The sequence below is a fragment of the Chenopodium album genome, chromosome 9 (assembly GCF_948465745.1).
Source record: "Chenopodium album chromosome 9, dcCheAlbu1.1, whole genome shotgun sequence".
In the NCBI taxonomy this organism is placed as follows: Eukaryota; Viridiplantae; Streptophyta; class Magnoliopsida; order Caryophyllales; family Amaranthaceae; genus Chenopodium; species Chenopodium album.
In genome coordinates, this window is record NC_137842.1 from 12,655,173 (window position 1) to 12,727,261 (window position 72,089).

The window sequence follows — 72,089 nt, forward strand, 5'->3', positions numbered from 1 at the left end:
TTGTTGACATAATTAACTTAATTAATAATTAATAATTAATAATTAATAATTAATAATTAATAATTAATAATTAATAATTAATAATTAATAATTAATAATTAATAATTAATAATTAATAATTAATAATTAATAATTAATAATTAATAATTAATAATTAATAATTAATAATTAATAATTAATAATTAATAATTAATAATTAATAATTAATAATTAATAATTAATAATTAATAATTAATAATTAATAATTAATAATTAATAATTAATAATTAATAATTAATAATTAATAATTAATAATTAATAATTAATAATTAATAATTAATAATTAATAATTAATAATTAATAATTAATAATTAATAATTAATAATTAATAATTAATAATTAATAATTAATAATTAATAATTAATAATTAATAATTAATAATTAATAATTAATAATTAATAATTAATAATTAATAATTAATAATTAATAATTAATAATTAATAATTAATAATTAATAATTAATAATTAATAATTAATAATTAATAATTAATAATTAATAATTAATAATTAATAATTAATAATTAATAATTAATAATTAATAATTAATAATTAATAATTAATAATTAATAATTAATAATTAATAATTAATAATTAATAATTAATAATTAATAATTTAAAATTTACAATTAATAATTTATAATTTATAATTAATAATTAATAATTAATAATTAGTAATTAGTAATTAGTAATTAATAATTAATAATTAGTATTTAATAATTAATAATAAGTATTTAATAATTAGTATTTAATAATTAATAATTAATTATTATTATTCAATAATTAGTTTTTAATAATTAGTATTAAAATGGAGTAATATTAGTAATTTATAGTATATAACTATTGATAATTATCAATTTATAACTTATATAAAATTATTGTTAATTAATAACCAATAATTAATTTGAATTATAACTAATTATTATAAAATTATTGTAAACTTATTGTAAATAATTAATTTACAATTATTATTACCAATAATTTATTATTTTAATTAATATTAAAGTACTATATTATTTTTTGCAAATGAGGTACAAGACCAAGAAAGAAAATAAAACAACAAAATTAAAAAACAATCAGCAATCTATCAAGGAGGAACAAAGCGTGGGAAAGCCACTCCTTGTACATCCTCACTAATAATCCTACTAAGCTCCGAAGGAGCACTACCGAGAATAAGAAGATTGTCTGACTGAGCCACACCTCGATTAGCAAGCCAGTCAGCAGCACGGTTACCTTCACGGAACACATGAACCACCAAGACTTCCCAATCATCCCTACGAATCAGGTTGTGGCAATAATTGATCAGGTGAGCACACTCACCGCTTCCTTTGGCAGACGAGTTAATTAATTGCACACAGGATAGATTGTCTAGTTGGACTTGGAGTTTGCTTATTTAGAGATTTCTTGCTAGTTCCAGACCACGAACCAATGCCATTACCTCAGCTCTAAATGCGGTACAACACCCATAATTAGCAGAAAACCTAGATATGAACTGCCCTTGTTAGGTGCGAATAATCGCTCCACCTCCTGCATCACTTGGGGACCCTTTGGCTGCACCGTCAGTGTTTAGAACAAACCAGCCATCAGGAGGTTTGGCCCAAGAAATATGCTTCTCAATTCTACTCGTGCTTGCCTTTTCTTCACCTCGCAAATCAATTTCATACATGCTTCTCCACATTTCCTCAAATCGAACTTTTATGAAGGCTCCAACATCAATTGGAATGTCCTTTCCATTTGAAAACACTCTACTATTTCTCCACCTCCAGAGCCACCAGATTGTGATGCCAAAGTAAGTCTGCCAACCATTTTCTTCATCTCTTTCATCTACTTCTAGATTCGAAGCCAACCAATTTTTCAATTGTCCATGATAGAACGAAGGAAAATTACTGCGTCCTCCAATTCTTCTCCAAACAGATTTGGCAGCAGGGCAATCTCTAATTATGTGCATTGTAGATTCATTGGCTTCTCCATAGACAAAACACGAGGGATTATTAGTCAGCTTGCGCTTGAACCGGTTCAAGTTGCCCATCAACCTATCATGACAGGTAATCCACATGAAAGCTCTGATTCTTTGATGAATAGGCGCTTTCCAAATTAAATCCCAAACATCTTCATCAAGACTCGAATTTTCTTTTCGAATGATGTGGATGGCTGATTTAATTGAGAATTTACCCTTGGAGGAATTACTCCAGTAAAGAAGATCTTCAACCTCAGGATTCTCATTGACTTCATGAGCTTGTATAAGCTTGAGAGTATCTTTGTCCAGGAGGTGGCTGAACTGCTCCCATTTCCAACCCGAGCCAGGTTCCCACATTTCATCTACAGTAGCACCCAGAATTTCTTCAGGAATTGGCTGTATAGAAGACACCCATCGATGGTCCCAAAAGAGAGTTTTTGTACCATTCCCAATTGCAACTCGAATGCCTTCACAAAGAAGTTTGGCATTCTCTGAAATACCCTTCCAGACGTTTGACATATTTTGTCTTGGTTCGAACATGTCTGAGTCACAGCGGCCTTTGCAGTACTTGTCCCGCAAAACACGAGACCATAAAGCATTAGGATTGGTGAGAAGACGCCAACCTAATTTTGCTAAAAAAGCGGCATTGGCTTGACTTGCGGATCTGATTCCAATTCCTCCTTGCGCTCTTGGTTTTAGTAGATTATCCCACGCAATGAGGTGAATTTTCTTGCTATCTTCACTGCCCCCCATATAAATCTCCTGGTTTTTCTATCAATATCATCACACACAGTCTTCGGTATCTTGGCAGATTGCATAGAATAATTTGCAAGAGATGAAAGGGTGGCTTTGGCTAAGGTAATACGACCAACCATCGAAAGGTATTTTGTTTTCCAGCCTGAGAGACGCCGATCAATTTTTTCGCATAAATGGCTAAAGGTTTCCCTTGTTACTCTACTCGAAATCACTGGCATTCCCAAGTATAAACCAAGGTCATTAGTAGCTTCCATGCCCAAGGCAGCAGCTATATCATGCTGTGCATCTTCTGCCATATTTCTCGAAAAATACACTCGAGATTTAGCAAGGCTGACTTTCTGCCCCGAAGCTTTACAAAATCGATTAAGACAATCCTCAATTACCATTGCTTGCTCGACACTAGCTTCTGCAAATAGAATAATGTCATCCGCAAAGAAAAGATTGGAAAGCAGAGGTCCATTCCTACTTGTATGGATTGGTTTCCAACGGTTAGCTATAATCGCTTCTTCGATTGTTTGATACAACCGCTCCATGCACATCACAAAGAGATACGGTGACAGGGGATCACCTTGTCTAACTCCTCGAGTCGGTTTGAATTCATATGAGGGTTCACCATTCCAAAGGACCTTCATCGAAGCCGAGGTTACACATTCCATTATCACCTCTACAATCAAGTATGGCATATTCATTTGGAGTAATGTGTCACGAATAAAACTCCAACGAAGTCTATCATACGCCTTTTCAAAATCTATTTTCAGTGCCATGAGACCTTTTCCTCCTTTTTTATTTTTCATAGTGTGCACAACCTCTTGTACAATGACAATGTTGTCAATGATTTGCCGCCCCGGAACAAAACTTCCTTGAGTGTTTGAGATAAGTTGCGGTAGAAGAGGCTTGATTCTGTTGACTAGGACCTTCGTGATCATTTTGTAGGCTACATTGCATAACCCGATTGGTCTGAACTGATTTGGCGCTTCAGGATTATCGACCTTAGGCAGTAGCACAATATGAGTCTCGTTGAGATGGTCAGGTAGGCCGCGACCTTCTAGAGCATCAAGCACAGCTTTGTAAACATGGTCTTTGACAAGGTCCCAATTCTTTTGATAGAAAAGGGCTTGGAAGCCATCTAGGCCTGGTGCTTTCAATGAGCCCATATATTTTACCACTTCATCAATTTCGATAGTGGTATAAGGTCTTGAGATTGTAGCCCAAGTTGAAGCAGGAAGTTGAGGGAAGACATCATTGGGGATTTCGAAAGGCTCATCCTCCCCTTCTTCAGTGAATAATTTAGAAAAGAAATTCACAACTTTTCCTTTAACCAAAGTCGAGTCATGTACCCAATTTCCTTGGTCATCTTTCAAAGCAACAATTTTGTTTTTCCAACGCCTTGTAACTGTGCTAAGGTGGAAGAAGGTTGTGTTACGATCACCATTCTTTAACCAATCGACCCTTGCCTTTTGGTACCAATACAATTCTTCTTCATCAAGTACTTCATCAAGTTCCCTTCGAAGTGATGCCTCTAATTTGATAAGTCCACGATGAGGATTATATTAAAGTACTATATTAGTTCATTAATGTTGATATTGTTTAACAACAGCTAGCACCCAACAACCAATTTACCAAACACTACAACTCTAGTCAAACAGCCAACTCAAAAGCCAATCTAAACAGCTAGTCAAACCAGCCAACTAAAATAGCCGACAGCCAAATGCCAACAGCCAATTGCCAAATAGGGCCCATGTCTCGTAGTTAGACGATCATACAAAAGACCCGGCCCATTTATTTATCTGACGGATCTAACCCATATTACAACTATGGCGGGTCATGGCTCTTAAAAAGCCTCCATTCCTACCTCTCTCAGTTACGTAGTTTTTTTGTTTTTTTTGAACGGCAGTTACGAAGTATTTCATTGAAGCGCACTCCGGTTTCCATTGAAGCGCAGTTGACGTTCTCTGTTGAATCTAGTATCCCCCATTGAAACAGCTTCTAAGGTAAGTTGTGTTTTTGTTGTTGTTATCATCGTATCTTGTCGAATTTTGGGGTTTTGCTGTTGCATTTCTTGGAATTTTGGGGTTGAATTTGCCGGGGTTTGGGGTTTTGAAGTTCGAACGGCAGAGTCAGTGAGAATTTTTATTTTCCACTGGGTGTACAACATCAAGAATACAGCTTCTGTAATTCTCAACAAAATCTCCGTATTTTCAGGATGCTAAGGCCTTATGACAATATACAATTCACTAAGCAGCCATATATCGAGGACAATGAGCCTCGCCGAATGTCAGTGATCTTTTATTTTTCATATTATTTATTAGATTTTTGTATTGATTTTCCAATTTTGATGATTTTTCATTCAGGTTATGTATTATTGGCTTATGATTTTGTTTTTCATTGATATTTGCAGTGATAGCATAAAGTTTTCTATGTTTTCGGCATCGGAGATTGGTAAAATATCGGAAGTTGAAGTTTTTAAAGGTCTTTATTATGATGCCCAGAAAAGGCCTATTGCCAATGGACTATTGGACCCCAAAATGGTGGAATTTCTTTCCTATTTATTTGCTCTCAACTTTGGCTGATTTTCACCAATTTATTAGAAATGCAATTGGAATTTTGGATTCTTAGGTAGTTATAGTGTTGATTTTATTGTGATAACTATTGATTTCACCATGTATTGGAATTTGGAATTTGGATGGTCTTTTAAAATATTGGAAATAATTAGAGCTGTGGAATTGTTTGAAAGCCTGAAAATGCTATAGGTGGCGAAGAAAATAGAAGAGAAATATGTGTTTTTTCCCTAATCTACAACAGTTATGTGGTTTATGACATAATGCATGTGTAGTGCATATAATGATTTCTGATTCATTAAGAATTGCTCTTTGTGGCTTGGTATTGAGGTAGAATAGACTGAATAGAATAATACTCTGTAATATGTGTTGTAACTTTTTCTCTTTTGCATACAATTCTGTAGCGTTTGATATGCTTCATGTATAGCTTTCCAAAGGATGTTCAATAATACACTCTTTGATTACAGGGTCCTCCAAACAAAAGTAGTGGTCTATGTGCGACATGCCATGCAAAATTTGAAGATTGTCCGGGCCATTATGGATGTCTAACTCTAGCACTACCTGTTTTTAATATTGGCTATATTGGTGCCATTCTAGATGTTTTGAAGTGTATTTGCAAGGTATGTTCTGTATTTACCCTCTTGATCTTTACTCCCCAAACTCCCAAAGTATCCATATTTAGATTTTATGATGCATGCTTGGAAATCTAGTCACTTTGGCTGTGTGACTCCCATGCGCATTGCCAACTTGCTGGTTTTGTCTCTGATGCAACCAAGATATGTGAAATTTGACTTTTTGATGCTTTGGATCAATTGGTACAACCATTCTATTAAGGGTAAGATTGCATGTAATTGGTTTCCAAATCCTAAAGGGAGTCTTTAGAAGTATTGGGGTACAAAAACTTTTGATAATAATGGAAGCTTAAACACGAACAATACAACTGATTATATAAACTAAAGGTGCAAATTAAAAGATAATGACAAATGATATTTTACGTGGAAAAACCCCTCACAAAATAGTAAGGGAAAAAACCATGAACCGTCACTAATCGATTAACAATTATTAGCAACCCTCATATATCCCTTGAATTTCAACCTACACCTCCCTAGAACTCTAATCTTGAAATCTAAGAGCGTTTGTAATTTCATCTTGTTGTTGTGAGTGCGAAAGATGAAGACCCATAACCCTTTAAGATAGAGTATAGTCATACTTTAGTCTACAAGTCTTTATAAACTTATCCTAGATTTGAAATAAAATATTTTTCTAAACTAAATATAATTATATGTTATATAATAATACTAGTCCTAAACTAATAAGACTAAAAATTTCAAGTAACAAGCAAGCAAGATATGATTTCATTTGCAATAAATGCATCTCCAATCCTACTTTGGTTGGTCGCAGACTAGGCTGCCCCCTTCTATAAGCCTCTTCTTCCTCATCTACTTCATTTCTTTACTACCTGAACTCGTAACCCACCTTGTGTCTTCGAGTTGTTACTAATGTCGGACTTTTAGGCTTGTTAACTAATACAAAATTTTAAATCTATTGGTGGTCAATATATAGATATTGTATAAAGGTGAAACTTCCTTAAAATAAACAACAATTTCCTCGAAATAATATGAAAGTGACCTATTTTTTAAAGACAAATTTACTCTCTTTACAAGAAATTGACCCTTTAAAAATCACTTTTAATGCATATTACCCTTTCAAAAATTTATCTATATAATTACTTTGTAATTTATAATTTTTTTTAATGGGTTATATACTTATACAGTTATACATCACCCCAAACCAGGTTAAAAAATAACCTCAAATTAGTTAAAAGTTACGCTATATGCCGAATGTAACCAATAGTTTTGTCTAGGTAATATGGTTCTAAATAGTTAAGGATTGTTGATGTGAAGTGTTTGAGTTTCTATAATAATTTGCAAAATAAATTGATTTATTAATAGTTTAAATTGAATTATACTTTGATCATGTTAAATGTATTGGATATGGATGTTATGTGTTCACGTCTGATTGCACAATGAAAAGTTATTCTGTGCCATGGCTAACTATAATACGGAGAGAAAAGAAGTGATAACAAGAAATAGAAATAGTAGATATGCAATGCTCTCTTGTTGGTTTGAACTGAAGAGATATTATCATATAATATAATGAGAAGCTAGAAGTAGCATAGGGTGAGTTATTGGTGTGTGGATGTGAGTTGTTGACATATGCTGTGAAAAATTAGAGTTAAATGTTATTGTGTCGGAATTTCCTTATAATGTCGTTACTAAGATTTCTTCCCCTCAATGTTTTTGCCTTTATGATTCAAATTTTGGTTCATGTAGCCGACCCCACTCATGGGATTAAGGCTTTGATTGATTGATTCCTTAATATATTTTTTTGGCTATAATTAGAATCATAGTATCTACTTGGGAAGTTACGGTCTTGAGGACATATAGGACTTCTTAACCTCAAATGTTGAGACCTGTGTTCAAAGTATAAATTTAGTGGGTAACAATTTCGAAAACCATGACTTAAGGTGCTTAGGAGGGTGACTAAGAGGATTGAAGGGTGTGGAGGAGGTCCTTGATGCCAATAAATTTTGTACAGTGGAAAACTGCCTTACTTTTTTTGGCTTTTTTTGGGTTAAATGAGATACTTTATGAGTTAAAAAAAAATAAAGATACTTTTATCAGTTTAGAAGCTTTTTCTTGCAGATCAGAGCCTTTACACTGCCTATAGAAGCAACATCATTAATCTAGGTGTAAACTGTGTCAAATCTCCTTGAAAAAGGCCAACCATGGTGTCCAGACTTGTTTTAATTGTACTGTGTTAATTTTTATGATTGCCAATGAAACACTGTGACCATTTACATCTCTAATTTTTTACAAATAAATGCTATAAAAAGTCATTATTTGAAAATAAGCTTATACTACATGGATAAAGTTTGCATGATCTATTTTCCTGATCTTATCTCCTCCATACATCAATGTCATTGTTTCTCCGAGATGGTTTGACAATTTGTGATGCATAGCCAATTTGGCTTTGGCTCTTGGCTTCATTCTTGTTCATGTGTGCTTGGTTGTTCAACAGATGCATGCATTAAGATCATGTTTTGGTATGTTCATTGCTTGTCTTTCTAAATGCTAGCCTGACTTGTGGCTATTGTGTCATCTAAACTTGATATACCTTTACTCTCCAGTCTTGCTCACATATCTTGCTACCAGAACAAGAACGTAAAGATTGCTTAAAGAAGATGAGAAATACCAAGCTTGATTCACTGCAGAAAACTGATCTGAGGAAAAAGATAATAAAGAAGCTGTCCACCAAAGTGGAAGTGCAGTGTTTAAGATGCGGATCCTTGAATGGTAATGTATAACTTCCCTTTCCTATCGATTGTTGATGCTGTTGCTTTTTTTTGTGTCCTATTGTGTATCTGGTATCTCTTGTTCATCTTTTATGTTAATTTTAATATATTTTTGTACAATAGTGGCCTCTTGGATTTATCAATAATCCAGGAATTGTTTAGGATAGGTTTTTGCTGCTACGTGTGATAAATTCTTCTTATTATACATTTGGGGTCTGACTTTTCTGGAATAAAATTTCAAATTATTTGTAAATTCTAAGATTACATAAAGCAAGTATTGTGAATCAAATGCTTCTTTGTAAGTGGCTATGTTGAAAATGGCAAGTGTTTCCATGTGTTAGCCATTTGAATTTTTGTATCTTGAGTTGTTTTAGAACATTGAAGAAGAGAAGATTTGTCACTTGGGCCCCTTGATAAATTCTCGAAGCCAAATGTTTTGCATTCATTTAGAATTATTTGAAACAACATTGAGATAATTTGGAATTAATTGAATTGGGCAATGTACTATGTGACATGTTATGTTTCTCTTACATGGAGTACATAGGTATTTAGCTTTCTTTTAATGGCTTGGTGTTTGCTGAATATGTAATTAAGATAAAGGCCCTAAAATACTTGGTTTATATATTGCTGTTCTTAAGGGAGTTACAATATCTGAAAATTTTGTAGAAATTTGCTTTCTAAATGAAATTTAAGAAGGAATGCTAGATTTTCTCTAGTTATAATTGGTGAGAGTTTCAACTTGGTTGTCAGGTCGAATGAGAGGGTATGTTGATGTGTTTTAATTGAAGCCCCCCATCCTCACCTTGGCTGGATATTGTGAAGCAGGACACCAAAGGACAAGTATGATAGGGGTAGTTAGGATCCTTCTGGCAGCTTTTGTATATACAAAAAAGGGAAGGGGCTAGTGGATAGGCAGGCTCGTTTTTGTGTAAATCAGTGATCTTCTGAGATTTGTGACCTAAAGTCACTACCCCTAGATACTGGTGGCCTCAAGTCACCACTGTAAGAAGCCGTTGACTAAATGAAAGCCTTCCCCTCCTTCCTCAATGCTTACTCTGTTATTAAGGATTGAATCTTGCTGCTTATTTCTTTTATATTATTTTTACATTACTACTAGTTTGTTACACCCTGTGTGATTAGTTATACATTATTGATCATCATCAAATGTTTGATTTGCATGGCGGTCTTGTACCCAATCCCTTAAATTGGTCTGGGGTTTGATTCTTTTCCCAACGTTGAAGGCGTTATCTCACACCTTTTCTCCTACTGATGGGCCACCTTACATTTATTAAAGTTGTTGTTGTTATTATTATTGTTATTGTTATTATTGTTATAGTTGTTATTGTTATTCTTGCTTTCTCATTTGCTTTGTCGTTTTACATGAAGCGGAAATTTCACTGTAACTTGGTGTGAACATTATTGGTGTTAATTTTAGCTTCTGCCGACAAGCTAGTGGCCTACAACTGATTTTGGGTTAAAATTAATGCCTCACTTAAAACTGTGAAGACGAGTGTTTTAGTGAAGCATACATATTTTGTAAATAAAGCTGTTTCATTGTAATCTTTGTATCCTTCTCGTTTTTTGGTCTTGTACTATTTACTCTCTCTTGAAATATTTGCTGAAACTTAGCAATTACTGATGTATTTCAGGAAAGGTCAAGAAGGGCAAAACTGCATTACAAATAGTTCATAGTCGTCCAAAACAGGATAAAAACCAAGAAGATAATGGATACTCCTCTCCTCTCATAAATCCACATGATGCTTTATTATTGTTTAATCAAATGCTGGATCAGGTGAAATATTTTAATGCTATTTTATGTTGTTTTTAACTTTTCTTCCTCTCTTGCTTTGTGTGAATATGTGCTTGCGTGCGTGTGTGCAAGTGTAGGCTGTATATACAATGTAGCTGAATTAAATAAATAGAGATGGTTGATGGATGGAAGTATTAAATCCTTAAATAGCTCAAGTATATGTCTTTATCATCTTGCAGGATTGCGAGTTGCTCTATTTAAATAATAGACCGGAGAATCTTATAATCACCAACATATCTGTTCCTCCATTGGCCCTTCGTCCGTCTGTTTTTGTTGATGGAGGAATTCAAAGGTCAAGCCTCTATTATTATCTACTAGTGTCTTTTTCTTAATTGACTTCCAGTTATGCTCTCTACCAAAAGAATTTCCCTAAGACAAATACTTGCATTACATCAGCATTTCAAGTCACGTTCGGATGTTATATCCTCTTCCTTCTTAAAACTTGCAGCAACGAAAATGATATTACTGAAAGGTTAAAGAGAATTATTCAAGCAAATGCTTGCCTTCATCAGGGTCTGCAAGAACCTAGCAGCTCATCTAAAATTCTGGTAAGATACTGATGATTGACTCCTTCGTTTTATATATACTAACTCCGTTTTTATTTAGTTGCTGCGCGTCCATTTATTCACACGTTTTACTTTAATTTTCTTTAGTGATTCACCTTTAAGGAAAAGCAGTCATGTGGGATCTTGTTATATTTGTCTTAATGTACCCTTTCAAACTATTAAATTTTTATAAATTTGATTTTATTTGTTGATAATTAGAGATATTAATTTTTGAGTTGTGCATTGGCAAACGTTAAAAGTAAAAATGTTGCAACTAAATAAAAATGGAGGATGTATTAGTGTATGATTTTTTTTTGGCAAACATGTCACCATGTTCAGGATTTAAATTTTGAATCTGAGACAAATTCTAAAAGAAAAATTACATGAGAATTCTATGTTACATGAGCTTGTAAGGATTTGTTACTTGAAGGATGGAGATGGAAACTTAGTTGCTAAATCCTAGCTTTTGTTCATATTGTCCAATAATATGTATTGCATGTTTATGTTCTTATAACAAAAAATATGTTGGTAAACAAAAGTTAAGTGGTTTTATTAGAAATTATGTATATTTGAACAGTGAATAATTTTTGTGAAGTTGTAATTCTTTCCTTTGATGTAGAAGATTGTGAAACTAGGACAAAAATAATAGTACATCCATGGATATTCCACTTTTGCATTGTGAGTATTGTGTAGGTGTGGAATATGCCGTTTGCAATCATGACTGTTAAATGTTTAATTGGTTTGTTTGCTACACATTATATTATTGTTGTCTGATTGATTATGTAAGCTTTTTAATTAGGAAGAAGTAAGGGTATTATGGTTCACTGGGTTTTGTATTTAGGAAGAAGTATGGATATTATGGTGGTATTATTAAGCTTTTCTTTAATGTTGTTAGATATGATTAACATGCTATACAATTCCATTTGCATTCTTTCGGAGGTTTTCCTTATCTTTATATCTAGACTTTCTCCAATAATCATCTTAATTTTAAAAGGTGTGGGGCGCTTAAGCCTAAAGGACCCTAGAGCCTAGTTGATAGGCATATGCCTTTAAATACGAGGCACACTTGTATAGGCTAATGTGAGGCACATCTATTTTTATCATCTTTATAAATTTAATTATCTTCTCATAGGATCTCATCTTTTATTTATTTATTTATTTATATGTTTGTTTGTGTACTTATTAGCATGAGATCTTCAATTTCTATGGTGGCAGCTCTAGATGTTTATAGGGTTTGCATTTGCATGTAAATTGAGGTTAGTTACATTAATTAGGGTTATCTTATGAACAAATCTAGCCACTGTACAAAAAATGTGCAAATATTTGACTTAATTTTCACAAAACCAGTTAATCAAATGAGAAACACATATATTGTAATCAAGAAAAAAGAAATTGGATAGGGAGAAGGGGCAGGTAGCATGTTAGGCGGAAAATAATTGTATGACTTGCAATGATTTTAAAAGTTTCTTAAATTGAGAAGGATTAGAAAATGTAAAATACTCGCATCATATTTGAGTTACAAAAGGTTGCAAATTAAAAAAATATGCACATTGTATTTGAGTTACAATTATGCATATTAAATCCATATATATACATAAATACATAATTGCCTTCACCATGGGTAGAATGCTGATGGCCTCCTTTTTCATTACAATTCTCTTCATCCTTTTGTTTTTATATAACTCTTGAATATGATATCTTCTCTCTTTCCTACGTCAATTATTAATGTCCATGCAAGGTCTCATTATTCCAATAACCTACAGAAGCAATATATTTGTATGCAGTACTATACTACTATACCCCTACAACTCTAAAATAAGTGTCTTTTAAGGGCATGCATATTTGTTAAGGTGACGTTAGTTATGCATTGGCAATTTCGTATTCAAAACTCACTTGAATATGGCATTTATATTTAATCTGATGACCGAATAAACCATTGATATATAATTTAAAGAATGATAATATGGAATGGAGGGAGTACAAAATAATGACACAAAATCCTTGTGATATAACCTATCAGTCTAGGTTCTATCTACTCTATTTGAATTTTAGTATGAGCTACCATCATCTCTGTTCCAAATTAGCCCAGGCAACATTGATGTGCTATATGAGTTACACAAATCCGCTTAAAAAAATTGTTGAAACTAGATATGTCTAACATGCAAACAAGAAATCTGATTTTGATACTGTTACTCAAGTTCCACATTTCTGATTTTGATTCTATGATATGTCGTAATATGCTTTCTTTGGTTGGAAGATTATTTGAAGTAGGTATGATCCTGTCATGAAGAACTATATTTTTGCTTTTAATTATAATAACCATGCAAGCATGTATGAAAGTTTGATAGTAACTATGACATTTATCATTTATCAGGATGACTGGGATTACCTTCAAGTTGAAGTGGCTCAATACATAAACAGCGATGTACGTGTTGCTTTACAATCCCAACAACCTACGAAGCCATTGAGTGGGTTTGTTCAACGTCTAAAGGGAAAACAGGGACGCTTTCGTGGAAATCTGTCTGGGAAGCGTGTTGAATTTACTGGAAGGACTGTCATTTCACCTGATCCTAATTTGAAAATCACGGAGGTTTAAGAATTTTATTTTCAGCAATTTCTTTTTTTTTTTCAATTAATCTTTTTTGTTTGGGTTTAAAAACAAAAAACTTTTTCTCTTGCAGGTTGCCGTTCCACTGCTAATGGCATCGATTTTGACTTACCCTGAATGTGTAAACCATCACAATATCGAAAAGTTGAGGCAGTGTGTACGCAATGGGCCAAAAAAGTATCCGGGTGCAAAGTTTGTCGTAGAGCCCAATGGGGATACAAAGTGAGAAATTATTGTTGACACGTGATAATATATCTGAATACACTTTTTTTATTTTTTATTTTTTTTTACTAGACCGTCTTATGAAACATATTTCTTTTGCAGGGACTTATCATTTTCTGCTAGAAAACGGATTGCTGATGAGTTGAAGTTTGGCTACATTGTCCATCGTCACCTAGAAGATGGTGATGTTGTTCTTTTTAACAGGCAACCGAGTCTGCATCGGATGTCCATCATGTGCCACAGGGTGATGGGAAATTTTCAAAAATGATGTTATGCTTTTATAATTTTCATTTACATCATTGAGGCTAATTGTTGACTTCTATATGTTTGCTTGTAGGCTAGAATAATGCCATGGAGAACTTTGAGATTCAATGAATCTGTTTGCAATCCGTACAATGCTGATTTTGATGGTGATGAGATGAATATGCACGTCCCACAAACACAGGAGGCCCGAGCAGAGGCTTTATTGTTGATGGGGGTAAACTTAAATTTTAGTCGTCAAGAATACTAGATTTTATTGATCCCAATAACTGCGCATACTCACAATTCTTGCATTTGTTGTGAATTGTGATTTTGCCTTTATCATGTAGCTAGTTATTGTGATGTGTAAATAATTTTATAATTTGTTTATTTGTTACTTGTTTGGCAGTAGTTCTTTGTGCCAAATGTTTGTGTAAGAAATAATTATGTGGTTCTGTGCCTAAGATGACATGCAAACTTAGCAGGAACATATGAATGATGTTCAATAATATCTATGTTAGGTGTTCGTTAGTGGTAATGAGTTAAGTCTTGGAATTTTGTAGAATCTACTTCTTGTTTCTTATAGGTCTAGGACATCATCTTGCTCACATAGTTAATCATGTCACTTAACATCAATAAGACTTTTTTTAACCCAATTGTGGTATTCTTGAATGAAATATGACTTGCGTTAACATGTACTGGATGATTTGTATTTTGCGTAATTATGTACAAGGTGATTTATATCTTGCATTACTATGTGCAAGGTGATTTGTATCCCAATTTATTTCCTTTTCGGTGGTGTAGGTGTTAATGGTGCTATAGCATGATCTTTCATTTGTCTAATGGTGCTACACTAGTAGTTAATTAATAGTCACTATATATTTTGTCCTCATTGCAGGTTCAAAACAATCTATGTACACCGAAAAATGGAACTATTTTGGTCGCTTCTACTCAGGATTTCTTGACTTCGTCTTATTTAATTACTAGAAAGGACACATTTTATGACCGTGCAACATTTTCTCTTATGTGTTCTTATATGGGAGATGGAATGGAAATCATCGATTTGCCAACACCAGCCTTGATTAAGGTTAGTTGAGTAATAATGTTACTAGAGTTAATTAAGGTTTGTTGTGGGCGCTATATCTATGTTATATGAATTTGTTCTTTATAATCGGATGATATAATATTTCTAAGTGGGTTTAATGAAGTATATGTTCTTTTTGTCTTTTGTAACTGACATAAAGTAGATACAAAGTATACAATACTATACTACTATACAACCTTGTTAAATGTTAAAAAAGTACTTTGTTTTTAATATTTGCAACACACACTTATTCACGGTATATAAGAAACGTAGGTTTCACATTATTTAATAAATGTAAATGGGGTCTGAGAGATTGTTTTGAGAATTATTAAGTGGGCCATGAGCTTTAAACAAGGGTATTATGACAACTTTTCACCCAAAATACCTTCCAATTTTAGTGTGTTGGAAGTATTATGACATTTCCATTTGAGTAAAGTGTTGCAAGTATTAAAAAACAGAGGAAGTTTATAAATTGAATGACAGTGAACTAAAGCTTTTCATTATATCACAATTGAATAGATATGTTCGTGGTTTGTCTAATAAGTTGTGAAGTATCACTATTGTTTATTTTCCCTGGTCTCAATGATAAATTTAAAGAAAATTCTTCTAGATGATAGATAAGGGTTTAAGCACCCAACAAAAAATGAATGTTTGAATATAAAGGCTTTGCCAAAAAAAAAAAAAAAAGCCTAAGAAGTTTAAGTTTTTTTTTGATGTAATAGACATTAATAATAAAAAAAAAAACAAATTTATAATAGCATTTAGCAAATGTTCTTGGAATTATATTCTACATAAAAACTTTGAATATTTAGCTTTGCAAAAGTATTACAATTTACATCTTAGTTGGAAAAAATACTTGCATGAGTTACATCTCTAACATAATTTATTTATTACTCCATAATACACATAGCTCTATTTAGCGTGTTCATTTCATCATATTTTATGCCTGTGTACAAAATTTGTCACATCCCATGACATGAGCCAAACTGATATTTGATTGATTGATTTCATCTTATTTTATGTAAAAAAAGCTTGATAACGCACAAATCAAAAGTTTATACAACTGTTTTATAGTAGCTTTACCCATAGATTATGGGAAAATTTGTAATTATTAATCCCAACTTTTGGCCATTTACTTTCATTAATCTTAACTATCGATTATTTTTAAATAATCCCAACTTTGGGGGGCATTTTCTTTCATCATGCCAAAACCAGTCAATGAAAGTCAATCACTTGTTATACCAGGCGTTATTGGATACGTGTCAACACTTAATTTGTCCAAAAAATTAAAAAAAATAAAAAACAAAGTTTTAAAAAAATAAAAATAATTAAACTAGTCAGCCACACCCACCGCCAACACCACCCTCACCCGAAACCACCTTCTCCCTATCCTACCAGAAACCGATATCCTCCCTTAGCACCACCAAGAACCCAACCTCTGTCGCGCCGCTTGAAAGCTAGAACCCACCAAAAATCAAGGATGTGATGGTTTCAGCACCCGAAAGTCCAAAACCACCTTGAAAACGAACGGGTGAGGTGTATTCGAGGGATTGGATATAGGGATTTGGTGTTTTTGGCGAAGGGGAGTAGAGTTGCGGTGGTTTCGGGTGAAGGTAGGTGTGAAAATAGTAGCTTGCGGGGCTTTTTCGGCGAAGGGGGGTGGGGCTGCGAGTGGTTCTAGGGGAAGGGGTTGAGGTTGCGGGTGGTTTAGAGGGAAGGATATGGTGGTTTTCGGTGGGGTTGGGGAGGGAGATGGTGGTTTTCGGTGGCTTTTAGGGAGGAGGTGGTGGGGCTGCGTGGGATGAAGGTGGTTGGGTTTTGTTTTTTTAATTTTTTTTCTAATTTTTTTTACTAATGAAATTGCGACATGTGGCATTTAAGGAAAAAAATAAAAAAAAAACTTTTAACAGGTCACTGGTCATTTGACCTAATAAAAGAAAACACCCCCTAAAGTTGGGATTATTATAAAATAATCGATAGTTGGGATTAATGAAAGTAAATAGCCCAAAGTTGGGATTAATAATTACAAATTTTCCTAGATTATGTTGCTTATTGGAAAACAAGACATGTTTATGTTGAAGTAGAATTCCAAAATGTAATTTTCAAATCTGTAGGATGGAAGTTTAAATGGAAACCTAGTTGTCTAATCCACGTAATTATAAATAATGGATGAAATCCCGAAATAAGCGAATGACAGGCGGTGATGGAGTGGGTCGGTTTTTGGTGATGGTTCATCACTTGCATTGCTGTCCATCTGCCCTAGGAAACTAAAAGGTGTAGATGGGAGTTTTTTTTTTTTTGGACATCCACCTATTAGTAGCTTCATAGCACATATCATATTAAGAAGATGTAGTAGAGATGCAGATTTTGAGATGGATGTGTGGGATCACCTTAAAGGATGGAATTTGAAATGAAGATGTTAGGTAAAAATTTGGAGTTGTGGAGATTGAGAATAAAAAATAAGGGGGAGCTGATTGTGTTGGTTTGGGCATGTTAGATGGAGATTGAAAGACGTGCTCGTAAGGAAATTAGAGGGTTAGATTAAGGAGATCTCAGAAGAGGCAAGGAAAGATAAAATATAACACTTACATGGAAGAAGTTTAAAAGGACATGAAGAAGTTTTTTGGACCATGTAGCTGACCCATCTTTGGGATTAAGGCTTTGATTGTTGTTGTTTTGCTTTTCATTTCTGCATTTGATGAATTTGATTGATTCTTATTATGACTGAGAGCAGTAAATCATTTTCATTTGTTTTTCTCCACCTTGAAGATTGATACTTGCTGAAGCTATACAATGGGGGCTGCATTTTTTGTTACTATCACAACCATACCTTGTAACCCCTTGTGCTCTTTAGATAAAAATTTCATTAATACTTAGATTACAAAGAATAATCTGAAAAAATCAACAGTAGTATAATATACACATGCTGAATGTACCATGTATGGTGGAACAACCGCGTGAAATACCCCTCATAGGGTATCCCTAAATTGATGCAAGGTAGGTGCACTGTTTTTATCCCAGATAGCTTTAAACCACTTACCTTGTCTAGGTGGCTAAGATTTGAGGACAAGCATATAGAGATCTACGTACTAAGTATGGTTATAATAATATAAAAAGGAGAATTAAATTCCTTACCACAACCCCCTAGCTGGAAAATTATTTAGCATGTCTGCAATAACAGGGTTTGTGAGGCTCCCCAAACTAAATAAATGATTTAATCAATCAGAGAGGTCACGTCGAATGCATTTTTGTAAAATGTTGGTTAGACTAGTTTAGAAGTGTTGCGCACAAAATTAAGTGTTTGAAATAACCATTTTACAAAAACTTTGTCTGACTTTGGCCCAAAGGGAAGAGTCTCGGTGTCATAACACTGTGTGCGAGTGTTGAGTATGCTACATAGGTGCTTGATGTGAAAGGGAAGTTGGAGTTATTAATATTCTTTTTTCTTTTTTGGGTGCTGGCGGGGGTGGGTTGTGGCTAATTAACGAACGAGAATCCAAATAGCGTTTTCTTCTGGAAAAATAATATTTTGTAAGTAGAGAAGGTAGAATATTATATGGAACAATGATGTGTTTGAGCATTGATGGAGCTTACTAGTATTATGTGATGCAACTTTCATTTCTTTGGTATTGCTTAGTGACTTAACCGCCTTTGTTGTTTTGTAGCCAGTTGAGCTTTGGACGGGTAAACAATTATTTAATGTTCTATTACGTCCAAATGCACAATTGAAAGTCTTTGTAAATCTTATGGTGAAAGAGAAGATATATCGCAAAATTGAAGATAGAATGACTTTGTACTGTAAGGAGGAAACCATGTGTCCGAACGATGGTTTTGTTTACTTCCGCAACAGTGAACTAATGTCTGGGCAACTAGGAAAAACTACCTTAGGTCAGCTTTAAACTTTGCTATTGGATTATTTATTTATGTATTTATCATCATATCTTACCTCCGTTTCACAGTTAACATGTTCTATTTTTCCACATCCATATACTATCTTATGCTGTGTCCCACAACAATTTTAAATTTCCGTGAATTCACCATACTCTATGTGCCTTATTCTTAAACCGCTTACTTGCTCACACACACCCTCTCTCCTTTGTCTTAGTTTCTGTAAATGGCAAATGTTAAGATCATTGTGAAACTAAGCTAGTACAATTTATATCATCTTAGGGAAATAGGATTTCCTTGTCCTACTTTTGGACTATGAGGACTAAGAATAAGAGTGTTTAGATGTAATACGTGTGAAGGAAAAATAAACTATCATATTAAGGTGATTGTTTATGATTGATAAAGATTATATAGTTCTTTGACTAGATGCCCTTTCCTTTAGTTTGTATTTAATGATTATTAGCTCCCCTCACTTCCCCCCTCCCCCCTCCCCCCTCCCTTTTTTTTTTCTAGTTATTTATATATTTAAAACGCAAAGCTATAATTATCTATCAAATAAGAACTTTAGGATTTTAATTAGTTAAACAAAATAGTTGAGAGCTACAGAGGGTAGTAGGAGGGATATATATATATATATATATATACACTAGAAAAGAACAAAAAAGTCTCAAGGCCTCTCAACGGGGAACTTACAAATGTCTTGTGGTGGTAAATGGTAATTTTAATATTTGAGACCCAAAGCTGATTGAAAATCACTCCATGTAGCAATTGTACATCAGAGTGATTAAGAAATTTGGCTTTGATAATGGCATTTGATACTATTTTCTGTTTTCTTTTCAATAAAAGTTTAAAATGTAGAGTTTAAAAGAGTTCCAGCTGTGAATATTTAATAAATTTATTGCTTCAGTATGAAAAATTATTCTTGCTTTCAATCATAACTTTTATTAATGAATTTTGAACAAAACCATCAATATATTCAGATCTAGCGTTTTTACATACAAAAAATCCCTAACCTTTCTCCGTTCCTAACTAAATGCTTAAAAGTTTAAGGCATACTTAAAAAGGGGCCAATAGGTTATGAACCCTTTAATAAGGGTTACCCTTACCCAAGCTCAATTCACAACTAAATTGAGATAAAGGCCAATAAGTTCATGTAAGGCTTCATAAGGGAAAATAAGACAATAAGTTCAGATGAGCTCATATATGGGAAACTAAGTTCACACAAGGCTTTTGGATGTGGAAAGAATAAATCCTTAAGAAGATGATGCCATATTCTATAACTTGTTTGCTATTAAATTTTTTTAGAAGGGTAATACAAGCGTCTAAGAAGTTGAGTTTTGATGATTTATATTGCCACTTAAAAATTGGATGGCTATTTTATTCTGAAGCTAGCTTATTGGCTTCAATATACATGGACGATCCTGGTTTTTGGAGGAATAACAGAGTTGCTAGATATGACATTGCAAGTACTTGATGACTCTAAAGATTGATTTTAAACTAATGCAGGAAATGGCAATAAAGTTGGGCTTTTCTCTGTCCTTGTTCGAGACTATAATGCGCATGCTGCTGCTGCTTGCATGAATCGATTAGCAAAACTGAGGTAAATGCTCAACAATGTTGCTAGTGCATATTCTTTTGCTTTATTTCAGGTCAAGAAAATTCTGTTATGATTTTGGCAAAGTTGGTACGCTATTTCAAATGTGAGTTAAACTTGTAATGAGTTTATATATTCCTTCCTATTTGGCCATTATATTTATTCCATATACATTCAACTAGAATATTATTCCATTATTTGATGTGTCAAGTATCTATATTCATGTGTTACTTATACGTATATCATATAGCCATACTATGGTAAAAGTAATATGGAGCTACAACTTTACAGAACACAAGATAAGATTTAGTGACTAAAAATTATTCTAACTTAAATAACATTTTAGTATCTATCTCCACCAATAATTACATAGTAATATATGTTAGGAAAAAAAAGATAAATTAAAAGATTTACTACGCATATGAAAGCAAGTAACTTTTGGATATCATTAATGATTTATTATTATAAGATGCGTATGTAATTTTCTTATAAATAAAAAAAAAAAATTGATCTTATCATATATTTATTCATTGAAAGATTAATTAATGCAACTATTAAATTTTATTAACATATTTCATTAGATAGTTATCAACAAATTTAGGTTAGTTTAAACATGTTGTAATCTATTGTAATCTATATCCATTAAGAATATTTTAAATAAAAAACTATACGGGAAATCAGAACCTAATAAGCTACCAATAAAATATTGACTTTATGTTACTTCACATGCTCAAACTTAGACTAAAAAACCAACACGAGTTAATTAAACTAATAAGCTACCAATAGTTAAACTAATTTTATATTTTGATTTTTGACACTATTCGTAACATCTTGGTATTGTAATCTATATCCTTAAAGAAAATTTTTAAGTAAGAGATTATGCGGGAAATCGGAAACTAATAAGCTACCTTCAATACAATATTGACTTTATGTTACTCCACATGCTCAAACTTAGACTAAAAAACCAACATGAGTTCTGCAATAGTTACTGGACTTGTTTATGATGATGATAGAAAGTCCCTTAACTTGATGTGCCAAACTCTAATTTTTCTCAATTCCTAATATTTAGAACATTTAGGTGAACGTGCTAACTCTAGTTCAGATGTTTGAACTTGGTTATGTCAATAGGATGAACCCAAGTCTAGTATCTTTGGTTGTAATTTGGGTCTTCCAGCCTTGACTAGACTTGATTCATTGACATGATGTTTGATTTATAATCTTAATATATAACCTTGAAGTTCCTGGAGGGCTAGAGGAAATAATCATAAAAAGATCTATATTTGTAATCTTGTAATCAAAGTTTTTTTTTTTTTTTTTTTTTTTTTTTTTTTTTTTTTTTTTTTTTTTTGGTGTTTAGAGAGCCACAATGGCGGGGGTGAGAATCGATCTCAGGATCTCCTGAAATTGGGAAGGAAACTCTAACCACTTGAGCTATCCCTCACTAAGAGAGTAAGAGATCAACTTTTAGGGTTGGGGGGGGGGGTATTCTAATTTCTTTTAGAGGGTTAGCTTAACTGTTTATATCTTATTCATCAACTGTCTCTCTTTATTCTCCTGTTGTATTTCTGTTTACATGGTTCTCCTTCGGGATAAATGACTTTAATCACTTCACAAATATATTTCAAGTTACCATACTTGATGTTCATATGATCTTAATGCTGTAGTGCATGTGACACTCTATGTTTAAAATATGTTTTATTGACAGAAGAACTAGCATTTATCGGGTGAGAAGTCTCAAGCTAGACTTATGATGTTCAGCTAATGAATTTGTTTTGTCGCTTTTGTACTTCTTAATTGACTACTTGCCTACTTGGTGGTCATGTAAGGTGGCTACTGTGCTAACTGTTCTACTGGATATGATGTCGTGCGCTCTAGCTTTTCCAGAATATCTTTTATCTTGTTTCTTATAGTCTTCATGAGTTTCAATTCAGTGTGTTTTTTGTATGCTTGGAACCCTTCCTAGATGTTGGAGATGAGAATGTTTAAATTGTGGTTACCTTCTTAATATATAATTTAATTTAATTTATTTTTATTTCATTTTTGCAGTGCTAGATGGATTGGTAATCACGGGTTTTCAATTGGCATTGATGATGTTCAACCAGGGAAAGAATTGGCTGAACAAAAACACTCTGATATAGTCAAGGGATATAAAACATGTGATGAGTTAATAAAATCCTTCAACGAGGGAGAGCTGGCTTGCATGCCCGGATGTGATGCATCCCAAACTCTAGAGGCAAAAATAACTCAAGTGTTGAATGAAATTCGTGAAATAGCAGGAAAGGTAACGACTTTTGTCCACTAAAATGTATCATTAATACTACCCCTTTGTAATTAGAACAATACATGGCATTGCACAAAGTTGTAGGAAATTTACATGGTGGTGGGGAGTTTTATAATGTGAAGTATAGTTAGTGGGGATGTTAACTGTTAAAAGGATAGAGAAACTAATATAAAAGTCGTGTAAGTGGGGTTTGTAGGAGAGAGAAATAAATTAATACTCCCTCCTTCTCTCCATGTTTAAATAAATGAAACGTTTTTCTTGTGCACATACGGCAATGCAAAACTTTGACTGATAATACTTTGATTATTAATAAGTAAAAATTATAACAAGTGAACATTAATAAACTATTCATTGAGACGATTCCAATAAGTACTCACTAGACTATATTTACTCTAATGTATAAATCATAAACATTGGTCAAAATGAATTAGATGAATAGTGCAAAAAGTCAATACGTTTCACTTATTAAACACGGATGGAGTAGTAGTGAGTCCTTACTAAATAAGAAAGTGTTGCAATTATTATGTAGGGAATGTAAAAGAAAAGTGTTGCAATTATTATGTAGGGAATGTAAAAGGAAAGTGTTGCAATTATTACGAAACAGAGTGAATACTTCTAACTAATGAGTTAGCATATATCCTCTTCGAGTCCATTTAAGCTTCAGGGAGAGGCGAGCACATGCAAAGGACTGAACTAGGATAAGGCATTATCTTCAGGTTTGGAAAGTTTAAGGGCAATGGCAATACAATCCTTCAAATAAAGATAAACATGGGAGATAGAGCACCCGATGGTCTACCTGCAAGGTCAGGGAACCAGAAGCATTGACTTTTGATCACTTGCAGAGTTAATGCACAACACGTAAATTTATATCCTTACTAAACAAACTACAGGAACCATGCCTACTCTTTTCTTCCCAATGTGGTCGACTATAACCTTATAGGACTATTGCATTCATTTTGTATCTTATTATAAAGGAGCTGATTAGATATTATATTTCATTTCCTTTGGTTGCCGATTATTAACTTTATTAAAATAATTAATCTGTATGGATACATTTCTAGGTTTGCATGAAAGAGCTACATTGGAGGAATAGCCCATTAATCATGTCACAATGTGGTTCAAAAGGTTCCCCAATCAATATCAGCCAAATGGTTGCATGTGTAGGTCAGCAAGCAGTTGGAGGGCGCAGAGCACCTGATGGCTTCATTGATCGCAGTCTACCACACTTTCCTAGAAATTCCAAGACTCCAGAAGTATGTTTCATCTTGTTCTTGATGAATTTATTTGATGTACTTTTAATAAATTTTATACTTTCTCTGTTTTTAATTATTGCACCACTTGCCTTTTAAGGAAGGTTAACGCTAAGATTACAGCGTAATCACCGAATGTACCTTGAGGTTATAGCGTAGAAGTTTGAAAAGGGGAGGGCATAGCTTAGAAAAGTGAATACCACAGGGTTACTATGTAGAAAAATCCATATATATATACCCAATATTCGTCTTCCATTCATTTCTTTTTTTTTTAGATATTGTATTCAGACTTTCTCTGTGATATAATTTTGGAAATTTATATTCAGTCACCCGCGTTTTGGGATAAAATGAAAACATTTTTTTGTCATATAGACATCGCTTCTCTTTTTTTTGTTTTTTTCATCAATGATAGATTTTGAATGCTTGTAATTATGACACTTGATACTTGTTTAAATTGAATAAATAGAGAAGATAGCGGGGGTGGGTTGATTAAAAGTGAATAAAAAAGTAGGTAAAGGTAAAATGAGACTTTTATTTAGGGACAAAATTTGATTGAAATGATATTTTATATTGGGAAAGAGGGATTAATATCATATGTGCATAAATAGTTTCTAGTTTTATATTGCAGCCTCAATATCTCCTCTTTCACCCTTATTAACTACTGAAATTTGCACTATGATAGAATCAGGAAATTTACTTTTATATCGTCAATAAAGGAAAAATGAAACTTTTTTAGGTAAAAATTGTTTGGGTGATTTGGGACTTGTATTTCAGGATAGAAGAATTATATTATTTAAGTACGTCATTAATCAAAAGAGGATCATTTTCTGTATCAATCTACTCAAGTTTTTGGGATAAGATGCCAACATATCAATGTGCTTTAACTTTTCCTTCATATAAAGAGTTAATATGGGATGCTTTCAGCTATGATGATACGCAGGCTGAAGGAGTTGGATAATCTGATTTATGGGCCATCTGCACTCTATATTGCTAGGGTGAATCATTGGTATGAGTTGTGATTACGACAGGAGAAAATGAACGGGAGGATTTAATTGATCTGAACTTTGACAGTCAAGGGTTTTGATTGAGAACATTGAACTTTATGTTCTCCATTTTTTTAATCTAGCATCACCTTTTGCTTCTTTTGTGCATTAAGGCCCTGTTATGTTCACCTTATTTCCACTTATTTCAGGGTTAATAAGTTCAGACAAGGGTTAATAAGATCAGATAAGGGTTAATAAGTTCAGGAAAAATTAGTTGTGATAAGGGTTAATTAGGGCTACCCAAGTTTAATTTATAACTTAAATAAGTTCTAATAAAGGCTAATAAGTTCAGATAAGATTAGATAAGTTCAGATATGATAATGAAACAAAATTAGGGTCCTATGACCAACTAGGTATGCTGGTTGAGCTACTTATTATATCAAGCAAACAGTTTGGTATTGCCTGGATAATGCTTGGGATGTTGGTTAAGCGACTTATTTGTATGATAAGGAAATTATTAAAGGGCACCAAGGAAAGTAACATCACTTTTGTGGTTATTTGTTACATTGGGATTAGATTTTTGAGAAAATGGAATCCTGTTATAATCTGGTTTTAGCATCGCACGTCTCACATGTTACTGAGGATTTCCTCATGTTCTTGATATGGGGAGTTAATAGATTTCAGAGATGCATTATAGAAATATGTGTTTAAGCTTCTCCTGCAATGCCGTATGTCTGTATGTTATAGGCTGGTTAATGTGTTCACATTGAGATAGATTTTTTTCAATTGTGATATTTTTTATAAAAACAAAAATGCATGTCTTGGAAAGTTGCATATGAGGGATCTTGTTTGAAACTGGTCTAGTCCGATACATTAATAATTTCTCTGCTGACTGCCCCTTGCATATGCATGTATACTATGATTGTATTTGTATGTTTTACTCCTACACCAATTTTAAGTGCTATTGAACGTACTGCACAAGTTCAAAAGAAACATGTGTTATAGTACTGGTATTTAGAACTGCAAGTATGTCATCAGTGGTAAAGGCCAGATAATATGGAATAAAAAATATTAATAAAGTAGTCAAGACAGTTTGGATAATAGAGAATACGTAGTAGATTTGAGCATGCCTTTGCCAAGAAATAATTCATTGTCTGATTTCTGCAGGCTAAGGGTTTTGTGGCTAATTCTTTTTACAGCGGCTTGACTGCTACAGAGTTTTTTTTCCATACTATGGGAGGGAGAGAAGGCCTTGTGGATACAGCTGTATGTTTAAACTACTAAATGTGTTATTTGTTTTGATTACTGTATTATTTTTGAGCTTGCATGTCTAATTATTTCACCCTGTTTACAAAATTGAAAGTTTTCAAACTGTCAACCATGACATAGCTCTTGATCACGTTGCAAAAATTTTGTTGTCCAATTGTTTACAAAAGTTGAATGTCTAAACATGGGCCAGTACCTCATGGTTCATGTTACTACTAGTTCCTTACTATAATAAAGGATTGTCCCCTCTCCTTTTTTTTCCCTCCCTTTGTTTCTTCTGATCTCAGAAGCAATTCAAGATATACTAAAATATTTGATGAGATAAATATCAGCATATAAACCATATCATGTCAATTAAACTTATGGTTATAGTATGATAATTTGCAAAGGATATACGAGCATATTTTTCCATGTATACACTTGTTAAATGGTAGCTTTTGTAAACGTAGTTTACTTTATATGATGGGAATTTGACTGGATCTAAATATTACTAGCTGGGATGAAATTGAGGCAATACATTGTTTTTGAAGTTCTTTGACACCATGGCCAAAATCTAAATCACAGAGTATGTTCAATAAGAGTACTCTGAAATTTTTTATTGAAATACTTTTCACATTTTGCTAGGTAAATACGGAGTATATGTCTAAGGTTATTTAATACGAGGGATACCCAGTCAATTCCCCTGATAAACAAATTTTGTTTACTAGTACCAGTGGAGGGGTATATGCGTTTTTTCTTGTACTAGTTGAGGGGTACATGTGTAATTTCCTCACCAAACAGTAAAAGCAAAAAGCAAATAGTAATTGGACAGCTCACCAAAAGTACTGAATAAATGACCCTGCTTTTTCAATATATTTACAAAAATGCCATCAGATTAACAAAAATTAGTTTATCTGGCAGATTAATTTGTATTTTCCCATTTAATACCAACCATTAATTTTATGATCTAATATGTAAATGAGATTTAGATCTATCCTTCCCGCTTCCTTTACTGTAGTTTTGTTACTTTGTCTACTATGTATAGTTGTTTCAATTTTGGCAGCATTAATTCATGTAATGAGTGGTTTATGTAATAAATGGCCTTCGCTGCAGGTGAAAACTGCTGACACTGGTTATATGTCACGTAGACTGATGAAATGCCTGGAGGACCTAGCAGTTCATTATGACATGACTGTAAGAAATTCTAATGGAACTATTGTTCAGTTTTTTTATGGTGATGATGGTATGGATCCGGCTCAAATGGAAGGGGCAGAAGGATTTCCGCTGGATTTTGAGCGTTTGCGTTTCAAAGTGGAGGTATAATTTTTTCATAGCTTTCCAGATTGTCAAGCCAGTGTTGCATCTAAGATATGAAACTTTGATCTAACAAGTTACTTTGTGCAGGCTACTTGCCCTGCAAGGGGAAATATGAATCTGTCTCATACAGTAATCTCTGAAATCATAGATAAGAGGCTTTCAGATTATGATATGAGTACCGGTGGTGGTTGCTCCGGTGCCTTCAAGATGAAGTTATTAGATTTTTTCAATAAATTATCTGAAAGAAAATGCTATGTTTCTGAACAGCAACTGCAGGTAGTACTTTTTTTAATTTAATCAGAGTTATTTTTTATTAATTTTTTTTTTATTAAAAAAAAAAAAAATCTCTTTATAAATGAGCAAATAGCAGCAGTATGTACAATAGGACAATAACAGAGGACAAGCTGTTCATGAAACTTATGCACTAGCCCAATCACATCCGAATTCCCCAACCATGTAACTCTTTAATTTTCTGTTGCTTTAGACTAATAAGAATCATAGTGAATTATTCTATCACACAACAAATCAGCGATCATGTGGCTCCCTTGCAAAAATATGCATTCCGCTTTAAACCTTAAACACCACACTATTGCCATAAGAGCATTTTGCCTCCATATCTTCTTCCCATTTGCTCTTTCCAAAGCCTTCAAAGCTAACATACAAGAAATCTAAATCTTTACTTGGAACTAGTTTTTCCCTTTGTACATGAAAGAGCATCCTCCAAATATTACCTGGCATTGCACTAAACAAAGTCAAATGAGCACGTCTCACTGTAGGCATGACATAACACACACATATCAGGTGATATAGCCATCAATGGTCTTCTTCTTTGGCGAGCATATCCATAGATCTTGAAGGGGTGGGGGACCTCGTTGGCGAAGGATGGTGAACCAAATAAGAATTGCAAGAAATCATCCTAACTACTGCACTATCCTCTACCTTTGACACTTATGGTCTTAAAAATCACAGTGACTCACTGACTCATGTAGTTCTCTATCGCAAGGATACCTTCGTAACTTAGATTTTTCCAAAAAATAGATATCCACCTCTCTTAACATTTTGATAAGTTCTAATACAATAATCATCACTACTTTGAAGCCAACAAATGAGAGGAAGATAAAAATAACGAGTAACCCACACCCTACATTGTTCATTTCACCTGGAGTAAATTGCCAACCATTGAGGTTCCAAAGGAAGGTATCTCCGTCTTTCCATCATAGAAACAATCTTTATAACCAATTTTCAAACAAATAATCTTCCTTCCTCTTTTGGTCGTTATACTAGTTCCTATTCCATTAAATGTTCTCTTTTCCTACTAGTGTTTCCACCTTTTGGGCACCTAGAGAAACCTATCACTTGATCGTTGACTATGGTGCATGGACATGCAAGGCTGAGCCACATGAGTGGGCCATGCATTGAGTCAAAGAGATTTAGCTCTTGTTGGATCTAGACCGATCATAGAAGAATTTAAGCCTTATGTTGCCAAGCGTTCAAAGCCTAGAACTTTTCGCTAGAGCAAGGCACACACCCCAAAATGACAGTTATGACACCCAATTTCAAAGCTTGAGTTTATGTTTTTGCTATTTTATGGTTTAGAGATTGTTAAATTGTCAATGGCTTTAAGCTTTGTGAAGTTTCAAAAAGGGTGGATAAGGGAAGGTTGAAGACGGGTTGATCCGTTCAAGAGGATAGCGGAGAGAGAAATGAGATAATTGAATAATGGAATAATTTTTTTGGGCTTAAATTTCGGTCCCCGCACTCTGTTATCCTCTTTTCCCTTTAAATAATTTATTTGGACCCACAATCGATTAACTTTTTTTCTTTGTAATAATTTAATAGGACCTACACCTTTATCTATTTTTTTTCTTTTTAATGTACATTATATTTCGTTTATTCATCATCAGATAGGTACTACATCATTATATAGTTAATATGTTATCAGATTTTTGAAGAGAAACCAGACCTATTACAACGGATTCACCCAAGTTAGCATTCTGCATATCTGTTTTTGTACCACGTACCCAACTGAAACTCGTCTCTTGTAACCTTGATATCTATTGTCTTTTTATTCATAGCATTGCTAAACCAGAAATCTAGCAAAGTAGCATAACCCAATAATCTATGTTGTTATTTATGGCTGTCTCATGGTCAAGGTGAACTCACATAGAATGTTGGCTTACAGCTTTCAAGGAAAAAATAACCAGGAAGTTTATACTCTTCTGTTGGTAATCTTGCAGATTACGTACTTCATATAAAACTACACATGCAGGGTGTTGTTCCTAATTCCTGCTATTGACAGTAGCATCTAAGCTTGTCAGATTTGCATATATTTTATTTTTACTTGGGTGTAAATATGTATGGTAACTGTATGTCTCAAGTGCCATGTTGTTGGTACTAATGTTAAAGTACGAAAAAGGAGCTGCGGTATATATTGCTGTTTTGGCTTCACACATTTCTCTGTTCACACATTTCTAATATATATATTTTTAATTTCCTTATTGGTCAAACATTGTGCAGGTGTTCTTGGATGCTTGCATTTCTCGGCTTCGTTTAAAAAGGATTGAAGCTGGAACTGCTATCGGAGCAATTGGGGCTCAGAGTATTGGAGAGCCCGGGACGCAAATGACTTTGAAAACTTTTCATTTTGCTGGGGTTGCCAGCATGAGTATGTTTCCACTGTTGAAAGTTTCATTTTATCCTCTCCATTCACCCAATCCCCAATTTCAATCTTAACCTCTACCCCCCCCCCCCCCCCCCCGGAGGGCTAATTAAGTCATATAAATTGAAAACGTAGCAAAAGAAGATGAAGAAGGCTACCTAATTTATTTTGTATGTGGCTTGATCCTTAACTTTTGTAGACGTTACCCTTGGAGTTCCTCGTATCAAAGAAATTATGAATGCAAGCAAAAAGATAAGCACACCAATTATCATGGCAAAACTTGAGAATGATACTTCAATGGAGATTGCCGAAACTGTAAAGGGTCAAATTGAAAAGACATTGTTGGGCCAGGTATGTAAATATCTACGGTGTACTATTTTATTCTTTTTAAGAAATGATGTTTAGAAATTACTCCCTTTTGCTTTCTTTTGTTTATATTAAAAAATGAGGAAAGAACCAATGAAAACATTGAAGACAGGCAATGTTCCCATGTCATATTAAAAAAGAATCGAAAAAAAGAAAATAGGAATCCAATTTGGGATAGTGGAAAGCAATAATTATTGTGCAATTAATACAATTTGAAATAGTAGAAAACATAAAATAACTTTGCATTTATTACATAAATAATCAGAATTTGAAAATAATTTAAAGTTAAATTTGTCCCAAAATTATGCTATTAGTAGGAAAATCCTTAGAAAGAAGTTTTTGAAATATACAAAAAGAACAAAAAAAAAAAGAAAAAAAAAAGAAAAGGGGGGGGGGTGTTCATTTGAAATGCATTTATTGTAAAAGAATAAAAATAAATATCTATCTTGTAAATTATTTTGTTATTCATGTCACCTTCTAAATGCTTTTTCTCGTGCTACCACTACCTTGTTGTGCTTAATAAGGATAAAGCTTTCTAGAGGCAATAGAGCGGCTCTAGAGCTTCTGTGTAGGTTTGAGCTGCCTTTACTATATCATAAATTTGGGTGTAAAAACAATCCCTATACTCCTTTTTTTTAAAAAGAAAAAAAAAACGCTTAGCACAATATTATTATTCAAGTCAAGTTCCACTTAAGTTGTCAAGCTTTGGGGAAACGAGTTCATACAAATATACTCCACATTTCTACCCGTATCCCACCTAGCCACAAGGTGAGCAACGGTATTACATGCTCTAGGAATATAAGATAAGTCAAAGAAATTAAAAGAAGTGCTAGCTTGTTTAATATCATCAATAATCAGTTGAGTATGATTATAACTCTGCTTCACACTTGTCACGTCCTTCTTAACATTAGACGCATCACTCTCCACTGAAATCATCTCTTAGCCAAACCTTCTTGCAAGTTGAATTCCAAACCTTACTGCCATTGCTTCAGCATTCTCAATGGTAGTTGGATGAGCTCTTCTTATAGCAGCAAGAATAATCTTGCCTTACCAGTCTCAGATCACCACACCCAAACCCACCTTAACTCCTTCCACGCAATGGGCGTCAGCATTGATCTTGTAAATACCAAAAGCAGGACACTTCCAGGATAGATTATTGTTTGTAGCAACATCGTTTGTGCTTCCAACCCCCACTTTAGCTAAATAGCTCCTATACTCATCAAACATTCTAATCATACCAGTAGCAATCTGGAAGGCATTCACATCAACAGGCTCATATACTCTCTTATTGCGGCAAGACCAAGCAGCCGACACTAAAATAGCAGCAGTTCGCAATTCATTGCGTTCTAACTTAGATGTCAGCCACACCCATCTATCACAGAAATTAGATGAGGGAGCTTCATGTATTGTAGACACAAACTCACAGTGTTCCCAGATTGGTTTTGCATACAAACATTTAAACAACGAGTGAATCACCGTCTCACTTCTCGCATAGCATTTAGGGCAGCACTTATCTTGCACAATGTGGCGGAATTTAAGCCTCTCCTTTACAGCCATGAAGCCTTTGCACGCTCTCCATAGAAAATGTCAGATTTTTGGAGGGCCTTCGATACTCCATATACTCTTCCTGACTACCTCATCTTCCACAACTCCCACATTGTTATGAAACCCCTCCTTCACAAGCCAATACCCAGACTTCACCGAGTATGTGCCATCCTTTGTAAAATTCCAGAAAAGCGAATCTTCTGGTCTTCTATTAGACAATGGCATAGCTAGGATAAGTTTGCTATTATCACTTGTGAAAGAGCTATGGATCAGCTCTGCATTCCATTCACCACATTCTGCATTTAACAGATCACAGACCTGTAAGCTCATGTTACAATCCCTATACACCTTGTGTGCTTTAGTTTGCTTCTTAATCCTCTCTTCCAACTCTACTAAAATGCCTTGCCATGGCCCAAAAGAGCTCTCGACTCCTACATCCTTGGTGGGTGTGCTATTTATACCATTGTAACAAAGTCCATCCAATGTCTCCTTTTGTGGGTCCAATTTCTGTGTCTGTTTAATTTTTTTATTTTTTTTTTAATTTTTTTTTTAATTTTTTTTTACCTTATAACTTTTCATCTTCTTTTGTTTTGTAGGTTGCGAAAAGCATAAAGCTTGTTATGACTTCAATTAGAGCCTCTGTCGTTGTTAAACTTGACATGAAAAAAATTAATGCTTTACGACTGTGTATAAATGCCTATACTGTCAAGGACAATATCGAAAGATCTTTGGCGAAGCGGAAGAATGACAAACTGGTAAAAAGAAATTCTTCTGTATTTTTTTCGTTCAGTTTTAAATAGTTTTGATATGCATTTAATGCATTATTATCTGCAGAATGTTAAAGTTTTGGATGATGTGAAGCTGGCTGTCATGCCAGATTGTGATAGGCATACTGCTCATTTTGTACTACACCGTCTTAAAAATAAGCTCTCCACTATTGTTGTCAAGGTAGGTTAGAGAATTTTCTGTTGCTGTTTTAGGTACTGTTGCTGTTTTGATGTTATGTCAAAAAGATTAGATTCTTTAGTTTAACCAGTAACATATATTTTCAGGGTATTGATACCGTTGAACGAGCAATTATTGCTGATGTGGAAGGACAGAAGGGGAAGCTCAACTTGATTGTTGAAGGGTTAGTTCCTTTTTTGCGTACTGCATAGTGGCTTTGATGCTTTTCTATTGATGCCCATGCTTCTCTGACCCCACCTCACCCCCACCCCCACCCCCCCGGAAGAATACATAGCATGAAGTAAGAAAATGAAAATAGGAAGGAAATATAAAGATCAAAGGCGTTAATTTAGTTGTGTATCAACTTCGTTTGAGTGCTTACTACACACTTCACAGGAGAAGAATATTGCTTTAATAGACTATATGTAGTTCACTTTGAAAAAAATGCTCACCTCAATGCAAGCCGTTGACCTCTTTGCCCATCAAAAAACAGACAAGTCATGATTCTTAGGCAGATTCTCAGGGTTTGCAATTATGTCATGTGTATTTTATTACTCATTCCATCCCTAAATGATGTGTCCGTTTCTAATATTTTGCAAAAATCAAGGAAAGTGAAGTATGTATATAATCATGTAAGTACATTAAGAATAGTAACAAAGAGTAATATATTTCGTTTTTTTGTGAATACAATAATGTAATTGTTGGTTTGTGCAAGTAGTGCATGTGGGCACCAAATTTAAAGGGCATATAGGGTATTTAAGTAGATTAAAAGGTATTAAGTGAGGGTATGTAGGTAATTATACAAAAACTAAAAATAGAAACAGGCACATCATTTTGAGACACCCATTTAGGAAAACAGGCACAACATTTAGGGACGGAGGGGAGAGGGGTTTTTTTGTTAGGGGTGGGGAGGGGGTTGTTTTCGGTAGTGGGGGGAGGTAGGGAGATTTAGTTGTGGTGGGGAAGGGGATTGGGGTGGTTTTCTTTGGTGGGGGAGCGGGAGTGGTTTTCGGGGGTGGGGGTGGGGGAGGGGGAGGGGTAGGGCCGGAGGGGAAGGGAATGGTTTTTGGTGGTTGGGTAGGTGAGTTAGGTGGTTTTCAGGGGTGGGGTGGGTTGGGTAGGGGTGGTGGTGTAGGTGGGAGGGTTTTTTTTTAAAAATAAAAATTAGACAATTAGGCGTTGACATGTGGCAGGGAACCACTAGGCCCAAAGAAGGTGAATACCCCTCAAAGTTCGGATATTACAAAATAACCGAAAGCTGGAATTAATAAAAAGCGAATCGGCCAAAATTGGGATTATGAAATCCAATGCTTCCAATATGCTATAGAATTGATTTATAATTTTGCACAAAAGGAGTGTTTCACCTGGTGTGCACCTTTTCCATGCATTCCGTGCAACTTTTATTACCTAGTTTTTTTTTTACAGATTTCAGTCTAAACTCTAAACCTCAAAAAAATATTTTATGTGCTTATTCCGTCTGTTTTGGAATAGTAATTTTTGAATTATAAAAGTGTTACCATAAACTAGAATTCACAGCAATTGACATAGAATATGCATGCCATAAATACTTAACTATTAGCTGAAAGGACAACAAATAACCCAAAATTGTCACCATAAACTAGAATTAACAGCAACTGACACAGAACATACATACCATAAATTTTTAATCAAAGGCCGTAAAAGTATAAATTTATTCATAGAATCATAAGTTTTAGATGTAAAATCATAAGTTTCAAATAAAACTCTACCCCCTTTTATACATATAACCATAAATTTTCAATCAAAACTATAACTTTTAATCATGAAAGCATATAAACAAGTGACAAATCAAAACTCTCAAATTTTGACTAATAACCTGAAAAATAAAAACCATAACTAATAACCTAAGAAACATTACTAATAACTGGAATATCAAAATTATTATTCTAAACCATACTAACTATTAACCCAAAAACCTTAGGGTATGTTCGCTTGTTCGGGACCATTGTAGTTTTTGATGGTTTCCGTTTTTCTTTTAAGAAGGGAAAAGATAACATTACAATTTTCCTCTGTTTTCATAATATGAATGCAGTTTTGGTTTCAGGAAAAGTCCCCGGTACGGGAGACAGCTGAAGATTGGCGTATTCGTGCGTCATTGCTGACGACCATAATACTTTTTCTCAGTCATTCTCTCTCCTTTCTCTGTACCTTTTCTGCTAACTCCCTTTTCACTCCACAAGCTAGCTCCAAAACTACTCCTATTAATTTCAACATATTAAATGAAACAAAGATAAAAATTTCATTTACACTCCTTAGTAAAACTACAAAACAGAATTTCTCCAACTAAAACGCTTTAATTTCTAAGTGTAATAGACATAATCAATGAAACCCTTATGCATCATGTAGGATGGGATTGGGAAGATCGTGACATTGGGAATAATCAAGATTTATTTTCACAATTTATCATCTGTCTCCCCTTTTCTCAGAATTCCTCCAACCAAAGAGCTTCAATTCTTAAGCGTAATAGACATAATCAATGAATCCCTTGTGCATCATTTAGGATGGAATAGGGAAGATCATGACAATGAAATAAATCAAGATTTGTGTTCACAATTCCTTATCTATTTCCCCTTTTCTTAGATGTTTTTTCTTTCAATTTAGTGTGGATTATATAGATTGTGGGATTTGCATACCATCTACCTTTGATGATAAGGTGGTTGATTGACTGGAAATTGCAGAACATGTGAATGTTTAATGTTTAATATTTGCTGTTGGGTAATTTGTTTTTTTCTAACATCTAGTTTGGATGGCAAATAGCTTTAAATTTATCAATGGTAAAAATTGCTTTGGTATAGAATACAGAGCATAAGTCTATAAGAAATGAAGTGCTCTAATTTTGAAAAACTGTTATTTTGATTAAAATATACATTGTATTATATTTAAAACCATGACTTTTAAATAAAAGAAGTAAGCTAATATTACTAAGCAAATTAGGTTTTAATAATTCCAACTTTACTTGATTTGCTTGTAATAATTCCAACTTTTGATTATTTAAACTCACACCAAGCTTGACCTATGGGAGATTGAATAAATTAACATCTAAAAGAAACCTACTTGACGGTGCTGACACCATCACCGCCACCCCGGATCCCAAATTTTCTCTTTCACATATCTGATTTACAATTCCTGCAATGTTTCATCTTGCCTAATCTATTAGAGCATTCATCAATCATCCCCCCAACTTCATCTCTGTAAAATCTTCTTTTCTCTCTCCTTTGCCACAATCTAGAACCTATTTCTGCGGAAGATTCTGCCGGCGCACCTCAATGTGTTTATTTGGTGCTAAAAAGAGGGGTGAGAGAGATGTGTGAGGGTGAGACAGGAACAGTTGCAGGTGGGGCTGGGTGCAGTGGTTTGGGGTGGCTGCTGGGAGTGATGGTCATGGGTAGTGAGGCTGGTGGCTCAGCTGGGGAGAGAGCGCCACTGATTGAATATACTTGTGGTCTGACAAATAGCTATATATCAGACATCCTGTTATAAGATTTTGTATTACAACAATAGGTTTCTTTTTGGTTGTTCACAATAGTCTAAGAGTCCTTGAGAAAATTAAAATCAACCTAAACTGATGTGGATTCTAACCCCTTGTTTATTCAAGTTTTTAGAAAACCCACAATCTTGAAATAAAAGATCCAACCTTCAAGGATTTCTTTAAGATTGAATATAAACGAACCGATATTTCTCTTCACAAGATCACTCTTGAAACTTATAATTCAAATCTTCTAATTAATTAACCCACTCCTGGACACTAATATTTGAGATTAGACTCTTAGCCTACTCCTAATTTGGATTGGAAACTAGCAAGGAAAAGTTTAAACAAAAGTAAACCAAAACAATTTTTATTAATCTCAATTTCATGTCTATCAAAAGCCATGAAATTACAACTATTTATAGACAACAAATAAGTAATTCTAAACCTACTAGGACTAGGACAAGCTCCTAGCCTATAGCTCCAAGCAACCTAAGTGGATTAGGAATACTAAACCTACTTAGTTTAGGAAATTATCAAAACCAACCTACTTGGCAGTTTGTGCGGTTTTGGTTTTTGCTTTCATTTACTGACCAAATGAACTCTGATTCTTGTGAAACCGCTTTCATTAGTTAGCTGACATATTGGCGTTTCCAAAAACATATTATAAGTTATATGTTTTCCTTGAGCTTCGAGTCCGTATCTGCAGTTCTTTAGACTCCTACGAAAACTAACAAACTCCTAGAAACATAAGGAAACTTATAGACTAAGAGATACAATAATAAAATAAATCCTAAGTGCTTAAACTAAGAAAAACCCTTTCAAGTGAAAGGTAAAATTTGTAAGGAAAAATCTAGAAGAAACTAAGTTAAAGTATTAAATGATGCATTTTTTTCCTTCTTAGGATAGCCTATATTGGAGTTTTTTAGACCCTTCCAAAGAATTTCCCTCTTGATGCACATCATAAATTTAGGTCAAGACTGGATTGGTTGAGCTTAAAAACTTGTAGGGGCAAGCTCTTGGTGAACATGTGCTTAGCGAACATAAAAAAAAGGTGAATGGATTATAGTTTTAGCAGTTTAGCTAATACAAATTCCTGTCACATTTTACCTTTGCAATTAACCCCAAAATGATCACAACAAAATGTCAAATTAGGTAAGTAAAATAAGACAGGGAATATATCAATTTTTGCCTAATGTAGTGACTGAAAAGGGAGATGTAGTTTGTTTCTCATTCTTGGAATCTCCTAAATACACTATGTCAATTTTCTATATTTTGGTCCACGATGAGTATAATCCATCGCTTTATTAACTTAAAATTACTAACCTATGTGCTTCCTCGTGTATGATGACATAAGTCTTTGATGATAATAGTTTGATATAAGTAGACCTGGCAAACGGGCCGGGTCGTGCCTTGTTCGTTTCCGGGGTCATAGATAAACGGGTTGAAGACTCCCTGACACGAACATGACCCGTTTAATAGGATAGACAAAAACAAACACGACATGTTTATTAAACGGGTAACACGAACATAACCTGCTTAACCCCCTTAGATAAACGGGTCGTGTTCGTGTTAAAAAAATTAAACCCTTGTATCAAAAATAAAACCTTAATTTTGCCTAGAATATTAGTTCTTCAAATATAATTTAAAGCATTACAGCTTTCAATTGATTTACAAGTTCCAAAAGCTCCAAATTCATCCACTGCTATGAGAGAGTTAGAGAGTGAATGAGAAAAGGAAGAGATGAAGATAAAGAATTATTACTGTGTGAAATTCGAATCACAAAAGTGAAAGCATTATACATTAAACAGATGATGAACACAATAATTTGAGTAATAGATTAAAAAAAAAAAAAAAACAAACAAACAAAACAAAACAAAACAAAACAATCGAAAATCTTAAATGATATTATAATAAAAGAAAAAAAAAAGTCAAGAGAGTAAGAGTGAAGGAAAAAGAGTTAAGTGAGAGAAGTAGCCAAGTAGGGATGACGGCTAGTTGTAGTATCAGTATTGATTGAGATTAGGTTATTTTTTCATTTGGGCCATTTTTACTATGGGCTGATCCATAGTGTAATAGTTGTTTTTTATTTTAAGTTATTAAACAAGTAAACAGGTTGACTCGAACACAACCCGCTTATTAAACGGGTTGACTCGTGTTACTTTCGTGTTATAAATTTCAACACTAACCCAACCCATTTATCTAGTGGTGTCGTGTTGTGTTGACCCATTGAACTAAACGGGTTGAAAACCCTTAACTCTAACCCGCTTTTTTCTTGTCCGGTTCGTGTCGTGTTATCGCGTCGTTTGAGCTTTTCCCAGCTCTAGATATAAGGTCTTAAATTGTACAAGTAAAATGAATTGAAATAAATAATAAAATAAAAATAAATACAAGGCTTGGACTGCCCAATTGAATGGAATATGGCTTTATGGGTTGTTACGAATTTTTGGTATCTCAAATAAATTATTTTAAATTTCTATATCTTGTTCCATGATGTGTATAATTTATCGCTTTATTGACTTAAAGTTACTGACCTATGTGCTTCCTCTTGTGTATGGTGACATCAGTCTTTGATAACAATAGTTTGATCATGATGGTAATTATCATGATCATAGTAACATTTGTGCATTAAATACTTTGTTGGAAGCATTGCATGAAGGACCATGGTTGATGTCTATGATTTTTAATATGCTTGTATCTATTATCTTTCCAAGATTACTAATCTGTCAATTTTATCATGTGTGTATGTCTTGTGTGGGCTATTTTAGTTAAAAACAATCATTTCTGACAAGCTCAGAAAGATGAAGCACCAATATGTTGAACATATGACACATATAATTCCATATAATGTAGTCTTAATGTTTCCTTAGAGTTTAGACCCAATGCAGGTTTATAAATTGCATAAATTGCTTTTTGTTAAAAATTACTGTTCTGGAAATAGTTTAATTGTCAATTCTGCAACCAGTTTCGGGCTTATCCTTTAGAAGTAGAAGTGGATTGAGGATGCTAACAAGCATTGATAGCTAATTGTTGTGTCCTATTGCGGTAGTTTTAAGTACCAAAATTAGTTTTGACACTTCATAACATGATTAAGTTCTTTGGCTATCTACTGTTAACTTATATTTAAAATTTAGACGTGATAAGAGATAATGAGGTATTATAACTGTACTTTATAAAAAGTATGAGATTGCTCTTATGATTTGCGTGCCGCCAATTATACCCTTCAAAATATGTATTTACATGTTTACCCTCATTAATATGTACACTTAAATAAATGTGTTATACGTATCAACTATATTGTGTTATTGTGCATGAAGGACATTTATAGAATTACATTTAAGTGTGCATGAAGGACATTTATAGAACTACATGTAAGTGTGCATGAAGGACATTTATAGAATTACAAAAAAAGCAGATTTGTTATGTAATTCTGAGTTTTTTGTAGGACGGGGCTTAGGGAGGTCATGGGGATTCAAGGAGTTGATGGATGCAAAACAGAGAGCAATCATATTATTGAAGTCCAACAAACTCTTGGAATAGAAGCTGCAAGGAGCTCTATCATCAGAGAAATTAACAAGGTCATGCAAAGTCATTCTATGGATGTAGACATACGCCATATGATGCTTCTCGCTGATGTGATGACATTTAAGGTTATATCTTTATTCATGATTTCTGTTCACATTGATAGGGATGGTTTCTTTTATATTCTGAAAACAGATTAAATATTTGTTGCCTTTATTGCTCATGTAACAGGGGGAGGTTTTAGCAGTTACTAGAGTTGGGATTGCTAAAATGAAAGAAAGTATACTGATGTTGGCATCTTTTGAAAAAACTGCTGATCATCTTTTTAATGGTTCTGTGAATGGGAGGGAAGAAAAAATTGAAGGAGTTAGTGAATGCATCATCATGGGTGTCCCAATGCAGATTGGCACTGGAATTTTGAAAATTATGCAGAGGTATGTTGACAATATATTATTGTGGTGGACTTTATTTTTTCTTCCAAGTGCCTTACCTGTTAGGGACTTCGGGTTCATAAAATGTGTTGCATGTATCAACTATATTGTGTTATTGTAGATGTCTTGACGTCTTGCTATTAAATCTGCAATTTAAAGTATAAATTATGGCTTTAGGACATGTTTACTAGAAATAATTTGAGTAATTGTCTTGTTTAATTACAAGATGTAAAGAAAAATATTGAATAGCACCAAGTGCTTACTAATGTGAAAGGAGGGGTTAAAGACAGTCTCGTTCTCCAATCGTTGTTGGTAATGTTGCTTTGTATATAATGACGAGTGTGCTGTTGCTCAAAGAATTCAGAAGAAAGAGAAATGGTATATGTGAAGAAACTTTGCCAATGAGAAATCTAATTTTCTTTCCCTTCAATTGTATCTCAAGGCTATCGAAAGGAACTAGCTTCTGCACTTTGCCTGATACCAAAGAGAAAGCAGGGATAAAACAAATTTTAAAAGGGAGAACCGTGAGGATTAAATGACTTATCCCCTTTCTCTCTGCATAACTGTCATGCTTAGAAGATTGGCTTTTTTCTTACTCCTAAGGTCCTACACTAGCCACTCACAATTAAAATAGGTTGAAGTTCAGATAGCCTTGAAAGGAAATGCAGGAACATGTTTGTGGTTGCCTTAATGGTGAATGAATAGGGAAGTGTCCCTAACTTATAAGAAACTCATCAGTTCACTCTTGATTTTATATTTACCTGTTGGGCAAATACATTTGTCTAAATACTATTTCTAATTTTAGTATTCTATAAAAAAAATACCATAGAAAAATTATTCCCTATTCTATTGGTAGCCATTCAGATGGTTGTGTGTAACAAGTATCTTAAAGGTGTGTGAAGATAAGACCTTCCTACTCTCCTACTCTCCCATCCCAACCTTTGAACACTATATCCAAACATATCGCATCCAAAGTTTAAAGAAAGTTGGATGTAGACACCCATGCTCCTCATGTCACAATTCTCAAGTGTATTTTTTTTTTTTTTTTTTTTCAATTTAAATCTGAAACACAACTCTCAATGTTTTTATTTTTTCAACTGCATATACCAACTTAATGCAGATGTTCTGTGAAGTTTCATCTTGACTTAGAAATATGTTAGTGTTTTTATATTTTTTCAACTACATATACCAGCTTAATGCAAATGTTCTGTGAAATTGAATCTTGACTTTGGAATATGTTGTTTGGGACAGCATCTTTGATTAACTAAATGAAATCTTATGTCAGAAATTTATTCTCAACTGTCAACCTGTATTAACGGGGATGATAAATACTGAATCGATGTAGTTGTTCTGTGAAACACCTTCAAAGCTAATTAACTCAAACTTCTTTTCCTAAAGAGAAGCCAACAGACCATGTGGTTGGGTTTGTAGAACTTAATTAGCAAAATGAAATCCTTTGTTGGGTATCTTTAGTCAATTGACAATGCACAATGACTATGGAAGTGGCATAATGAAATATTGTAAAACTCGGTCGAGTGCTGCTTCACTGTGAACTTTTTTCTTCTTAGCATGAGCTTAGATTTATATCCTACAACTGTCAATGGAAGGCTCTAAAGAGATGTATCTAACAAAGTTGCAGCCTTATTAAACCGAAGATGTTAGGGCCTGTTCTCTTCAACTTATTTTCATTTCAGTTCAGTTCTTAACTTAATTTCCTTCTCTCATAAAATATTCAATACAGTTCAGTTCACCTCCAATAAGTTCAGTTTAGTTCAGCTCAGTTCATAGAACATGCCCTTAGATAACACAATTTCTTGGTAATTCAGATTCGACTCACTTTTAATTAGTTTCATTTTTTTAGCAAACCCCCTATTTACCTACTTACCCCAACTTCATCTGTTTTACTTTATCCACCTTTTATCTTTCCGTACTCAACTGTTTACTCCATTTCTCTTATTTATCCCTCCCCCACCCCTTTGTATTAGCCTCTAATTTTTCCTAACATATAAAAAAGTCTATAGTAAGTGTCTTGAACTTTTAGTAATAGAGGGAGTAGATCAAAAATATTTGTTGGTGAACCAATTTTATTATTTTGTATGAATTATATTGAAATTTCATAATTTAATAGCACCTTGCATCATGTCCATTGATGTCCAGTGAAAGATAATGTACTTGTGTTATGTATGGGCTTGAACTTGCACTGTGCATACATCAGAAGTTTTTAGATCCAAACATAATTTAATTGCAATTTTTTCATCCTTATACAGAAATGATTCTCTGCCAGCACTCAATTACGCATCAGATCCGATAGTTTCTTGATTGATTAAGTAAGAGCCAATGATCGAACAAGCAACATCAATTTAATGTTTAAAATGCAAAGACCAAGGTAAAGTATTGGATGGTTCTCATTTATTACAACTTCTCTCTCAAATTTGATCTTTTCTTGCCATTTTTTTAAATCTGCGATAGACTTATGAACTTTTTCTCCACTATGCAGGATGGTTATATTTATATAGCAACTGTGACCTGTGACCTGAAATTGGCCTGATCTTATCTAGATAACCCTGATTTGGGGTTGCTGAAAAAATCATTCCAAATCAGAGAGGTACATAACTTAGCGTAGCTAATAATGTTCTGAAATTTAATTAATCATTGCTTGAGCTCACAAAACTAATAATACATCTGTAAGTGTCACATTAGTTATACCAAATAATTTAGTGAGCGTGTTCATAGTTTGAGGATAGGGGAACTGAAGTTCTGATAAATTGGAGTTTTTATTTATACAGTGATCATTATAATTCTCTTCTGGATACTGTTCTTGGAAACAGGCTCTATACTGGTTCAGTTCTGAAGAAGATGAAGCTACATTTTGAAGAAGACAGGCTCCTTTTTTGAATTTTTTTTATTTTTTTTTATATTTTGTTTTATTCCATCTACAGTAATTCTAGTACTCTCTTCATATTTTATTGCTTGCTCCACTTTCCTTTTGCAGCTGTATTTTATTATTACTCACTCTATTTCTTATTTTGGAAACTTTTTTTGAACAATATTTCTCTATTTTCCTTCCCACATTGGTCCCTTCACATTATATTTTAACATTTATCATATTCTATCTCCTTCCCACTTTATTCACTTTTGCTTTTTTAGTTTTTTATTATTATTATTTTTATTCTTCTACCAATACCACTTCCATCATACTAGCAATAAAACATGGAGGGAGTATGATACATTAAAGTAATAAATGAATTGTAGTTATTTGAGAAAATGAATGATGATGATGTTATCAATATTTTTTTTTTTTGACAAGAAGACTTAAAAAAGAAAAAACACACTAAAACTAGAAGGTCCAACTAAGTAATTGTCGACGACGAGCCTGAGCAGCCAACCAGTGAGAGGGGCAACCCACTGACGAGGAACCTTGCGAAGTTTGCAGATAGAGAATTGCAAGACAGAAAGCCGAATCTCGTAAAGCAACCAGTGGCGAGAAATATCTCCGTCACCACCATCTCGCAGAAGAGAAAAAAGATTCGAACAATCAGAGTAGATAAGAAGACGGCGAAAGCCCCGACGACCGGCAGCCCGAAGAGCCCACAAACATGCCTGTAACTCAAGACTGAAGGGCCGAAGAGGAGTGACAGGCTCTCGAGCCACCTCCCAACACGGAATCTGAAAACACTTCCCTAAAAATCCAACCTGCTCCTGCACTAAGATTCTGAGCATTCCAGGCCCTATCAAAAAGAAGGCAAACATCAAAGGTAGAGGAAAAATCACCCTGTATATAACATGAATCAGAAGCTACCGAACTAGTGAGAGATGAATTCCTTAACGAGCGAACAAGGGACCTGAACCCTTGCGCTAAAACACTTTGTCAATCAGAAAGCCAAAGTCAACCACCTTACTGCGACCGAACTCAATCGGTAACCCCAAATAAGAACCAAGAGAGGGCTTACAATGAAGTTTCAGGCTACTAGAAAGATAATCCCGATAATCTTCCGGCGTATTCGGGCTAAACTTAACGAACGACTTTTGTAAGTTAATCACGTGCCCCGATAACCCGCAAAACTCAGTTAGGAGAGCCATAAGATTGTCACATGCTGTAGGAGACACCTGTAAAAACAAGGAATCATCCGCGAAAAATAAATGAGAAATTGAGGGGGCACCCCTAGAAATACGGACTCCCTGAATAAGAAAATCTCTTTCGGCCTTCCTAAGCATCGCAGAAAGGACTTCCATACAGAGGACAAACAAATAGGATGAAAGCGGATCCCCCCGAGCCCACACTGAGGCTGGAAAGCTGGGGAAGGATTGCCATTGACTAGCACCTGATAAGAAACTGCCGAAACACATTGACTAATTATATGAATCCAATAAGGTGGGAAGCCGTAAGCCTGTAGAACCCGAAGTAAAAAATCCCACTGAACCCGATCATAAGCTTTATTCATATCCAACTTGAGAGCTGCATAGAACCTCTTCTTGGCCTTTGAATTGTTCATAAAAGAAATTACCTCATGAGCAATCAACGCGTTATCCGATAAAAGACGACCTGGAACAAACGCGTTCTGGTAATCAGCCACCAAACTAGGCAAGATCAAGCGAAGCCGACCTGTGAGACACTTAGCAACACACTTATAAATCACATTGCAGAGACCAATCGGCTGAAACTGAGAAATTAGTTCAGGATTTTCTACTTTCGTAAGCAGAACAAGGAAGGTACGATTCCATTCTTTTAACATATACCCATGAGAAAAGAAGTGCTGAACCGCCGAAACAACAGACGAACCAATGTCAGACCAGTGGGCTTTAAAGAAAGCTAAATAAAATCCATCCTGGAGATTTGTTGTCATCGATACCAAAAATAGCACTCTGAATTTCCTGAGCAGAAAAAGTAGCCATAAGAAGCTGTTGCTGAGCTGAAGAGAGAGAAGGTAATTGCAACTGATCCCACCAATCAGAATCTTGGGTAGAAGCATCGCTTGAGACTGAATAAAGATCTTTATAAAAATTCAATGATATAGAGGCGATGCACTCAGAATCTCTTTGCCAGACACCAGCCGAATCTCTCAAACCACAAATCTTATTTTGACGACGTCGAGATTGCACCAAGGAAAAAAGGAGACGAGAATGAGAATCCCCTAATGCATCCCATTTCACTTTCGCACGTTGACGACAGAAGAGAAAAGCTGCTTGTGCCTCTGCAACTTTCTCGTCCTTAGTAGTGATAAAAAGACAACGATCAATGCGGGAAGACAATGCCAAAAAAGCTTGTTGAACTTCCGAAACCAGAGTCTTCCAATTAATCCCCCACGCCTTCTTATGAGAAATGCACCAAGTTGGCAATCGTTCTCTAACAACTAATAATTTCCGAGATAGAGAAAACATTGGAGAGCCCGGGAAGAACAAGGTGATAGCAGTGTGTACTATTTCACGAACCTCAGAGGCCGACAAACACCAGTTTTCCACCCTGTAAGGACGCTTTACAGATCCTGATTCCACTTTATCCGAGAGAATAATAACAGCGTGATCCGAAAACAAAATAGGTTGGTGTAAAACTCTTGTGTCAGGATAATCTAGCAACCAAGGGAAGAGGCGTAGGCCCTATCTAGCCTTTCAAAAATCGGATCTGAATCAGTCCTATTATTAGTCCAGGTAAACTTTGGACCAGAAAACGGAACCTCAACCAAATTCAGCCCCATGCGCCAACTAATAAAATCCATCTGTCCTGGAATAGATGAGCTACCCCCCAATTTATCCGAAAGGTATTCAACTTGGTTAAAGTCGCCAATCAAGACGACATTAGGAATGGTTTCAAGAATATTTGTAATCAAATTCCAAACCTCCGAGCGAAAAGAAATGTGAGGCGAACCATACACAAACATTATATGCTTAATTTCATCTCCTTGCTCCAATTTACATAGAAACACATTCTGAGAAATATACACAGGAACCAAACCCAACGGAGTAAACCAAAACACAAACAGGCCACCATTAAGGCCAACAGCATCCACACCACTACAACCCAAAAAGGACAAAGGAGCTAACTTTTGTGTAACATTATCAACAGACACCATAGTTTCTAAAAGACAAACAATATCCAAACCATGAGAGCGGACTAGAGAAGAAATATAAGGAATTTTAGGGGAGTCCGCTGATCCCAAGCCCCTACAATTCCAAACACCGACTTTCATTTAGACTTTGGTGACCCAGTACGGGAGGTCAGCGATCCCTCAGAAGTTGTTGTAGATGCTGAAACCGAAACTCCTTTGCGTTTCTTATAAGGTAGTAAGCACGAAAAACAACCAGCTTCCTGCAAATTCTGAAGTTGTAACTCAGCTAAAAGTGGTGTAGAAGGTTCAACCTCACTATTCAACCGTTTCTTGGTACCGTGATGCGTAACCCATTCCCACATCTTGTCTCCTCTCCTCCGCTTCTTCAAACCATAACATGCTATTTTCCTAAAAGGAGGTTTTGGTTGTTTGAGAGGTTGTGATTTTTGTGAGGAAGTGGACACATTAAACACCCTAGACTTAAAATTAAGTAGGAATTTTCTAGTAGGTGAGAAAGTATGAAGAGTTGGTGTGTCGCTGGTTGTTGTTGTAGGAATATGATGGGTATAAGCTGTGGAGTCGGAGCACAATTTCCTCTTTTTCGAAGGGGAGAAAGGTTGAGTAGCAAACATAAGGGGCCTCTTCTTTGATTGGCTACTCTGGGATTGGTGTAGGACAATATCCTTAAAAATACTCCGAAGATTAACTCGAGTAGTTCTGAATTTTTCAGTCCTTTTTAGGCCAATGTTCGAGTTGGAGAGCTTATGGTCAAGATCAAAAGTAGACTTACAACATCCAAATTTGTCATGCACCAAAGGAATAGTCTTATCAGAAGATGAAACACAAGAATTTTTCCTGTGACCAATTCTATTACACTTAGAGCACAAAATAAACAAGTTCTTATATTTGATATTAATCCATTTAAACTCAGAGTTTCCGAGGTCCAAGAAGAAACCTGGTAATAACGGTTCAAAAACATGAATTTGGAGCTTTACTTTAAGCAAGCATCTAATTGAACCTGAAGAGTGTTTATCAGTACACAAAATATTTCCAGCCAAAGAAAGCATCGGTTGTACAACATCAAACGCGCATAAATTCAGAGGTACCTCATCGAGGTGTACCCATATAGCAGCCTCATTAAAACTAATATCTTTTATAGAATCACCTGGAGTCCATGGTTTGAAGATAAGAAGAGCCGCCTGGTACGCTGCAGATCCCTGCTCCAACATGGCGTCTCTGTCTCGAACGTCTTCACACAAAAACAAAAAAGTATTATTGAATTTTTGAACAGTGATATCCCCAAATTTTATCCACTGCTCTGACACCCATTCTTGGATGCGTTGCTCTGAATATCGACGATAGTCTACAAATTTGCCGAAAACCAGGTGACGATGGAAATTGGAATTTTGGGGTGGATAAAAAGACGGATTCAGACTTGGGTTGCCGGAAAATTGAGATGAAGCCATATCTACTGATAAAGGGGAGATGAAAACAGGGTACTCGTAATCGAAACCCAAGAAACTCGAACAGAGTATCGAAACCTAGGAAACACGAACAAAGTATATAAAAAAATAAAAACCACTAATTAAAGAGCTTGTGTTGAAGAAAATTGAACTGAATTTTTAAAAAACCAAGCTATAAAGAACAAGATGGTGGAAACAGGGAGTAAACTATGAGGACGAGCGACTCCAACTGTATAGCACAAAAAAAAACGAAACTTGCTATTTAAAAGGAAAAAAAAAAATTAATAAGGGGAAAACTATATAGAGAAGCAGGCGAACGGAAAAATTGAAGAAAATTAAAGGTAAAAGTATAGTTCTTGTTGATTGTTGAGGAAGGTGAAAGACGGTGGAGGAAGGTTGGGGAAGAGGCTCTAGAATCCTAGAGAGATAAGCTCTCAATTTAGAGAGAGAATTCAGTTCTAAAAACTAATTATTGAGAGTTTGTTATCAATATTTTTGAAAATTTGTATTTTGCCATCGTTGAGATTTTTTTTTTTTCTAATTATTGATTTAACTGCCTAGAAAAGGACAAAAAAAATATATTTTATCACCACTTAGGGTATGTTCTCATACGTTGAAATTTAGTTCACCTCCTAATTTCCTTCTCCTATAAAATATTCAGTTCAGCTCAATTCAGTTCAGTCAGTTCAGTCCAGTAAGCTGATTTCAGTCAATGAGAACAAACCCTTAATGGTTATTATTAATCTCACTATAAATTTATTTTCTCATTTTCATGTTGAATATATGTTGTTTTAAGGTTTTTGCATGTGTTAAACTAGCTAAGTTGCTTAGATTTCTAAACTATATAACGTAATACAGTAGTATTTTTATGAGTAAAGGTAAAATACAGTCCCCTAAAGTATTGTATTTGTGCACTTTTAGTCACTCTGAACTATTTTGTGCACTTTCAGTCCCTCTGAACTATTTTGTGCACTTTTAGTCCCTTTGCTACCAATATTGGTGTTTTCTAGCCAAAAGTTAAGGGACCTGACCTAGCATTAGTTTAAGGACCATGACTCATATTTTTTTTTTTAAAATTTTCTATTTTTTTTTTGTCACAATTTACTAAAAAAACTTTAATTTTAATTAGCTTAGGGACCAAGCTACTCCAATATCTTTCTCTCTCCTCAATATTTAGATGTGGGTTTTTTTCCTTCCCCTCTTTAATTAAACCCTAATTTCTTCTTCTTTTCTCTTCAAATCTTTAGCCAAAAGGCCCAAAATTATTTTATTAAAGATAAAAAATCAAATTAAATATTAAGAAACATAGATGAATTAAATCTCTAAAAAAAAAAAATCATTTTTCTGAATTTCGTTGCTCTAAGGTAGCGACACAAATGACAATTCTTTTTTTTTTTTTTTTTTGAAAGCAGCTAATGTTGAATTTTTGGGAGCAATGTAGTTAGATTTTTGAGGATGAAAATGTCAAAATGTTGGGGAAACTGGTTATTTTTTTTGGAAAAAATAATTGTAATTTCGGAGAGGTAGTCTAAATTTGACAAAAATCGGGGAAAACAGTTATATTATGAATTTTAGGGGAAGAAATCTGGTAAAGTATGAGATTAATGGTGGTTTGGAAATTTTGGAAATTGTCGAATGAAGGTTGACGATGTTTGTATTGTGGTGGGATAGCGAGGTGGGTGAAGTGGGTCCAGAGGTGGCGCCTACGTGGAGAAGACAGAGGTGGTTGCGGCCGAGTTGATGGGGAGTAGAGAGAGAATGGTGATAAGGAGGTTATCTTGGAGGTTGCTTAATCAGTCTTCTTCATCTTCTTCTATTCCGAGAAATTCATTGCCATTGTTAATGAGTTTGAGCGAAGACGGATTTTTCTAGGTGAATAACAAAATTAAGGAAGACAAATTTTTCTAGGTTTAATTCATAATTTCTTGGTGTTTTAGATTATATGGGTTTTCTTATTGAATTAGAATTAGTGAGATGAATAATACTCCGTAAGAATAAGGAGGAGGAATGAGTTGAATTACATGTTTATATATTTTTTTAGGATTTTTTAGAAAATAACACCAAAAAATTTTAAATTTTTTTATTATAACACCTCATTATCTTAAATTTTTATTATAACGCCACCAAAAAACCAAAAAAATTAATTTCACCACCAACTAATGGATTTTTGGATGAAATCCGTTAGTGGGACCCAACAAATACACGTGGCACTCATTGATTAGTTTTTTTTAAAAAAAAAGCCTAAACCCTAACCCAACCAGCCTTACCACCGCACCACCTTACCGCCGACAACACAATTCCAACCAAAAACCACCAGTACCCCACCTTGATCGGCGAAACCAAACGACTTCCACCCCTACATGGCTACATCAGAGAAACCGATTGAGCGACCACCACCCTTACCTGTTTACCCCTTCCCCCTCCTCGAAAACCAGCCAGCCAAGTCGTTCAAACCGCCGTGCAAAACCACCCCTTTTTGCCCCAATCACCCTTGAAACGGCCAAATTGACCATCGAAATTGCTCATTCTAGGTTTCCATGGTCGATTCCGGCCATTTTGAGGGTGAAAGGGTAAAGGAGAGGTGCGGCTTTTGGCTGCTATAACGCCGATCGTTGGGGTTTAATCGCCAATGTTCGGTGTTTCAAGGTTGGGTTAGGTGCGTTTTTCGGTGGTTGGGATGTTTCAAGGTGGGTTTTCGGTGGCTGGGGTGTTTCAAGGTGGGTTTTCAGTGGTTCAGAGCTTCGGGGGTTGGGTTTGGGTGACGGTGGTGGGAACCCATCGGCGGTGGTGGCTGGTTTAGCATTTTAGGAATTTTCTTTTTAATTTTTTTAATCCAATAGATGAGTGACACGTGTCAAAAGTGAGCCCCACTAACGGATTCCATCCAAGAATTTGTTAGTTGGTGGTGAAATCAATTTTTTTTTTAATTTTTATGTGGTGTTATAATACAAAGTTGAGAAAAGGTGATGTTATAATCCATTTTTTTCAAAATATGTGGTGTTATTTGAAAAATAAAAATCCTATTTTTTAATATATATTTTTTAAAAAATAAGAATAGAGGATTTTTTTAGTTTTTTTAATATTTTTGAAGAAAAAGTTAATAATTTTTTTCTGGTGTTTTAGGAATTTTAAATAAAATTTTGACTAAAAAGAAAAAACAATGAGTCATGGTCCCTCAACTTTTGTTGACTAGGCTTACTCCCCCAACTTTTGGGTGTAAAATTGCACATACAGAAGTTGAGGGACTAAAAGTGCACAAATACAATAGTTTAGGGACTGTATTTGTACTTTATTCTTACTTTTATTACAATGAAAGTATATTAACAAGAATTAAATTTACTCTCTACAGAAGTAATATAACTAAACAAAACAAATTGAATTATTTTACCTATACCGATGTCAAGGTTTTATTTTTCTTTTATAATGATGTAAAGGTTTAGGGTTTAAGGATTATGGTTATTGGTGTGTGAAACTAAATCTATATGAAAAGATTTAGGGAGTATAGATTGTTTGGAACTCATGCTATACACCTTATTCGTTCCTATTTGTGAAATTGTAACATAGTTGGATCGACAATGTTACATGAAAATTTAAGTCAACTTCATTTTATTCAAAAGATCTTCCGTGGACCTACCTTATGGTCTCTCGTGCACACAACAATACAGGCAGCCCGTTTTATACTTCTTCCCACCCAAAAAAAACCCCAGTATATGAAAAACCTATCAACGCTAAAGCTGCAAAATTCATCAATGAAAGAATCAATCTCAACAAATTAATTCACGGTTTGCTAAATTCATCAATGGAACAAAAAATTTCGGTTGCTATCAATCTCAACAAATCAATTCGTGAATTTAAATCAAACACAAATAACAATGAAGGTATCAATTACGCTTTTAATTTGATTTACTTTGGTCAAAAAAATCGAGTAAATAGTATGAATTATATTTAATATATTTCAGATTATTCGTAAATTACAATTGAAGATCTCAAAAACAATGGACCCGAACAGCAGCATGAAATTGATTATTTTGAAGAAGACGAACTAGAGGATCGGATAACGATAATTTTCAATTGAGTCCTATTTCTACTATAACTGATGGTGTTCGAATGCTATTTGATTGTGTTTGGTTGATTCGATTAGATTTAGGATGATGATATTATTCAACATATTGTTTTGTAGTTTTGATTTGATTTAATTTTTAATTTTTTCCGAGAAAGATAATAGACATATTGTGTAATTGATCTAATTCGACTATTAAAGCTACGGAGTATTATAAATCTAATAAAAGTCAGTGGCTATTTTGCCATTAATGTTCTATATTATCGTAAGGTCACTATGCATAGCTAATTAATTGTGTTTCCTATATGATGAGTTTGAAAGGACTATTATTGTGAAAGAATCAATAATATAACAAACGTGAGTGATGAGTGTTGCCATTGTTCTCAATTGTATTGTGACACTATTTAAATACTACGATATAGTGACCTGTTATGTATATATAGTGACCCTTATTTAAAGATAGTCATGGTTATATATAGTGACATTTATTTAAATATATAGTGACCCTTATTTAAATATATAGTGACCCTTATTTATACATGTATACAGTGAGTCTATGACTTTTATTTAGATATAGTCATAGCTTTACATAATGACCTTTATTTAAATATAATAAAACCCATATTTAGACATGCATATAGTGACCCTTAATTAAATATAGTCCTATATAGTTATCGTAATTTTACAACATATCATTGTTTTTATCTTTACCTAGCCTATGTAAGATTTGAACCTACATCATTGTGCATTTGCACACTGCTCTACCAATTGAGCTAATAGACTTTACCATTAAAAAACAATTTTCACTATTTTCCAACGAGATATAACATGATTACATAAATAGCTAACACCGTGTCACTTACCATATCTAAATAGCTTAAAACCAATTTGTAGCTATTGAGCTAATCCAAAATACATCTTAATTTCTTTTTCCCTATTTTTTATGCTTCATTGTATAGATACAACACAATAACACATTATACAAGAAGTACATGTTCATTTACAACTTTTGAGACTCTTCATCAAAGTCATAATAAGCAACAGAGTAGCACCAACAAACAAGTCAGCTTACCCAATTTTATCATACACCATAACCCCCTTAAACAACACCATTCAACCAAACAGCAGCAAAACTCTTTACCTCCACCTCGTCCACAGCAAAAATTGAGCGTAATATTCAGATTGATATCGAAGATCTATAGTACGCTAAACAAAAAAATACGAGAGCAAAAATAATGATACGAAATCATAGCGAAAACATGAATTGAACAAATTGAAACCCTAGATCCTTAGAACTAAACAAGATCGAAGCATAAAAAAAATTAATTTTTTTTTTTAAAAAAAAACCTCTTAAGAAAGCTTTAATTCAAGAAAAAATGTCGATTAATAAGCTTTAAAAGTCAACTCGAAAATTGAAAACCTAGATCGTTAATGTTAGTTGAGATGAACACTACAAGAGGGGGGTGAATTGTAGGTGAGTTCCTATTGACTACTTTTGCAGAATGTAAAGAAACTTGCAAAGCACACAATATTTTACGAGGAAACCTTCCAGGGCCCAACTGGAAGTAAAACCTCGACCCTTCTAAGAGAATTCCAAACCAAACCAATTCACATAATAGAACAAACTCACAAGTTACAAACCTATTATAATTAGACATATTCTCACAAGTTCCAAAATGAACTTGCTACACAGTAGGACCCTATCCTACCTAATATAAGTCCCTGACTTAGATTCATCACTCGTACTTCCCCTGAGTACTACTCACTCAGCTTCAACCTAGAAGCCTACACTATTGTATGCAAAGATGAATACACACACTCACCCAAGAACCCAACCAATGACAAAATATTGACTCTAATATATGAAAGGCAAGCTGTGCATGACACCCGAAACTAATATGACAAAGTTATAGACTTGGCAAACTTACAAAACTAAGCACACTTCGATTTCTTCACACTTAAACTCACATAAAATAGTGAATTCGGATCTCTAAAATTTATACAAGACTTGCTTGTATAGAAAGTAGGGTTTTCAAAAGATAAACATGTTAATTTTTCAAAATCCTAAAACACGGTTTTAAGTAAATATTTTTAGAAGAAAATCTTTTTAGAAAACTTATCAAAGATAAATTATCTCAAAGAATAATATCTTTTTGATAACCGGTTTTTAAGAAAATAAATCTTGTTAGAAAATCTTTTCCTAAAGACTTATCTTTTAAAATTTTCCAATTTGAAGAAACTTGCCAAGCTTTTGTCACTTTTCTAATAAATCTCATTCGTAAAGCTACTTAACATATTTACAACAATTCTCAAAGATAAAGACTTAACAAAACTGAATTGCTGCACCAATACTTTGTTTGCGTAGGATACTTGGGCTTCACGCAGTCCAGGACTAAGTTCCTGCTATCAATTTCATTCCAGTTCCAAACTGGAACTTCGCAGGCCAAGTTCTTTCAAAACTTGCCGTCTTCGATGCAGACCAAGTCAACTCCTTAACTTGCTGTCTTCAGGTTCCTGTTAGGAAACTTTGTATGTATCCTGTGAAGGAACTCTTCTTCTATCTTCCTTAACTTTCCTTGAGTTCTCTTATGAGTCTTCAAGGCTAGGCTACTCTTCCACTTCCAAAGTCAATTTCACCTGTTCTAGTCACAACACTTAGAGAACTCTTATTAGTTTGAAGTTTGCTTTGTTTCAGTTCATCATCATCAAAACCTTTAAGCTTCAATAGTTAATACTAAACTAAAGAGCTTCCATTGAAGAAGAACAAAATTTGGGCCAAAATAAAAAGAACAAAATCTTAATAAGCTTAGAAAGTTCAAAATCAAGTTGAAGTAAGAGGATTTACCACGATTTTGTGAAACACCGCCTCGCGTTTAATTTTCACCATTGAAGAAGAAGATTAGAGAGCAAAAGTGTTGAGAGAGTGTTGCAGATGTGAAGATAAAGAATGGAGCTTTGAAGAGAGAGAAAATAATAGACCTAAAGGAAACTCACGTGAGTACATGACAAGGGCAGTTGGTCTACAATAATTTATTGTAGACCAGGTCTATTTTATAATTTGTACATTTTATTTTGCTAACATAGAAATCAAATGTTTGTAAAGTTAATGAGTAGTAGGGTTTTTATTTGGAAAAATGGAAAATAATAATCCCACCTTTGCCACTACTGCTCAAAACAATCCCACCTTCAGAAATAATCCCACCTTTGATACACATCTATTGAGTAGCCTTTACTAAAATTTAATTTTTATTTTTAATTAAATAAAAAAAACTCTCTCAACCAAGAATCCTCTTATTAGGAACAAAATCTGCTTCTTCGTTCTTCTAAAAAATCCAAACGGAAAATTAATCACTTAATCTTCTCCAATGAGGATACTGATAAACAGAATGTTACCAATATCCCTAAGGTGCAGCAACCTGCTCATACTGCATGTCTTTTAGAGATATTATGGCTAAGGAGCAAAATATGGTGAATGATGGTGTGCCGCTCGTCAATCTAGAGGATGAGGAAGATATCTCTGATGATAAAGAACCACCTGAGAGGGTCTTGGATGATCCTAAATGCCCTGTCATCCTGCTATCTAAGGAAGAGAAGCGCATAATTCTTAAACCTTGGAAACATACTCCCATTATCAAGATGTTCAATAGAAAAATTGGCTATATGGCACTTATGAAGAGATTGAAAAAGAAGTGGGAATTCGAACTAAAAGGAGGACTAATTCTCACAGACATTGGCCATGAATATTTCATTGTAAGATTCTCCAATCTCAGTGATCATAATCATGTGCTAACTCAAGGTCCTTGGATGCTTGATGATAATTATCTCACTATTAGGAAGTGGAAGCCAAATTTCATCCCTGACAACTCTCCAATGCGATTTCTCACAACATGGGTTCGCATACCATATTTATCTGTTGAATATTTTGACAAAGAGTTTCTACATAAGATTGGAAGCAAGATAGGCAAAGTAGTGCGCATTGATAATAAAACCGAACAGGCTCAGAGGGGGCAATTTACTAGACTTAGTGTTGAATTAGACCTTTCTAAACCTCTGTTGTCTAAATTTTGGCTGAAGGGACGTAATTGGAAAATTTAATATGAAGGCTTGCGTATGATTTGCTTCTACTGTGGTAAGATTGGGCATCAAGGTGAACACTGTCCGAGGAATGAAATCCATGAAATGGAAGCATATCAGCCCCCTGGAGAATTACATGAGCAGGTGTAGACACCCATTTGTGTCTCCCCAAAACCAAATCCAGTGATGAATACCTTTCACGTCGAATCACAATCGAATGAAGTGAAAGTGTAGAAAGTTTATTAGTGTTGCGGATAGTTTTAATTTCATTTCTCTTCTCTCTGTTTTTGAAAACCTATTTTAAGAAAACAGTCAATCCAGTTTGGTTGGTCCATGATATGGGTCCAATAGTAGTATAGTTGGATAGGGCTTGAAAAGACCTTTTCGACGATATATTATAGGCCCAATTCCGATGAATATTGAGGAAGTTATGACCAAATTACTGAACTGGGCCTGGTTTGAGCCTTATATGCGGCCCAATGATCTAGAGGAGGGCCTAATATGGATTTATCATTCCTAATGCAATTAGGAATGGTTTTAGTCTTCTAGATTCTTCTAGAAGGTTATTTTCATTCCTAATTCAATTAGCATTGATAAATTGACTTTTGTTGACTTTTTAGAGTTTTAATCAGAACAAAAGAATGTTTTTGAGGAAAATACAATTTTATCCTCCTGCACGGCAATTTCTATTTGATTTTAGAAAACGCGTCAACAATTAAGTTAGCGCCATACGCCAGCATTAGCGCCTGACGCTAAGCTTGGCGCCTGGCGCTAATGTCAGCGTCTGGCGTTAACCTCGTTTTACGCATCAAATTTCTCTTTCAATTATTTAATTTAATTGTTTTATATTTTCCTTGAAGTTACTAACGTGTGTATTTTGTTATTAGAAAGAGGTACGAGGCTTCCAAGTAAGTGCTTTAATGGTTTTTATTGATGTTATTATATAGAAATCATGCTTAGGTTGTTATTTTGATTCCTAGTATCATGTTAGGATGTTTTCCTTAATTTGATGTTTAGGGTGACAACAATAAATTCCTAGTATCATGTTTAGGGTAAATTTAATATCAAGTATGACTAAAAGTATGATGCTTCCTATGTTCTTCCTAATATTTATGATTATTAGTATCATGTTAGGGTTAAAGCTTTGATCTTTGATGCTTAGTGACATGCTAGGGTTTGTTATTAATCTTGTTAGTATCATGCCTAGGATCTTGCTATTATTATGCTTTATTATTAACATGATGGTCATGATTATTTTTATGATTATTATTATTTTTATTGTTATTATGTTGCTTGATTATTTATTTTTATTGCTTGATCATGCCTTTTATGCATGTTTAAAGGGAATTTGTACTTGTAATCACGCTTAATAAGATAATTAATAATCTTGTTTAGGGTTAATATGATTATAATTCAAGTGATCGCCAATAATAGATTTATTTGTGAATTAATATTCAACCAACATAGATAAACAGGTTTAGGGTTAATCCTATTGATTGCATGTTAGTCAGAAAGCGCACATGAATACGATCAGAATAAAGTAGAGGCCTATTATTAGGGCAGGTTCAATCTCTTTTAGATTGGATTTGTACCTTCATCCCCAAACTACCAGTCATGGTTCAAGACCTATTGGAGTTGACGATCTCTTGGATCGTTAAGGGGTGTAACCTTCACCTCGTGAACGGTTTACAAGTTCCTATAAAAACTTGTTGGCAACTCTTTTGCTCTATCTTCTTTCCGTTTGGACGCCACTGTACTTTAGTGTATGATCACAGTGGGGTTCAAGCGAGGGATAATGCTTGAAATATTCCCTACAGTTTTTGGCGACTCCACTGGGGAGGATTTCTATTTTAATTCCTGAAATTTATTTCGGCAATGATTTAGAATGAGTGGATGAGACTCGAAAAGTTATAAGTATTTCATGTGCGTAATTTTGATTAACATTATTGTCATATGCATAAACAAGATCTCATTGGAAAGACCATCCGTAATAAGTTAAAACATAGGATTTTTACACGTAGGAAATTTGAGGAATATCTTTCACAAGTAGGACCGAAATAACACTGCGCGAAACTGGAAAATTTTATCGAGCACAGAAAGCTGCTGAGGCATGTAGGAATTAGCGTCAGCGAACAGAAGTTAGCGCCAACATTTTGACTTTAGCGCCAGACGACATCTCTGTCGCCAGGCTCTAAAGCCAAAAGTTGGCACCAATCTATGTTTGCTGGTGCCAAATTCTTTCAATACTGAGCCAGAAATATGTGTTCTAATTTCGACCGGTTTTTTTTAGCATTGTTTGCTCGATCCTACTTCCTGATTGAGTTTTTCTCACTTTTCTGAAACCCATATGTGTTCTACATATGGACATAACCCTCTGGGAATTCATGCTCCATCTACTTGATTGAATGCTCTGAGCAACAAAGGGTACATCCGAGAAGGTTGAATTCACCAAACCATGGAAGCGAATTTTTTTCTAAATTCGCGGTGTCCCATCCACTCGCGCCAACCCTTCACGGTTAGGCTTCCGCGCGGTGCATCAGGACAATTAACCATGAACCCTCTATTGACTAACCCATATCCCGAACTTTAGAGAACTAGAGCCATGGTTTGGTTGCAAACTCATTGCATCATATCGTGCCTACTTGACTAATTATGCATTATTTGTTGTGCATATGGTTTATGTTTTTCCTAACTGTTTGTTTGACTTGTGCTAAGATTAAATAAATTAATGACTAAAAGAACTTTGCCTAATTAATTAATTTGAGTAAATAAAGTCTAATATTTTAACCAGAATTGACTTAGTACAACTTTAGGCATACCCCTGTTGATTAATAATACCGAAAACAGTTTCAGATCGAAGCTCCAGCAATGGCACCAAATTTTGAACTGTAGCGCCACTCTGTGGAGTGTGGCGCCTGGCGACAATTATGTCGTTTGGCGCTACACTACAAAGAGAGGCGCCAATCCTGTCGTTTTGATGACAGTTCGGATTATTGGTCGAGTCATCACTTTGTGTCTAATTGACCAGTTTGCTAAGTAATTTGGTTAAATTTTACTGTTAATAATAACTTGTTAAGTCATTAATTGAGTCTAGGCACCAAGACCCATGGTCTTACACAAAATTCCAAGTATGTCACTTACACTCAACGCACACACCAATACACATACTTTGACCATGTCTAAGAAAGTCTTGTATGCGCGTTTTTTCCGTCATTTTTTTTAGGGGGGTAAGTCGGATATTAATCCTCCAATTTAAATACCATACTTGGTTCCTAAAAATATATACCTTATTTTTGCCAAAATATGCACCTATTTTTTTTTCTTTTTTTTATTTAATATTTTTCTTCTTTAAAACCGTAAAGTCAAGGTCTATTTGAGTCAAGTAATTAAAACAAAAATGGTTTAAATTACAGCGCGTGGTCAAGAAAGGAAGGGCGGTTAATCAAAGACAATCTTTTCGTACAAGTCCAACTTTTTCGACAAACCCATTTCTCGTAAGAGGAAAGCTAGGACAGCAATGGCAACGCAAGAAGAATTCAATGAGCTCAGGAACCAACTGGTTACCGTGACTGAGGCACTAACGATCCTAACCCTTAAGATTGGTCCCGTGAAACAACAACAGATGGACCTCATGCAAGAGAGTCTGAGCAAGCTATCAAGCGACTACAAGTTTCAAGGGATTAGTTCACAAGGGGTCTCGGTGGACAAAGATCTTCTTCCGCAGAAGTTCAATGCCAACGACATCCCGAAATTCAAAGCAACCGATAACCCTTATTTTCATTTAAGAGCCTTCGAAACAATAATGAGTATTAAGGGTATCGACAAGAAGGTGTTCCCCTCTCTGTTTTCACTATCTCTCGAGACCGTTTTCCAGCAATGGTTCTTTTCTCTCAAGAAAGAAAAAATCTCCACTTGGGAGTCCATAGCAAACGCTTTTGTTGATAGATACAAATGCAATATTCAAGTTGAGACTGACCATAGGGAACTTGAAATCCTCAAGCAGAAGGAAAATGAAGGCTTCACCTCCTTCTTTAACAAATGAAGAGAAACCTCAGCTAAGATGATTGAGCTGCCAAGTGAAAAAGAGTCCGTAAGGTTATTCATCAAAAACCTTCAAGAAAAATACTCCAAGTATCTCAAATATCAGAATAATCTCCATACCTTCAAGGCCGTCTATGACATTGGAATTAATATTGAAGACGACATGGCTAAGTTGAAAGCTGCCACCAATAACTCCAACAGTGGCTGGAAAGGCAAGAAGAACAACAATCCTTCTTCTTCCAAAACCACCCACTCAAACAATGTTAGCACTTTTAACCTAGGTGAAGTCCTTGCTATGAATAATCAAGGACAAAAGAAACCATTTAGGAGGAACTTTACTCCTATTAGCATGAATTATGACACCACATTTGATCGATTAAATGCAAAAGGTCTTATAACTCCTATTGGACCATTTGGGGACCCACCAGTCGAAAAAAGTGATATGTCCAATTTATATAGCGTTTTACCCCCGTCCCGCGGTCATAATTAGTAGTGTTTTTGGCTCTTTAGAGCCACTTTTATTACTAATTTGTGTTGTCTAGTGTTTTCGTAGTTTTAGTTGTATTTTACAGGAAATTGCACTTTTGGAGCATTTTCCCAGGTTTTCATGGATCAACTACGGAAGCTAGAAGGACACGACCACTCTTGAAGCCCAGGATCGGTGAGAGCCAATGATTAAGGGCTCGGTATGAGATACCGGGGCTATTGGATCGATTAATCAAGACCCGATGAGGAAACTTAGATTGGGCCGAGGAATTGAGCCCAATCGAAATCCAAGCCTCGAAGAAGAAGACCGGGCCCGATCGGGCAAGCATACGCCCGATCAGGCGGCTGCGCGCATAAGGACCCTCAAGGAAGAGGCGCGCCCGATCGGGTGAGCGTAAGCTCGATCGGGCGCGGCACACCAGCATCGGGCAAGGAAAAAAGGCGGGCCCGATCGGGCGGCCCTTCGCCTGATCAGGCGCGTGTTTTTCTCAGAGCTGATTAGATTAGTTTTAATTTTTGTTTTGAGGAATGTTTAAGTACGAATTATGTACGTAATTTTGGATTACTTTCTTCTTTAGATTTTCTCTCTCTACTTAGGATATTTCTCTCTCTTAAATTCTCTCTCAGCATTTGTTCTTAATTACTTTTCATTAATCCAGATTTCTTTTGGTAACAATTTCTTTTTTTAATTTCAGCTGTTTTACTTACTTCTTTGATTATGCTTTGCTTTATTTATTTGATTAGTTTAGTTATGATGATGCTTGAGTAGTTTTATTTCTAGGGTTTATGGGGATCTAATAAATGATATGAAGGGGTAATTTTATGATTGTTAATTATCAATGCTTGGTTAATTTCCTATTGATTGATTTAATGCTATGCAATTAGGTTTGGCGAGATTTAATTGTATGAGTTTAGAAATATTAATTCGAGATTCGACAGATGAGAATTGATGTTTAGGCTTAGTTTCAATAGGCGGACTAATTTATAAATGGTTAAGTCGAGATTCGACAGATGATATTTAATACCGGTAAATTAACTCTGTGATTATAATACGTAGCGAAAGCCCTTTATAATCTGATTAATCAATGCTTGATGATTGCTTATTATGATTTGCCCCTGGAATATTGTTTATTAGTGAACCTATGCCCTAGGTCTTTTAATATTTGATTTTCCCCTACTTTATTTCTTTCGACCTTATTCTTCGTAGTATAGAATTTATTCCCAAAAATATTGGTTACTTAGATGATTTAGATTATAATAATTAATTAGGAGTAGAAAGACTTGTTTCCCTGTGGAGTTCGACCCTACTTCCCTATCTATTTTAGTTAGAGGACTTAGGTAATTACTTTTGATTAGGGGATACGACTTTACCCTATCAAAATTTGGCGCCGTTGCCGGGGAAACGGTTTTATTTTTATTTTCTGATTATTTTTTGTAGTCTAGATTATCCCCTTTTGTCTCAGAGAACGTTAGTTCTTTGAGGCAACTCTCATATTTGTCTTTTAGTTCCTTGTTTATGCCCAGGTGTTCCAGATCAGGTTACATCCCATTCGATCCTGAGATCGAGCGCTCTTTTCATAGGCAAAGGAAAATCTATAGACAAATTCTGGCGGTTTCCGAGGAGGACAACAGTCGAAGAGATCCTCCCTCTGATTCTAGTGACACAGATATTCCTTCAGATCCAGAATCAGAGATGACGGCCCAGAAGAAACTCAGTGACTACTCGCAGCCGAAGCTCACAGATTTCCCGCACCTTACTCCCACTCCGGCACTAGATGGAGTTCAGTTCGAAATCAAGCCCCAATTTATCACTATGATAGAGAGGAAGCAATTCAGTTGAGTTAAGGGTGAAGATCCTAATCTTTACATAGTAGATTTCTGCCAGTATTGTAACACCATCAGACAAGCCGGGGTCACGCAGGACCAAATCAGGGAGATTCTTTTTCCTTTTTCATTATGTGGCAAAGCTAAATTATGGTTTAATGGTTTGAGTAGAACTGCACTTGGTATTACTGACTGGGAAACTCTTGCTTTGAATTTCTATAATAAATACTATCCTGCAGAGAGAACAACGGTACTAAGGAGTGCTATTCAGAACTTCGCTCAAGAGGCCGATGAAACGCTATATGAGGCTTGGGAGAGGTTCAAGGATCTACAGAGAGAGTGCCCCCACCACAATCTAGCACAATGGCAATTGATCCAAGCATTCTATAATGGACTTGGAAATTCTTCTAGATCAGGGCTAGATTCTGCAGCTAGTGGGAGGTTCATGAATTTAAATGTGGACGATGCAGGACAGGTTATCGAAGACATGGCAATACACAATTCCCAATACGGGAATCCGAGAGGGTTTGCAAATAAAGGAAAACATAATGTCAATTCCGTATCCTTTTTGCAAGCTCAATTAACGTCTATTTGTCAAAAATTAGATAATCTTACTGTTGCTCCTAACTCTATAGCTAATGTTTCTGCTGTTGCTAACAATGAAGATTTTTGTGAAAATTGTGGAATTGTAGGGCATTAGGAGCAAGATTGTAGGAGCTCTATGGAACAAGTTAATGCCTTTCAAACCTATAGGCAGAATAACCCATATTCCAATTCCTACAATGCCGGCTATAGGAACCATCCATATCTTTCATACTGGAGCACCAATGTACAAAACCCTCCACCTCCACAACAACCACAACAACAAAAATATTATCATCCTAATTCCGGCCAGAAAAGCCAAGCATCACCCTCATCATCTTCCGACCCTGCCATGAAAGAAATTAGAGCAATGCTTGCCAATATGCAAAAGCATATGGAGAGTAGGGATGCGCAAATTGATTCCATTCTAGCCCATAATAAAATCATGGACAATCAAATTGCACAACTTTCATATACCCTACAATCCCGTCAGCAGGGAGCTCTACCATCACAACCTATCCATCCTACAGATCATGCCAATGCAATCACTCTAAGGAGTGGTTCACATTATGATGGACCTCCTATGCCAAAGGAAGATAGACCAGTTCCTGATCTAGATTCCTTTATACCAAACGCTAATCCTGCTAGCCCCACAGGGCTACAAATAGATACTAACTCTACTAATGTTTCTGTGCAGGGTAAATTGCAGGATAAGGGAGGAGATGTGCAGAGCCCGGTTATCAAAATTCTATTCCCTAATAGACAACTGAAGAGTAAGTTTGATAAACAATTCGGTAAGTTTTTAGAGGTTGTGAAAAACCTGCAGGTAACAGTTCCTTTTACTGATTTAATCACTCAAGTTCTTGCTTATGCTAAGTTTATGAAAGACATTCTGACTAGGAAAAGGGCCTTTAATGAAGTAGAAACTATAGCTTTCACAGAGGAGTGTAGCGCTTTATTGCAAAACAAATCCCCTCCTAAATTAAAGGATCCCGGTAGTTTTTCTATCCCTTGTCATATAGGGAATGTTTTTATTGATAAAGCTTTTTGTGATTTGGGTGCTAGTGTCAGTGTCATGCCATCGTCTGTCTGTGCTAAACTTAATATGGGAGAATTAAAAGTTACTAATATAACTTTGCAAATGGCAGATCGTTCGGTAAAATACCCCTTAGGTATTTTAGAGGATGTCCCTGTCAGAGTTGGTAAATTTTTCATTCCTGTTGATTTTGTTGTGTTAGACATGGCAGAGGATACGCAAATACCCATTATATTAGGTAGGCCTTTTCTCCATACTGCAGGAGAAATTATAGATGTTAAAAATGGTAAACTAACCCTTTCTGTAGGTGACGACAATGTCACTTTTAATTTAGGGAAAGTTTTGAAAGGGCCTATGCTAGAGGAAAATTGTTGTTATATTGATGTAATTGATATAATGGACGTTATTTGTGATGATAGCTTGCCACAGGTTCTTGCGAGGGATCCCCTAGAGGAAGTTCTCTGCGGTAATTTATCTAAAGACAATGCAAGCGTTTGGGGTAATGAGGTACAAGATATTGAAAAGGCTCTTTCCTTAAAAGAGTTAAGCCCCAAGGAAACAATGAAGGTAATAAATTTAGTTCAAGAATCAAATCCTGCAGAGGTCAAGAAACCTGAGCTAAAACCTCTCCCTTCTCATTTAAAATATATTTTTCTTGATGAACATGAATTATACCCCGTGATCATTAGTACTGCACTCACTAACCTACAAACTTCCCAACTTCTAGGGGTTCTCAAAACCCATAAGAAAGCTATTGGGTACAGTATTGATGATCTCAAGGGTATTAGCCCTGATTTTTGTATGCACAGGATACATCTAGAGGACAACTATAAGCCCTGCATTCAACCCCAACGAAGATTAAATCCCAACATGCAGGAGGTAGTCAAGAAGGAGGTTATGAAATTACTTGATGCAGGTATTATCTATCCTATTTCTGACTCCAAATGGGTAAGTCCTGTGCAGGTAGTGCCAAAAAAGGGTGGGATGACTTTGATAACCAATGAAAAAAATGAATTAATTCCCACTAGAAATGTAACAGGGCGGCGTATGTGCATTGATTATCGTAGATTAAATATCGCCACTAAAAAGGACCACTTCCCTCTTCCCTTTATATATCAAATGCTTGAGAGGCTAGCTAACCATAAATTCTTTTGCTATTTGGATGGGTATTCGGGATTTTTCCAAATTCCGATTCACCCTGAAGATCAGGAAAAGACTACTTTTACATGCCCTTATGACACTTTTGCTTATCGTAGAATGCCCTTTGGTTTATGTAATGCACCCGCTACCTTTCAACGTTGTATGATGAGCATTTTTTCTGATTTCATAGAGTCTATTATGGAATTCTTTATGGATGATTTTAGCGTGTATGGTTCTTCATTTGATTCATGCTTAATTAATCTCTCTAAAATTTTGAAAAGATGTGAAGAGTGCAATTTAGTTCTAAATTGGGAAAAATGTCACTTTATGGTGACAGAGGGAGTAGTCCTAGGTCACATTGTATCTGATAAGGGCATACAAGTAGACAAAGCTAAGATATCAGTGATTGAGCAATTACCTCCCCCAGTTAATGTTAAGGGAGTTAGAAGTTTCTTGGGTCATGCGGGGTTTTATCGCCGCTTTATCAAGGATTTTTCTAAAATTGCTAAACCACTGACTCAGCTTTTGCTCAAGGATGCTCCTTTTATTTTTACCGACGAGTGTCTTGAGGCTTTCAACAGGATTAAGCAGGCTTTGATATCGGCACCCATCATATGTGCTCCCGATTGGAATCTTCCTTTCGAGATCATGTGTGATGCAAGTGACTTTGCGCTAGGAGCCGTGCTTGGACAGAGAAAGGACAAGGTTTTGCATGCTATTTATTATGCAAGCAAAACTTTGGATGAGGCCCAAGTCAACTATGCCACTACGGAAAAGGAGTTTCTTACTGTTATTTATGCTTTAGAAAAATTTAGATCAGATCTTGTTGGTTCTAAAGTCATTGTTTTTATTGACCATGCAGAATTGAAGTACTTGATAGCTAAGGCGGAATAAAAGCCAAGGCTACTCCGATGGGTTCTCTTACTCCAAGACTTCAACATCGAAATCAAAGATAAAAAGGGAGCAGAGAACGTAGTGGCAGACCACTTGTCACGTATCAGGTATGATGAGGGTAAGGATTCTCTACCTATAGATGATTCTTTCCCTGATGACAACCTCTATGCAGTTGTAGAGCGACACCCATGGTATGCGGATTTTGCTAATTATTTAGTGGACGGTACTCTACCCCTTGACTTGTCCTACCAACAGAAAAAGAAATTCCTTTCTGATGTTAAACATTATTTTTGGGATGATCCTTTTTTGTTTCGTGAGTGTGCAGATGGATTGTTTCGCAGGTGTGTTCCCGAATGGGAAGTCCACGGTGTGCTTAATAGTTGCCACACCTCACCATATGGAGGACATCATGGCCCCACTAAAACGGTGGCCAAGATTAATGAGTCAGGTTTTTATTGGCCTACGATGTTTAAGTATGCTAACATTTTTGTACAGGCTTGTGACTCTTGCCAGAGGACTGACAACATCTCGCGGAGGCATGAGATGCCCCAAACAGGAATTTCAGAAGTTAAAGTTTTTGACGTTTGGGGTGTTGACTACATGGGACCGTTCCCTTCTTCAAAAGGGAACCATTATATTCTTGTCGCCGTCGACTATGTATCCAAGTGGGTTGAGGCCATCGCCACTCCTACCAATGATGTCATGGTGGTCCACAGACTTTTCAAGAAGACCATCTTTCCAAGATTTGGCGTACCTAGAGCAATGATAAGTGACGGAGGATCTCACTTTCATGAACGGAAGTTCGACACTCTCCTCAAAAAGTATGGTGTCTACCATAGGACAGGTTTAGCCTACCACCCCCAAACTAGTGGCCAAGTTGAGGTTTCTAACCGTGAGATCAAGGCCATTCTAGAGAAGGTGGTGGCAAAGTCAAGGAAAGATTGAAGCGACAAGTTGGACGACATGCTTTGGGCGTACAGAACTGCATTCAAGACCCCTATAGGTACTACTCCGTATAGACTCGTGTACGGCAAAGCATGTCATCTCCCGATCGAATTGGAATATAAGGCATATTGGGCTATTAAGGAGCTCAATTTAGATGCCAAACTTGCGGGAGAAAAGAGGTTACTTCAACTTAATCAACTCGATGAGTTTAGGTTGACGACCTATGATAGTGCTCGAGTCTACAAAGAGAAGACGAAGAAGTGGCACGACAAGATGATCCTTCCGAGAGAATTTATGGAGGGTGATAAAGTGTTACTATTAAACTCTCGACTTAAACTTTTAATAGGAAAGTTAAGGTCAAGGTGGTCGGATCCTTTTATTATAAAAAGGGCCAATAAATTCGGTTTTGTAGAGGTTTTCGACGAACATGGTAACGGGTTTAAGGTTAATGGCCAAAGACTCAAGCTATATCATGAGGGGGCTACGATTGGTGCAGTTGAATTACTTCACCTAAGAGGTTCCGATTCACTTTGAGTTTCACTGTGGTAAGAGGGTCGTGCGGGACCTAGATAAACCAGCGCTTTGCGGGAGGCAACCCGTATTTCTTGCTTTCTAGACTAATATTTTTCTTTACTTTTATTTCTACTTTTTCTTAGAGAGGTGAGGATAGTGAATTTTACCTTTCATGAGTGTTTTGTACAGGTTTTAGATCACAAAATACGGAGGTTTCAAGAGAAAAAGGGCAAAGAAAGAGAAGTTTTGGACTTGGGTACGGGCCCGATCGGGCGCGCCTTTTTCTTTCCAGGGTTTTAACCCCCCTTCTCCCTTTCTCTTTTCTTTTTCTTCCTTACTTCTTCTTTCTCCTTCACACTTTCTCTCTCTAAAACCTCCATTTTCAAACCTTCAACTCCACCTTCAATCCAAGATCTCCTCAAATTCACCCATTAAAACCTCAAATTTCTTACACATTCTTAATCCTCACACCTTCCTCTACATTTTCCACCCATTTTCTCCCACTTTCTCTCATACTTCCTTCAAACCCTTAAATAAAGAAAGCTCCAAATACCCAATTTTCCACATACAATGGCTTCAAAGCGTTCAAGGACACAAAAGGGGTGAAAGTTCAAGGGCACAACAACCAACGGTCAACCCGGAGCTTCAAGTACCGGGATGGGAGGAGGTTGTAATCACCTCGTAGGAGCAACGGGCTAGGATGCTAAACCTCATTGATCGACAGGTAATCTCAACCCGTTTTGTTCATCATCCCACACTAGCTAGATTAGGTATAGATAAATATGTGGAAAAATTGTTTAAAGGTATAGGCATGAGTGGTTTCTTTCAAATTTGCCATGATACATATGACTATTTAACATTATAATTTATCTCAAGTTTTAATGTTATTAAAATGAATGCATTAATCACTCATGTGCAATTCTGATTATTGAATAACGATGTGAGACTAACTCTTAAAGAATTTGGAAAGTTGTTTGATTTAAAATCGGATAAACCAATTGAACCCTCTCAAGACCACACTGCCGTGGTCTATAAGAGGCTAACTGAGGATGATTTGGCTAACCTCCAACATGCCAAAGGGACATGGATTCAACATCCCGTCCCAAAATTTTGGCAAAGATTTGCAGGCCTCACTATTTTTGGGAGGCATGAACCGGCAAATGTGAGGAGGGATGAATAGGAACTATTGGTATCCTATGTAATTCCTAACGCTGAAAATTGAACATACCCTATAGGATAGCCAATCACTTCCAAAGGGCGGCCAATGCAGCTGAGGCGAGTAAGTGTAGGGCACCTATTTATTTTGGGGGGTTAGTGACCCATATTGCCAAAAAGCACCTAGGTTGGAACCTGAATGGGCATAGGAAAGTTGTAGGCTCAAACCTCATGGACCTAGCCTATTTAGGGAGTCTAAACTGGGTGCAACCCGTGGAGGGTGACACTTGGTGGATATTCCACCGACAATCGGGTAGGAGGGACCAAGCCTTCACCCTACCCAACCCCGCCTTGACCAAATTTGAGAAGGGGAAGCCTTCCTATACATTTGAGATGAACAGTCAAGGTGAGGTTCAAGCACCTCACCCTTCACCACAACCCCACCAATCTCCCCAAGACCATTCACCCCCACACCATTCACCACACTATTCGCCACCTCCACCCTTCACCTATGGCGTACCCACTTCCTCGGTCGACTATAACGTCGACCCCAATGCCCCTTATGACTTTTCGGCTTTTAGGAGCCAATTGGACCGTATAGAGATGGGGCAAGGTAGAGTTGAGGGTATGATGAAAAACCTAGATTCTAGGTTAAGCACCTTGGATAGTCGGGTAGGACACATAGAGAGGAACCTTGGGCGGGTCTTTACCCCATGTATGATGACTATGCACTCCGAGGGGCTATTCCCCCCAAGGCATTAGTTCCCGACTGGTTCCAATATCACAAGGAGGGTATTCTCACCCCGGTGCATTTGGTACTTATGTGGACTACTCTTCAGTCCATGGATATGGGGGTGACTCTCCTTTTGGGGGTATGGGGGGGGGATGTGAATCCTAACTACTTTGCAGGTGGTTCGGGTTATGGTGGTGCTGGAACAAGCCAGGGTGGTGCCGGCTCGATCTATGGAGGAGGATATGAGAGGATGGATGACGATGAGGAGTAGCTTCTCCTAGCTACCCTCCCAAGTCAATGAGGGCATTGCTTGATTTGGCTTGGGGGGAGATTTCTTGTATATATGGTAACTTTCTTTCTCTCTTCTCTATTTATTGCTTTCCTAGTATAGATTTTATTGCTTTCCCTTATGAAAAAATACAAAAAAATTTGAAAAATAAAAAAAATTCAAAAATACGTTGTAATGAATTGTAATTCATGCTTCCCTGTGTCCCATAATTAGAAAATATTGTTTTGATTATTGGTATATGATAATGAGCGTTGTGAATTTGTTGATCATGATTTGAAGTTTAATTGTTTGGATTCCTAAACATGCGTCAATTTTGCCAACTATTTGTGAATATAGTGCTTGACTAGTTGATTTGGTTAGGAATGTGTGATAGTTTCATAGTTCCTGGTATGTCAATTAATTTGAGTATTGGTTTTCAACTATTAGTAATGTTTATATAGCTCAATATTATGCACATTAAGGAGGATGAAGGCATTTGTTCTCTTAGGAAGCCTTCAGACGAAATTAGATACATTTGTTCCCTTCTTGCCACCCATGTTGTTGCTTATGCCCTTTTATTGTTTATTTAGCCACATTACAAGCCTATATGAGCCCCATTGGTTACTAGTCCCAAGCTTGGCTTGGGGGAGCTATTAGTTGGTGAGGTGAGGGAGTTGTGGTGTGCACATTATTTGCACAATGTGGGAATAAAAGAAGAGTGATTGTTCTTTGATTTTATGATTGGAAAATATTGATATGTTGTGTTACAGAGTTGAAATTTCCAATATGAGTTAAAAAGAAAAAAAAGAAGAGAAAAGAAAAAAAAGTTGTTTCATATGTTCAAATGTTCTATTTGAAGGTTGTTCAAGAAAAAAAAGGAAAAAATTCAAAAGAAAAAAAAAAAAAGAAGAAAAAGAATAAGTGGTTCAAAGTTTGTTTCAATTCACTCTATTCCATATTATTATATTCTTATGAGTGAAATTGTAAGTGTTGGGATTGTTTATATTGTTTGGAGTTGTATTTGGTGGATTCTTGTGGGAGTTAGTTATGTTGTTGGAGATGTATGATCATCATTTATTTTTTATCACGGGTTTAGTAGGATTTGGCTCCCTTAATGCATGGCTTTACTCTCACATTTTCCCAAATTTTTCCTACCCTTTACCCTAGCCTTACATTACAAGCTTTAAAGACCTTCCGACCTTTGTGCATAGAGTTGTATGAATGTGAAAGTGTTGTTTATCAATGCAAGTTATGACTTGACATATTTCGAGTCGACTAGTAGGTTGAGCGTTCATTGTTTTAAAAACATGAGAGTGTGAGATGGGTGGGCATTGTTCACAAATAAAGGGGTTGGTTGGATAGCGATCGAGTACATCTTTTACTCGCCACATAAATGAGAGTTGAGTGTGTGAGCACTAGTCTTGAATTCTATATGCTCATGTGGTTTGCTTTACTTGACAATTGTTGGGGATGAATGATAATTAGATGTATGAGATTGATTGACATTGAAGCATGTTCGTTAGATTTATCTTAAATCGTTTGTACTTGATTTTGTTTATTGGGATGAGGCATGTTTTATATGTTCGTTGATGAGCACTTTGCTTAGGGGGAGTTTGATATGTCCAATTTATATAGAGTTTTACCCCCGTCCCGCGGTCATAATTAGTAGTGTTTTTGGCTCTTTAGAGCCACTTTTTAATTGGTGTTTTCTAGTGTTTTCGTAGTTTTAGTTGTATTTTACAGGAAATTGCACTTTTGGAGCATTTTCCCGAGTTTTCATGGATCAACTACGGAAGCTAGAAGGACACGACCACTCTTGAAGCCCAGGATCGGTGAGAGCCAGTGATTTAGGGCTCGGTATGAGATACCGGGGCTATTGGATCGATTAATCAAGACCCGATGAGGAAACTTAGATTGGGCCGAGGAATTGAGCCCAATCGAAATCCAAGCCTCAAAGAAGAAGACTGGGCCCGATCGGGCAAGCATACGCCCGATCGGGCGGCTGCGTGCATAAGGACCCTCAAGGAAGAGGTGCGCCCGATTGGGTGAGCGTAAGCTCGATCGGGCGCGGCACACCAGCAGCGTACTAGGCAAAAAAGGCGGGCCCGATCGGGCGGCCCTTCGCCTGA

The 72,089-nt window shown here is 35.4% G+C and overlaps 3 protein-coding genes across 5 annotated transcripts; 2 read left to right on the plus strand and 1 right to left on the minus strand.

Moving 5' to 3' along the window:
* Positions 1-4,455: 4,455 nt before the first annotated feature.
* Positions 4,456-44,016, plus strand: LOC145558402 (DNA-directed RNA polymerase III subunit 1-like). 3 transcript variants are annotated; one of them, XM_081619632.1, is made up of 30 exons: positions 4,456-4,740; positions 4,952-5,023; positions 5,148-5,277; positions 5,775-5,927; positions 8,498-8,663; positions 10,312-10,454; positions 10,652-10,764; positions 10,921-11,020; positions 13,392-13,607; positions 13,699-13,847; positions 13,950-14,091; positions 14,185-14,325; positions 14,986-15,174; positions 18,837-19,059; positions 20,566-20,659; positions 22,700-22,934; positions 23,996-24,187; positions 26,335-26,433; positions 27,526-27,729; positions 27,817-28,005; positions 30,247-30,394; positions 30,588-30,739; positions 32,896-33,054; positions 33,134-33,247; positions 33,352-33,428; positions 40,195-40,399; positions 40,503-40,705; positions 42,970-43,088; positions 43,200-43,307; positions 43,489-44,016. In XM_081619632.1, the coding sequence occupies exons 2-28, from the start codon at positions 4,953-4,955 to the stop codon at positions 43,019-43,021; spliced, it is 4,059 nt and encodes a 1,352-aa protein (XP_081475758.1). In that variant the 5' UTR covers positions 4,456-4,740; position 4,952; the 3' UTR covers positions 43,022-43,088; positions 43,200-43,307; positions 43,489-44,016. The 3 variants fall into 3 exon arrangements, with proteins under 3 accessions (XP_081475758.1, XP_081475759.1, XP_081475757.1); XM_081619633.1 differs by having other exon boundaries at positions 43,531-44,016; XM_081619631.1 differs by having other exon boundaries at positions 43,200-43,508.
* A 1,486-nt stretch (positions 44,017-45,502) lies between these two features.
* On the minus strand, positions 45,503-46,770 carry LOC145557458 (uncharacterized). The gene is made up of 2 exons (XM_081618641.1): positions 46,278-46,770; positions 45,503-46,185 (listed from the first exon to the last, which is right to left on the minus strand). Exons 1-2 carry the CDS (start codon positions 46,768-46,770, stop codon positions 45,503-45,505), a joined length of 1,176 nt encoding a protein of 391 aa, XP_081474767.1.
* Positions 46,771-55,716: 8,946 nt separating this feature from the next.
* On the plus strand, positions 55,717-56,364 carry LOC145557459 (uncharacterized). The gene has a single exon (XM_081618642.1). The coding sequence runs from the start codon at positions 55,717-55,719 to the stop codon at positions 56,362-56,364; it is 648 nt and encodes a 215-aa protein (XP_081474768.1).
* The last annotated feature ends 15,725 nt before the right edge of the window (positions 56,365-72,089 follow it).

Excerpts from the sequence above, each read along its gene's own strand:
- LOC145558402 (XM_081619632.1), top strand. The coding sequence starts at position 4,953 with ATGCTAAGGCCTTATGACAATATACAATTCACTAAGCAGCCATATATC. Across the intron at positions 5,024-5,147 it reads GACAATGAGCCTCGCCGAAT|TGATAGCATAAAGTTTTCTA; the intron begins GTCAGTGATCTT and ends TGATATTTGCAG. Across the intron at positions 14,326-14,985 it reads AGGCTTTATTGTTGATGGGG|GTTCAAAACAATCTATGTAC; the intron begins GTAAACTTAAAT and ends TCCTCATTGCAG.
- LOC145557458 (XM_081618641.1), bottom strand. The coding sequence starts at position 46,770 with ATGGTGTCTGTTGATAATGTTACACAAAAGTTAGCTCCTTTGTCCTTT. Across the intron at positions 46,186-46,277 it reads GGCCTACGCCTCTTCCCTTG|GATCTGTAAAGCGTCCTTAC; the intron begins GTTGCTAGATTA and ends AAGTGGAATCAG.
- LOC145557459 (XM_081618642.1), top strand. The coding sequence starts at position 55,717 with ATGGCTAAGGAGCAAAATATGGTGAATGATGGTGTGCCGCTCGTCAAT.